This window comes from Theobroma cacao, chromosome 2 (genome assembly GCF_053813885.1).
Source record: "Theobroma cacao isolate CCN51 chromosome 2, ASM5381388v1, whole genome shotgun sequence".
Classification (NCBI taxonomy): domain Eukaryota; kingdom Viridiplantae; phylum Streptophyta; class Magnoliopsida; order Malvales; family Malvaceae; genus Theobroma; species Theobroma cacao.
The window spans coordinates 45830166-45901771 of record NC_142640.1 but is presented as its reverse complement, the minus strand read 5'-3'; the positions used below and the strand labels follow the sequence as shown (position 1 = coordinate 45901771).

Below are 71606 nucleotides of genomic sequence, written 5' to 3'. Positions count from 1 at the left end.
GTACCTGAAAACATAGCAGCAAGAATTGAGCTACCAGATTCTTTCTATAACCTATCAGTTGAAGAGCTCAAGAGAGAAGCAGATATGAGAAAGAAAAAGATTGCAGAATCCCAGCTTTTAATCCCTAAATCTTACAAGGAAAAACAGGCAAAAGCAGCCAGGAAGAGGTATAGAAGAGCGATCATCCGCATCCAGTTTCCTGATGGAGTAGTGCTTCAAGGTGTTTTTGCTCCTTGGGAGCCAACTAGTGCTCTTTATGAGGTTAGTCCTAGTCTAGGTGTTGTCTACTGTTATATTACTTCCTGTTAGTTTCTTCAATTTAGTTAAAAACAGTTTCTTGATACCTAAACAATTTTGAGGCCTTATTTCTTAACAGGTATCTTTATATACTGCTAGGTGTGTTGAATGTCAAAAATGGTTATGATCTTGTCCACAAGTTATAGTTTTCTGGCTTGCTTTGCTTTTGTAGTATCAAGCCAAGAAACTTAGTTGCACTTTGGTTGTGCAAGATGCAAGTTGAGGGTCTCTTAAAACATTAGAATAGTCAGTTCTTGCAACTTGCAACAACATTTTGTATAGTGCACCTGCTAGAATCTGCAGTATCTAATTTCACATAGATCCTGCATCTCATCCTTATAAAGTCTTTCTTGGTTTGAATTAAGCAACATTTTTCAGGATTCTCAAATGATAACTTGTTGTTGGCAATGGAAGAATCATCTTCTGTTCGAATGACATTTTGCACCGCATGCCTGGATTTCCTCCTGCAGAATTAATTTGTATACCATAAAGCTTAATGTCATTAATCCGTGTCTAAACTTTCTTGTCTTTGGAATGTTACCTCTTCCATAAAAAATCTTATCCTTGAATTAAAAGTTTGCATATTTTCTGTGCGGAAACAGCATTACTGCAAGAGTTTGCTAATTATTAGAAGTGCATTCTGCGTGTAGCATTAATTTGTTGTACTTTTTTCAGTTTCATATCATAATGCATCCTGCACTAAATGCTTTTTGTTTATTAATTCTTTTGTTCTTTGGAGGTGGTGGTTTTGATCCCATCCCCACGTGTCTCAAGGGTGGAGTGATTATGTTTCTGGGCTAGAAAGTGTTGTCTGGATTTAAATTCCATGAATTGTCTATGGCTTAGCATTTTGAGCAATTCAGTCCCGAAAAAGAAAGTATTATAATATTATTCTAAAAAAATTGGCCTTCAGTTAGGAGCTTTTGGCATTATTATAAATTGGCTTAGTATTGTGAATAAAACTTCTGTTTACCTTTCAATTTCTTAAAGAAAGGCCTTTTTGGTGTAAAGAAATTAAATACATCCTTTCCCCTCATAATGTTTAGTACTTTGAAGAAATTTCCAGGTTTACTAATCTGTGGAATTTTGTATTTTTAATACGATTTATAAAGCTTTGTGCTTAGTTGAGGAAAGAAGGTTTATATGCCTGAAATTAACAGATAAAATTAATTAATGCGCAAGTGTTAGAATTTCATATGATTTGTGCTCTTTTTGATCTTCAGTTTGTCAGCTCAGCACTGAAAGAACCCTGCCTGGAGTTTGAGCTGTTAGATCCTGTAATGGTTAAACGGCGGGTGATCCCTTCTTTTCCTGCAGCAGGGGAGAAAGCCAGGACGCTGGAGGAAGAGGATTTGGTCCCCTCGGCACTTATCAAATTCAAGCCTATTGAAACAGATTCTGTCCTCTTCACAGGGCTTTCTAATGAACTACTAGAAATCTGTGAACCCCTCGTAACAGATTGAGCATCTGCTCCTAGAAATCAAAGCTTTGATTCACCTTTCTATAATTTCTTGGGTACTGAAATCCTATACAGTGGTTTTTAAAGCTGTCAACTCTTCATGATTGTAATTTTCACCAAAGCCTGATTTTTGTTCCCTTGTACGTTACCTAGTGGACAAGAGTTGTCAATGTCCTTGGCGGAGGCCTGAGTCCACTCGTTCTTGTGTTTCGATGATAAATTCAATTCATAATACTAGTATCTACTAAGCTGTGTAAAGTAAAGATATGATTTCGAACGTGTCAAGGACGATGGTAAAGCATGGAGAATTCAAGCTTTATTGCAACGAAAGATGCACTGTAATGTTCTTTGGATGGTAGGCTAGCTGCTTTTCCCAACAAAAGTTGCCAGCATAAAGCCTCCACCCTGTGTGGTGTCAAGCTAATCCAAACCATTCCCTAAATATTATCATTGGTCGTACTTTGGTTTCCTAACGATTTAGTCGAGTAATCCCCAGAAAGTGTACTATACCAAATGACTCTATCTTGCATGTCTTTGCAAAAGGTCTAATCACCAGGTGGCCCATATTTGTTCCATTGTCCGATTTCTCAATCGAATAGCTGTCTTCGTTGTTGAATTTGCCGTGTACATATGCTATTGACCCAACTATCAAAGTTGGCCACCTTGCCCTCCTTGTTCACTACTAATGCAAAAAATTCTAGGAAAAGCAGTTTTGAGAACAAAAGGATCAATTCACATATTTGTCCAGAAATCGACACTTTTACCGTTATCAATGGCAATACCAAAGCCCAAAGCAACTTGAAAAATTATTTGTTAGTGGGTGATAAGGGTATGATAGGGCATGATAGTTGCTTATCCTTACCTTAGGGGTTTAGAGTTTCTATAGGTTGTGGTTTGGTTGCCCCAATCGTGGTTAGAAATACTTATATATAAATAAAAATAATAGGATAAAACACATTAATCTCTTTAAGTTTTGATCAAAATTATAAAGAGGTTCATTAGTTTTCGAAATTGACACTTCATCTCAAAAAAATATTTTTCATTGGACATGAAGTCCAACTGTTAGTCAACAGTTAGTATTTCCATCAACTTACTGACGTGGTAAGCGTAAAAAAGTAATTTTACTCTTAATTAGTTTTTACAATTACAATTATATACTTTTATTATTTTATTATTTTTTATTAATTAAGAAAAAAAAGGCTCCCCATTAAGGCTTCCCAAAGGAACTCCGGTGCTCCCCTCCTTTGCGATCGGTGCTCCTCTTTCTTGGCTTCCTACTTTTTTAAAAAAAATATAATAATAATTTTTAAAATTAATAAAAAAAAAAGACATTTAAGTCTTTTCATTATTTCTGTTAACAATGTTTGTACTTTTGGAGCAAAGTATCTATTTAGAAAACTAATGGATCTCTGTGTTATTTCGATCAAAATTTAAGAAAATCAAGGTATCTTACCCAACATAATAACATATGCATATAAAGTTTTTTGAAGTCTTGAACTGTTCGGGTTGACGATGAGTGTATGTATGTTTTTTACTCAAAGAGTCAAATTTAAATCTTTTTTCTTTGAATTACAAATACATATATAATATATGCATATGAATTTCTAACTCATTTTCAATTTGTCACCAGAATATGCAATTATTTTCAAAGAAATCTTGAAACCATTTGTAATTGCTTCAATGTTTTCTTCTGTCTATGCCTTGATATAACTTATCGAATATCTTGTCCGATAAGAACTGCATAATAAGATTAATTTGATAATAATACAAAAAGCATTGTATACTGATGTTATATATTGGTGGAATATTATAGCAAATTACATGAAAAGGCTCAATATTTTAGTCGAAATTGGGGAAAAGCAAGCTCTAGCATACCAAACACAATCATATAGAAATTACAACTTTCAAAAGTATACAATTACAATTAATGTGAATGAGAAATTAATCATGCCTTAACCAGAATCGTGATAGATATTCTTCTTAATTAGTAGTATACAAAATTATATATTTCTAATCTTGCATGTCATTGTTGTTTTGGGCATGATTAAAAGTGCATCATAGTCTAAATTGACAATTGCTAAGAAAGCATTTCTTTCAAAATTTTCACTAGTTCTTTTGTCCTAATACAGATCTTTTGTTAGAAAAGAATTGAAAAATAAAAGAAAACAAAATAAAGCAAGTAAAACCGCTAGGAAGTCTGAGGCATGGTATCACTGTCCTTAAAGATAACTTCTGTCCTTTCGAAGTATAAAACTCGGTGCAAAAGAACTGTAACAATTATTCTCTAAGATTCAACATACCTTTCCTTATAATTTGCACAAACTAGTAAGAGATGGCAGTAACATCAAAGAAAAAACCCAACTACAAAAAAAAAGAAGTAGAGAAAATAAGCAAAGAAGACTTAAGAGAATATGAGAGGCTTTGGTGCATTGTAAGTGAGGTAAGGAGGCCATATTTATAGGTAAAGAATGAAGTGAACGTTACATCAAATCAAGGAATTGAGAAAAACTTCATTAACATGTATACTTAGTCAGGTATACATTGTAACAAAATCAGGAGAGTCATCAGCATGGTAGAGTACTTGGTCTGATAGACATTGTTTTGTTGTAGCAAAACCAAAAGAGTTATCAGCATGTAGAGTTTAAGTTTGATTCAATCAAAGGCTAAGAAAGCTTTAAAAATATTAAAGTCAAAGTACAAAAATTCACTTGAGCTTAACTCACGTGTATACTCGCACACAGGGGGGGATATGAATTTTCTCAAGGCCCAGTCCGATCTCGTGTGCGCACGAGCCCACTTCTTTTTTTTCTTTGCAATAAGCCTATAATGGGTTTGCTTATTTAAAGCACTCACACCTTTATATATCTTAACAATGTGTGATGTTTGAACCTTATGAAATACACTATTTTTCCAACAATCCCCCACATATTTCATAAGGTCTTATAAAAAGTTTTTGCTGAGTCAAATTTCATTTAAGTGTAATGCATTATGACTAGTGCTTTTTAAGCTATGAACTAGACTTAGAGAGAATGAAACATAAATCACAGAATTTTGATGTAGTTTATAACTTATATGAACCAAAAAGTCTTTATGTGAAATATAGTTTTTATCAATCACATTATATCCTCACAATTTATGCTATTCAATGCAGTTTTGCACGAATAAGCCATGTGTATACTTGGTTATTCATAAGTGCTCTAGAGAATTTACCACGATTCTCATAGAAGCGGCCCCACCCTACACTTATATAAGTGATTCCATCAAGTGTATACTATAGTTTGATACACTATCTATAAAAGATATGAAATTCATTAAGAGTTTAACTCAACCTCTCTTGTATTGTAGTTTTGTACTATTCATACACCATAGGAGAGACAATAATTTTAATAGTGTATTAATTTATCAACAAGTAACTTGTTATTACCCATATGAACCTAATTCATGGGATCTCCAATCACGTAGGTTATGTTACTATTATTTGTTTATTTCCTCAATTGGCTTAAGTACTTTCCCCCTCGATGTACCATTAATTAATTTTCTTCTTAGGGATTTAGTAAGAGGATCGGCCAAATTCAACTTTGACTTCATATAATTAATGGATATAATTCTATCTCTAAGCAGCTACTTTACTACATCATGTCTCAAACAAATATATCTATTTTTACCATTAAAAGTTTTATTCTTTATAATGGCTATTACTGCTTGGCAATCACAATGCATAGACACAGAAGGTGTTGGTTTCATTTCCAACGAAATATTTGTTAAGAGGTTTCTCAACCACTCAACCTCATTGCCAACTAACTCTAAGCTACAAATTCTGACTTCATTGTGTATTTAGTAATTATTGTTTGTTTCATTCATTTTCAAGTTACAACACCCCCACCAAGGGTGAATACATAACCAGTTATAGATTGTCTCATATGAATCTGAGATATAGTTAACATCATTGTATCCTTCAAATACAATGGGAAATCCATTATACAAAATACCATAGTTTATGGTATCTTTCAAATATTTCATCACTCTGTTCAAAGCAGTTCAATGATCTTGATTGGGGCTTTGTGTATATCTACTCTGTCTACACACAGCATAAGCTATATCAGGTCGAGTACAATTCATCAAATGCAGCAAGCTCCCAATAATCTGTGCATACTCAGACTGAGCTACACTATCATTTTTATTTTTCTTTAATTGTATATTACTATCATAAAGAGTACTCACAAGTGTGACATCAAAATATCGAAACCTTTTAAGTAACTTCTCAACATAATGCTCTTATGTTAACATTAAGCCACTATCACATTATATGATTTTAATACCCAAAATAACATTGGCTTCTCCCAAATCTTTCATATCAAATTTAGAAGCCAAAAAACATTTTGTTTTATTTACCACATCAATGCATGTACCAAAAATAAGCATATCATCAACATATAAGCTAATAATCACACATTCACTATCAATAATTTTTGTGTACACATATTTATCAACTTTAATAATAGAAAATCCATTACTAACAAGAACTTGATCAAATTTCTCATGCATTATTTTGGTGCTTATTTCAAGTCAAATAAGGATTTAATCATTTTACAAACCTTGCTTTTCTTGACTAGGAAGAACACATCCCTCGATTTTTGCCATATAAATTTCTTCTTCTAAATCATCATTTAGAAAAGCAATTTTAACATCCATTTGATGAACAATAAGTTTATAAATTGAAGCTAAGGCAAATAAAACATGAATAGATAACATTATTGTTACTGGAGCAAAAATATCAAAATAATCAACATTTTGTTTTTGAGTAAAACCCTTTGTAACTAATCTAGCTTTGTATTTATTAATAGAACCATCAGGATTAAATTTTCTTTAAAAAATCCATTTGCAACCAATTGGTTTGGATTCAAGTGGTCAATCAACTAATTCCTAAGTTTGATTTTGTAAAATCGAATCAATCTCATTTTATATAGTTTCTTTCCAAAATGGACTTTCTTTAGAAGAAATTGCATCAACATAAGTTAAAGAATCATTATCTACAAGATAAGTATAAAAATCATTACCAAAAGAAATTTCTTTCCTTGGTCTCTTACTCTTCGAATCATCATTTTGTATTTCAAAATCATTTTTACTAAAGGGTGCATGAGAAATTATATTAGTTCTTAATGAAAAAATATGCTCAAAAAATTCAGCATTCTTTGTTTCAACAATTGTATTATAATCAAGAACATCACTTTTTAATACAAGAAATCTATATATAGCACTATCTATAGCATAACCAATAAACATGCAATCAAATGTCTTAGAACCAATTTTTTTTTTCTTAAAATCAAGAAGCATTACTTTGGCAAGACACTCCCACACTTTCAAATACTTTAAGTTAGAAGATTAGCCTTTCCATAATTCATAAAGTGTCATAACAGTTTTCTTATAAAGAATTATATTTTAAATATGACATGCAGATAATAAAGCTTCACTTTACAAAATTTCATGTGCATTAAAACTAACAAGCATTGAATTCATCATTTCTTTTAAAGTTCTATTTTTCCTTTCAGCTACACCATTTGATTCGGGGGAATGTAAAGGAGTAATTTCATGAAATATTTCTTCTTTTTCATAAATATCATTAATCGGTATGTATTCACCCCCTCTGTTTGATCTAACTCTTTTTATCTTTATATTCAATTGATTTTCTACCTCAACTTTATATTTAATAAACATGTCAAAAGCTTCATATTTATGCCTAAATAAATAAACTTTAGTAAATCTAGAATAATTGTCAATAAATGTAACATAATATTGCTTACCACCTCTAGTCATAGTTTGCTTTAGATCTCCTAAGTCTATATGAATTAAACTTAATAATTCATATTCTCTATTTACTGAAATACAAGTTTTCTTAGTTGATTTTGTTTCAACACATATTTCACACTTATTAAAGCATCCATTTTTAATACTAGAAATTAAACCTAATTATTGCATTTTCTTAATATAGGGAATGCTAACATGTCTTAGTCTACCATGCCATAAATCAATAGAGTCAATCATGTAAGCGAAAGAACTAGCATTTTCATTCAAAACATTGGAAATGTTAAGTACAAAGAGTTCTTGATTGCAATAACCTTTACCTACAAACACATTTTTTTTGTCATTATAATCTTGTCAAATTCGAATGACACTTTCACACCAACCTTACCCAATAAGGCCACAGACACCAGGTTTGCCCTTATATTGGGAAAATGAAGAACATCATTTAGAGTTAAGGTCTTGCCAGATATGAGCTTGAGAAAAACTTTCCCTTTACCAAGAACTTGAGTAGTTTGAGAATCACCAAGGTATATTATTTCTTCTCCTTTCCCTACTAGAGTATAGGAAGTAAAGGCATTTCTGTTTGCACTAATATGCTTAGTAGCACCTGAGTTTACCACCCATTCCTTCACTGGCCACCATATTGGCTTGTGAAATGATCGCAGCAATTACATCATCGGATTCATCTGCTTTGACCAGGTTGACTCTTGGATTAGCAGGTTTGTCATTTCCCTTTGCTCTTTTCTTGCATTGTGCTGCATAATGCCTTAGCTTTCTACAAACAAAACAACTACCCTTTTTTTAAAAGGGAGGATGAGAAGCTTTGGGTTTATTATCAAGTTTATAAAGGTACCTTTGTTGACGCTGGGTTCTGCCTTGAATCAGATTGGTTTTAGTTGCAACTTCTTTCGCTTTGGAGGCCTTAATCTCCCTTCGGACTGTGTCTTCAATGATGATGTGCACAATCCAGTCTACAAGTGACAACTGCTTTTCCTTGTGCTTCAGTTATTGCTTATAGCCATTCCATGATTCTGACAGCTTCTCAATTAGCAACCCAACAACGAACTCTTCTTGCAACTTGATTTTTTCAACCTTTAAGTCATCCACCAACTTGTGGTATTCATGGATTTGACTTTTGATGTCCTTGTCATTTATCATTTTTCAACAATAAAAGTTGTCAATCACGAACTTCTGTTTCTCAACATCTTCTACAGTGTATTTGGCAATCATTAACTTCCATATATGCTTTGCTTTTTTGTAGAGACTATATATATCAAACTGCTCATTAGAAAGTGTGCTAATGATTGTATGCCTGCATACCTTATTTGCGTGCATCCATGGTTCTAGCATCTTAACATCATCTGGCTTAGAATCAATTAGCACAAAAGCCACCCCATGAACATCAAGAAATGAAAAAATCTTTTCTTGCCATCTTTTAAAGTTTCTACCATCAAAGACTTCTACTTTGAAAATATCTAGAAATGGTTTGGCATATGAAACCGAAGGCAGAGGAGAAACGGTCAACGGAATAGGAGCCATGGTGGAATCATTAACAGTGGTGGTGGCAATTAGGACAAAGGCAACAGTAGGAACAGAGGCAGTAGTTGGAATAGTGGCAGCAGCATTATTAATGTGAGAATCTATTATCTTAAGATTGTTAGAAAAAAATTGAAAAAAAATAAAATAAAATAAAGCAAGTAAAAATACTAGGAAGTCTGAGGCATGGTATTACTATCTTTAAAGATAATTTTTGCCTTTTCGGAGTATAAAACTCAATGCAAAAGGACTGTAGTATTTATCTTCCAAGATTCAACAGACCATTATTTATAGTTTGCACAAACTAGTAAAGGATGGTAGGAACAGCAAAAAGAAAGAACCCAATTAGGAAAGAAAGAACCCAGTTAGGAAAGAAAGGCAGCAAAGAAAATAAGCAAAGAAGACTTAAGAGAAGATGAGATGCTTTGGTGTGTTGTGAGTGAGGTAGGGAGGTTGTATTTATAGGTAGATAACGAAGTGAACGTTGTAGTAAATAAGGTGAATATTGTATCAAATTAAGGAGTCGAGAAAAACTTGGTCAGCATGTATACTTAGTCAAGTATACGTTGTAGGAAAATCAGGAGAGTCATCAGTATGGTAGAGTAGTTGGTTAGATAGATGTTATTTTGTTGTAGCAAAACTAAGAGAGTCATCAGCATGTAAAGTTTGAGTTTGATTCAATCAAAAGCTAAGAAAGCTTAAAAAAAATTTAAAGCCAAAGTATAAAAATTCACTTGGGCTTAGCCCACGTGTATACTCACGTGCAAGGAGGGAAATATGAATTTTCTCAAAACTTAGTCCGATCTCGTGAACGCGCGAGCCTCTTCTTTTTTCTTCTTTGCAACAAACCTATAGTAGATTTGCTAATTTAAAACTCACACATTTATGTATCTTAGTAACGTGAGATATTTAAATCTTATAAAATACATTATTTTTTCAACATCTTTCATGTCATTGACAACCTTTTATTTCCATATACAAATACTCATAACTGGATTCACTAGTATACCTCAAAAGAAGAAACCAATATCCATGGTGCAGAGGATCTTTAACCCTTTGAAATTTTTCACATTATAATTTCGAGACACAATCCACAAGAATCATGATTGCTCAAACCGGGGGGCAGTTTGCTGATAAACTTAAACCCAAATAGTGAGCTCACTTTGTAGTTTGGGGGTCTTGGAAGCAAGCAGAAGCATATCACATGGGGGAATCTTTTATAGGATCTGAGGACCCAAAAAGCCATATCCAAAGAAAGCTAGTTTCACATGTGCTTCAAAAACTGTCAAGAAATCAGCATGTGATAGGTCCAAATCCAATTATAATTGTCCCCGCAGCATTTCTTCCAAATGCTCAAAGTCTCCCTCAAGCATCCCAGAAAAGGAGTCAACAACCCTAGCTAGCTACTAGCAAATACTGAATTATTATTGCTGTTACTATTTTTCATTGGTGGTTCTGCATTGAACGTGATGTGCTTGCTCTGAGCAAGCAGTCGTAGTTTTCTTTATCGCACTGCCATCGAATTGAAGGATGGCAAAAGCAATCAGTGATCACCTTTTGAACATGACACTTGAGATGAACCTCACAGATTTCTTGGTTCCAATTTTCCAAACAAGTCAACCGATGGAACGTAAGGGGAAAACAAAGGACTAATGCAGGGCTCAGCGAACATGTTCTTTTCTTGTCTTGTTGTGTGCTACATTACTTTATTTCCTTGGTATAAAATATACTTATTCTCATGTTGGATTCGGGTAGTGGCTTTGTTTTGGGTTTCAATTTAATGATATCACTCCATCATCCCACTGTTAATAAATTAACTAAAACCCTCCTCCAAAAGAAAATGGTGGGTCAGAAAAGAGAGCAACAATATTACAAAAATTATAAAAGATCAAAGGAACAGGCTGAGACAAAAATTATGATTAAGTATGGGAGATAAAGGTTGTGATAGAAGTTCTTAATCCGTCATGACCTTTCCCAATCCGAGGTTCACTCTCAATTTCTTTCCTTTTTACAACTACACACCTTGTCATTAAATTAAACCTTTTTTTATTTAGAAATTATTTTTTTATTAAATAAGGTTTATATTTTTTTTCCTAAATTAAAAAAAAATCAAGTTCTTCAAATAAAAGATCCATGTATTAATTATTGTATCTAATGAGCACTCGAGTGCCAAATTAAACTTATTTCAATCATAAACTCATATGGGTGATTGGTCTGAAAAAAATGTCTACCTGTTTTCCTCTATGGTTATCACGTGCATATTTTTTCTTAGTGGAACTTAATCCATCTTTCTTTTCAGTTAATCTTCCCTTCCAAAGGAAACATCCCTACCCATTAAGGGCAAAACAACACTGTTAATTACTCTAAACCAGTCTTCCATTTTACATAGGAGGAAGTCCAAAAGAAGAGTGAAAAATTGTAAATTTAACACAACACATGCCCAGCTTCACATCAACACTGATAGGGAATATTTGGTTTCTATATTTGTTGCCTAACCTCACAAAAGCAAATTACTATCTTGTTGAATAAAAAAACCCACATGCGTGCTAATAGATTAGTATTATGACTATTATTCTCACACCCAAATAATATATATATATATATATATATATATATATATATATATATGTATATATCATACTATACAAAACAACTCTATCATAAATTCTTATCATGCTGAATAATAAAATAGAGACGTGGGGTTAGGAAGAATAGGATAACTGCTTGGTCAACTTGAAGTGGACAACAAGAAAGAAGAAAGAGAAATAAATTAATGAAATTACTATAAAAAATCAAAATATTTTAAGATTTCTATGGGGGCCTCAGCACATGGCATTGTCCATCTCAGTAATAATAATACATGCCCCGTAATAAAATTTATATAATAAAATGAGCACATTTTCTTGAAATATGTACTCTTAATGAAGTTTTCCATGTGCATATAATATTTTTTTAAAGTTACATAATAGAACATACTGAAAGAATTAATAGAAAAAAGCAGCACGATGACTTTGCATTATTGCTTCAAAATTTTGCTTTTCTCCAACGAGAAGGGTTCAATTTTTATATTTAAAGGTAGGTAGTGGAGTAGTTTAAATTGACTTGAATATTTTGTTTATTGATATAAAACAGGGAAGAAAAGAATAGTCGAAGCAACCTACCAAGGCTTGTGCTATTTTATTCTTATTTTAAATGTGCTTCATCCCCTTCACGCCATAGCTTTCTCTGCTGACCATTTCATATAGATATATGCCTATTCCGTTAGGGTTATTAACCCAACATGCAAATTGAGTCAAAATTAAATCAAGTAAATGATTTTTACGTAATAATACCTCTCCCTCTCAAACAGTTTTAACTGAGCTTATTAATTTGTTTGTCCTAAGTAACTAGCAGACATGAAACCCATTTGACATTTCTAGCAAGGTCTTATATCCTGAACGCTTTTCTATTTTCTGCCATATTGGCAGTTCAGCTCTGTACTCTTCTTCTTTCTTTCTTTCTCTTAACTCCTTTCCACACGTTTATAATCAATTGACTTCGATGAGCATTGAAAATATTTGATAGGACATCAATTGCGGCCGAAAAGGGGGCCACCCAAAGTTTATATTTATCCATAGCTATATATTTTTAGGGCAAAAATGTTTTCTCTCTTTTTTAATTCAATAAATTTGTATTTTCTTTGCAATAATTCAAAAGAGGAAGCTCCCCAGAAAGGTCCCTGGGGAGGGTTCGGGTATTCCAATCCTAGTGAGAAGATTTATGCTACTGACGAGAGAGGAGGTGATGTGGTGAGGAAAGAGACCACAGCATGGTTGAACTTGAAAGGGAGAAAGGGAGATATGGGATATTACTGTTTGCTGTGGTTGCTTGTTGGAATTAATAAATATATTATCATTTTTTAATAAAAAATATTCTCATTATTAAATCAGAAAAAATGATTGTCATCACAGCAAAATGAAGGTCAATGTGGTGAGATGCATGCAGATGTTCCAATATGTGCATGCAAAATGATTACAAATATGATTACTTCTTTATATATACAAATGAGAAAGATTATTTCTATATATATTACTTTCATGTTGCCGGTATCTATATTCATATGTAGTATTATCTATTATGAGATTAGATTGTATAGGAGAAATGTATAGTGATGTAATTGTTTTGTGTCCAATTAATACAAGTTGATTGTGTAAAATTAAAAAATCGAAATAATTGGTACTAACCTTTATTGGAGTTTGATTAAATGAAGAGGACCATATCTTTCATTATATAGATTTGAATTCGAAAGATTTATTTAATTTACTTAAATCAAAAGTTGACTCAACCCGATTTGATCATAAAAACGTCCATAATCCAAACGTTCTAATTTAAACTCAAAATTTTATCTAAACTCAAAGTAATACAAGTTCAAAATTACTTTAAAAGATAGAATCATCGAAAACAAAATCAAAACAATCTAAACTCACAACTACAATTAAGTATATTTTTTCTTTTTAAATTCTAATTTGATTAAACTATAATAAATATAACGCAAAACTATCAGTCTATTAATAAATTAACTTAAGGATAATAAAAATATAAAATCTCTTTTCCTTTACTCTTATATGTCTAATTTCTATATAATTTGTTTGGATTGAATACAAGATCTTTTTTCTTTGTTTAAAAGAGTAAAAAGAAAACAATTCTTTATATTATTATAATTAATTCTCAATTACTACATTTTATACATCATAGATTAGATATTTCATTCTCATCAAAAAAAATAATACGGAATAATTATAATAAATCTTAAAATGTATTGCATGAATAAAATTACTAGTGATTTTAAAATTTTGATTGATCTCGTTACTTAACTGTAATTTATGATGAATTTAATTAGTTGATAAAATTTGATTTGATTATATAATATATTAAAATCTAATTTTATTTAATTTTAAAAATACAATATAAACTCGAATAACACTTTAAAATATTAATATTCAAAATTCAAATAATTTAAATTTAAAATAATTTTAAATTCGAAATAGTCAAAATCTAAAACTGACTCGGAATGTAAAAGATCTAAATTAACCTACCTCCAAAGTTAAATCATATGAGCTAAAAAAAAAAAGAAATCTTTTTTGAAAGGAAAAAAAAAAAGAATTAGGTGCACCATGACCACGGAAGGGGAGGGTGAGGCACGTGGTACTGTAACGAGCAATAAAGAATAGTAGCACGTGATTTATTGTTTGTGTTAAAAAAAATAAGAAACGGTCATGAGGGTGGCGCTCAATTATTGGATGTGGTACAACTATAACACGTGTGAGCTGTTATGATCTTTTTGTCACAGCTTAGTGACGCGCGCTGTTGTACTGTACAATGCTCCGCCTCCGCACTCCTTAGCATTAACGAAAATAAAATGTGAATAATTTTTCTTTCATGAAAAATATTTATGTTTAAATTATTATCGAATAGTAGTTATTTGTTTGCTTAGTAAAACAGTACGATTTTATTGATGAAATAATTAAGAAATAAATTTCTTCAGTAATATTAGAAAACTACATGAAGGAGCTACAATTTTCAATTAATTATGGTGCATACCAATTAAAAGATTTGCAACATATCTATATGTATAATATATATAAAGTACAAATACGTGTAATACTTTAATTGACAAGAAAAAAATATCATCATTTATTATATTTTCAAATTACTATTGGAAATAAATTTCAATTACAATTTTTAATTTTGAATAAGCACCACAAGTTTAAATTCAAGAAAAAAAACACCATAAATAAGAGTAATTGTAGGATGAGAATTGTCACTTTCACAGTAAAAAAATATCTTGGATAACTTTTATAATATATACATATATATATATATATATATATATACATGCATGTGTTTGGTTTGAGTTCAAAATATTAAATATTATTTTAATCTTCTTTGGTGTTATGAGAAAATTGACATTTGGTCAAAAAATTTAATGATAACTATTACTTTCTAAAATAGTAATCACTAATTTGCTTTAAGTTGCAAACTTGTAATGAACAATTTTACTTCGTTACCCTTCAAAACAAAGGGTTGCTTTTTACCATAACTAGACTATGGCCCGTGCATCGCACAAGGGCATCTTTTTATCTCTTTTTTTTTCTCTTTTTATTTTTTTTTTATGTACTCCACGTGGTTAGAAAAGGAAGCTCTTTTGAAGTTTTCTTATAAGTATGTTATAGATTTTGGTCACACTTGTTAGATGAGAGGGTTTAAATGCTATTAATTGAAAGTCCTTCATTTCAAGACTAATGCTTTGATGCGTTGAAAGTATGCTCTGCGTTGAAAATATGTTATACAAATTGCTAACCTTTTCCAACAATATTTTCTTTCAAGTATCACAAACCAACTATATAGGTATGTCGCACTCAAATATTTAATTTATTAATTAATACATAATTGTTATATTAAAAAATAAAATTTAAATATTCTTTTTTCAATTTTCAAAAAAATAAAAACTATACAAAAATATCGCATTGGAGCATTTGATTAATTAGTTGATACATAATTTTACTGTTAAAAGGTAAAATTCGAATCTCCTTTTTTCTAATTTCAAAAATAAAAAAACCTATGGAGAGATGTCAACATTTTACAAAGATGTCAACATTAAAGTTTATAAAAACTTCTATAGAATAATTTAAAATTAAAGCAATTATACAATGGAACAGCTACAAAGAGATTATAAAATGTCTATAAAAGTAGAGGTTACTCTTATCAGAATTATACATTCCATTTTAATTTTTACAAAGTGTTAAAAAAATTTTGACTTTAATGTATTTAATGTTATTTTTTAAATTTTTTTGTAAAATTTATATTTTTTATTTTTGATGATAAAAAATAAAAAAAATTAAAAATAAATTTGAATATAAGAATTTCAGATGTTGAAGAAAAGGAAAGATATAATTTTAAAACATTAAAAAATATGAAAAAGAAATTGAAATGGAGAGAGCAGTGGTGTTTTTGCCAAAGAAAACACACACGTACTAAGGCTGCGTGTCAAAACATTTGTGATTGTGTTGAAAGCCTAAAACAGTACAGGTGTCCACAATTTTTCTTTACACGCACCCCACCCTTCATATTAAAAAGAAACAACAAAAAAGCGGCGAGTATACGGAGTTGTTATCCGATTAATTGGCCACCAATAATAATTTAGAAATTAAAATCGGCAACACTGTTACAGTTAAGTCACGAGGAGACAAAAATTTCGTCACGTGTCATCCCTCAGACCAAAGACAGTACACATGTGCTGCCAACACCGACAGGTGGTGTCCGGCAATTAAAGCCTCAAAGCACGTGTTGAGTTACTGGCTTATCCGGTTACCTTACCGGATATTTCAGGTAATTTCCACACTTGTGTTTGAGAAAAAAGGGTTTTTATTTTAATCCAAAAAAAAAGAGATTTAACGGTCAAGATCTTGTATAAAACAACTCTCTTTCTGTGCCTTTATTTTCCTGTAGTTGGGAAGCTGTTGTTTGTGGCTTTGGCTTCTTTTTCATTTTCATGTTTGGTGGAGAAGGAAGAAGAGAAGACGGGATTTGAGGAAGCGAAATACTTTGTTTTTGTGGGTTTTTGGTTGGGTTTCGGAGGTGGGTTTTGCTTGAATTTTGCATTAAGAGAGTGAAAGAAAAATGGAGAGAGATTTTATGGGTTTGAACTCAAAAGAATCATTGGTTGTGGTTAAGGAAGAGGTTAACTGTGAGGGGTACAAAGAAATTGGTGTGTATCTTCTTCTTCTTCTCTCTCTTTTCTTTTTTGGTTAAGTTCTTTAAAGTTCAGTTTTTTTTTTTCATTGGGTTGTTGGAAATTTTTTTTTGTTTGTTCTAAAATTTGGCTTAATGTTGAATTGGGATTTTTTTTTTTGTTTTTCTTTGTGTTGCATGGATGATGGAATTAAGATATTTAAGTAGAACAAATAGAAAGGATTAAATGAATGGATAATTGGTACAAAAAGTGTTGGTTTAATTCATTTTACTTCTTTTCTTTTTTTGGATAATTCAGATAATTGTCCAATTCTTAGCACTGTGCTATGAAAACAAGTTTTTTTTTCTTTTTATAATTTTATTACAGGTTTGGAGTCATGTGAGCAATTATATGATTGGCACATAAAAAACGATGGATAACTGTTTTTTTAGGTTCATGGTGATTGTTCATAGATAACTTTGTTTTATTCGGACATTGCTTGCAATTAAGTATGGAAAATTATTTTTTAATGAAAGTTGTGCCTGTTTATGTTATCTTTAAATATATATAGCTTTGCATGTATCTAATCTTTGTCACTTTTTTCGAGATTCTAGGTTTTACTAAACGTTCAGGGATACAATGGCCATTTTCAAACAAGGTTTCTGCTGTTCCACAGCTGATGAATTTTAATTTTGCTCAAGGAGATAAAATTAAAAAGATTGGATCTGATGCTCTGGTATCCCCTGGGTTCATGCCTATCTCAACAGCAGATGCTGCTGAAGTTCAGGTTTGATATCATCCCTTGTCTTCATATCGTGGATTAGTTGCTTGATGACCATTTCAATTGAGTCTTAAGTTGAGAGCTTTCTAGTGCCTTTTTCTTTTTCTAAAAAAAAAAAAAAAGAGAAAAATACTTTTTGGCTTTATGAAATTATGGGAGGAATGAACCTTTTTTAGGCATTGTTCTATGCAGATTGATCTGCACCTTAACTTACATGGTTATTTGGAAAGATTCTTATTTAATTGGTTGGCAATGTCTCTAACTCTATGTAAATTGTCAACTGATATTTATTACCATTGATCTTTACCATCTAGAAATCGTTCAATCACAATGGGCAAGGTGGCAGTCATTTTTCATTGACAGCTTGTTCTGTGCAACATGATCTACATCCTGTTCAATGTCCTTATGATGTGAAGATGTTTCCAGTCTCAAACCAGGCAGTTTCTGTTTCTGTGAGCAACCCTTTCATGAAGAATCATTTTGCAACTGCTGGTCTAAATTTGCCTGTTACTTCCATGAAGCCACAATTACTTGGAGGAATTCCAGTGACAACTCCACATTCAATTCTTCCCACCCTTGGTTCTGTTGTTGGAAGTATTGAACCGTGGTAAATTTAATGATTTTATTCTTGTTTGCACTTGCTTTAGCAAAATCTTGACATTAAGATATTGAAACCTGGTTGGAATTTTGTTTTTAATTAGGAAAAGTGTCAAGGCCTCTGGATCGCCTGCTCAATTGACTATCTTTTATGCGGGTACGGTGAATGTCTACGAAGATATCACCCCTGAGAAGGTGCTCCTCTTTCTTTCTCCTTCAGGAAAAAGGCTTTCGCTAGTTACAATCTATCGGTCAGTGGAAAGCTTAGACGTTACTTTTTTGGCATCTTATTCAGGCTCAGGCTATCATGTACCTGGCTCAAAATGGATCTTCCGTGGCTTCTAGTGTGGCACACCCAAAAGTGCAAGTCCAGACACCTATTTCAAAGCCAGTTCAAGTTGATAGTGTTCCTGCAAACCAGCTTATAAACACACAACTGAGCTCTGGTCTCTCAAGCCCTTTATCTGTTTCATCTCATAATGGTGCTCAGTCCAGGAGTGGGTCCACTACCACTGATGAAGTGATGGCATGCAAGAGCACAGGAACTCCAACAACCCCTATTAGCAAAATGGAGCCTCCAAAAATGGTGAATACCATGGGATCTGTTGCTGCAACCAGCATGATGCCTTCTGGTATGCCGTTATGCTCTTAAAAGACTTCTGTTCGTTGTTTTGTCTTTAAAGAAACAGTTTCTGACCTTGATGAAACTAAACTATTTCTGACCATTTAGTTAACCATGGATATGCCTGATATTACAGAATAACTAAGGAGGCTTAACTCTAAGCACGCCCTTTTTTTAGCAAAATTTACCATTTGGAGCATGACTCACCAATGAATTTCAATTATAAATGACTCCAAATTGTTTGTTTGCAGTTCCACAAGCTCGCAAAGCTTCCTTGGCTCGGTTTTTGGAGAAGCGCAAGGAAAGGTTAGTTGTTGAACCAGATATTTTTGTACTTTGATCCTCAATATGGGTCTTGAGACTCTTTCAAACTACTAGTTGACTATGTTTAGATCATATCATAGTTGAAAGTCAAAAGTCTTAAAAGATATAGGATGCAATATATTATTCCTTTACTTTGGTGTTTAAATGCCATTGCATGTTTGAATATGGTTGAAGACTGTATCCATGTTATTTGTTCGGTAACTGGCTTGAGGTTTAAGGCATGTTGATAGGCTACTTTACTTTGTATTTAGTTATTGGCCATATCTGCCTGCTTTGCTGGGGATTTGATTTTGATGCTTATGAGCACATTTGGTGTGATACACCATTTGTGTAAAGAGGGACAAGGGAGAGAATTCAGGGAACCATGAAAAAGGGCTTTCCTTTTTCAAAATCTCTCAAGGGAATTTGAGGTTAAAGAATTTCGCTTGGGATTTGTTCTGTGCGTAGAAATTATTGCTATATTAATTGGACATGTAATTCTGGTTACATACAATGATAATCCTCAAAATCGGCTGCCTTTGATAATTAAGTTTTTATGTAAGTTTAATGTTGTCAGTAGAAGTTGGACTTCTGATCCCATGTTGTCAATTTTTGCCCTTGTAGGGTTATGAGTGCAGCGCCATACAATCTAAGCAAGAAGTTTCTAGATTGTGCTACCCTGGAATCCAATGCATGAACTTTGCTGCAATCTTAGCGGCAGGGATTGTTCGCTTTCAGCAAGCGAGGAGGGTAACCGTGATTTATGATTTGGCATTAGAAGGAAACTTAAGCAAGTCTACGTAGTGTGTCAAATATGTACGCAACTGGTTTTTTGTTTTATCTAATTAAAAGAACTGTAATCCTGACTCTGCTTAAATTCCATCAACTAAGATTATTGTGTAGTTGGTGTAGGGTTATACCCTCTTTATTTTCTTTATATTAATGTGGACGATTTGCTACTTTGTAACTATTCAATTGTTGTTACATGGTAGAAATAATACAATATATAGTAAGATTTTTGTATTTCCTCGTATTTGAGTTCTGAATCAATCATCGAAGCTTTGTTTGCTTGCTTGCTTTATTTGGATTGCATTTTCATAACTAGAAAATATTTCTGCACGTTTAGATATGAAACTAGTGTTCCATGTCAGGGTTTGGTTTGGGGTTCTTTTAGAGTTTGGCTTTGGAACACAATCATGCCCCATTTGAGTTGTCAAACTTACACCAAGAACAAACTTAAGGGTGAAGATGGTGTAATCAGGGTTGGTTGGCTGGTCTAAGTCTGTCCAACTCCTGAATCCTTCATTTCTTTTTTTTTTTTTTTTTTGTAATTTTGAAGTTACCTTAGTTTCCGTTTGTAGCCAGGCTAATCTCTTACTGACCGGTACCAATATTTGGTCCATTTGTAGCAAGAATTATAGCACAGAAAGAGAATTGGTATAGCATGTTATGTCCCCAAGCAAACGAAAAGCACAAATCAATGATTATCATCTTTATTAGGAACCAGCAATTAACACCTGCCGTACCCATCCAGGATAAGATTCTCTGTAATGCATGATTATGACACTAACCTATTCATTTTGCGGGCAATTTTGATGATTAAGGGCTTCAAAAGATACCATAAATGGTGATAAATATGAGCAAGTTTAAATCCAAAGAAGGGGAACTCACATCTTGAATTGACAAGTGGAATGCAAATATATTGATGCGCTTACCCAATGTTATGAACAAAAAGGAAAGAAAGGATGAATATGGCAGACAAGAAAAGAAAAGACTAGAAAATGGGGGTATTAATATGACACACACAAGTTTCACGTGCTCACAGAGTAATATCGAGTGGATGAGCGGTGGTCCTTCTTCTGGCGAGCCAAGGCAGCATCTGCAGCCATGGCCATTCAATTCTAAATAAAAATCCAAGCCCACTTTGTTGTTTTGCTTTCCCAACTCACCCTTTGGCACACTGCACACTGCACACTGCACACTGCACACTGCAAACGTCTCTTCCCTTCTTACTTGTCATCCATTGATTGGATGGAAGGGTTTTTGGCGGTTTCAGAAACCCCCAAACAAACAAAAAAAAAATCAATCCTGTTGGCAAGCTGTTAACATCAGTCACGTTATAAATGAATTGTTTTCTTGTTTGGGTTGGGTGAGAAGGCCCATGGGCCCATTGGGGCCCCACAGCAAGTTGTGGTGAACATTACATTAACGTGGGATTTTCGTCAAACCTCTGAGCCACTAGGAGAAAAGATTTTATTTTGGTTTTGTTTGTCAATTGATGTCTACCTCTCCTCTCCAGATGTCGAGTCGTTTTCTCGAGGAGTCGTAACACATGCAGAGTTGTTGATGAGGGAATTGATTTTTTTTTTCTTTTTTTTGCCATTTGGTGTTCCTCACTCGCACTGTTACTTTCATCTTTCTTTGTTTTTTTTTTCTTTGTGTTTGTTTTAATGTTTTTCGTCTTTTCATTTCATTAATGTCTCAACTTGGCCTTTTTTGATCACTTGCACCTTTTTAATTGAATGTGAATTGATTAGTTAGGTATGTTGTTCATGAATTGTCCTTTTCACCAAATAATACGGTGACCTATAAAGCATTATTTATTTATATATCTCATTTTTATCTCTTTTATAACATTATTTATTCAAGGGTAAATAAAATACATGGTTCTAATGATCATTTTTTCTTTTCGCAGATAATTGTATTTGTTAGAAGATTGCTTCTCTTCTTATTTTAAAACTTTTTAAGTAAATTATATCAATAATTCGTAATCATGTGCATCTACAATTTATATAATAAATTCCATCAATATTTGAACAACATGTCATGTCATAGATATAAACCAAAATTACGAAATCGTGGACAAAAAAAAAATTAGATTTTTTAAAATCACGGATAATTTAAAGCCTAATAATACAAATTACTTAACAGAGAATATGATATTTAATGACAAACTTTTGACAAAAAGATAAAAGAATATTTACAAACTAAGGTAGTTGGCAGCTTTAGTGAGTGATACCTAAAGATAATTACGATGGCTTGTCACTCCTAATCTTATTCTTTTTTCTTCCAAAAAGGATAACAGAAAAAGCAAATCCAGTAGATTAAGCAATGCAAATATCTTCAGGCCATCACCAAGTATCCAAAAAGCGGCAACACACTTTTCTCAATTCCAAAAATATCACGCCCGTATTCTTAAACCTTATCTCTTAACATTGAAAAACTTGGGACTTGCTGTGTTATTTCAATGACATTTGGAGAGTGTAGATTGAGGAGTCCAAATATCCTCAACAACTATTGTTTTTGGAGTCATATAATTGAGGAGTCCATTTTTGTTTCTCCATGTTTCAGGACCCAATTGGTGCTGAAAAGGAGTCAGTTTTGTTCAAGCAATTGTAGGGTCAATCACTGGGGCAGTTTTACTGCATCTGGCAACTCGGCGTTTCGCCATCTGCCAGGCAGTCCTTGTTTCTTGCTTGGCTACATTTTAAGAAACTTTCATTGGATAATTTTCCATGCCCATCTGTCGAATTGCTTTCTAACCCTTTTTCATTAATTGAATTAATTACTTTGACCATTGCAAAAATTTTGCTTCACGGCCGGCCTTATTAAATCTCAAAATTAGTTAAGGATGATTTGGGGAAATATTTTTAATGTCCACATGTGACTTTAATTTAAAGTTGTTCAATCCTTTTAAATTTTACAACCGATTTATAAGATAATAATTTTTATTAATATTAGTAGGCAAATAAAATTTTAAAAAATAGCACCCATATCATATGGAAAGGGCTCGATTCTACTTAAGATTAAAACACCATGCATTATTTTTGGGCCAAAGTCCTTACCTGCGCTGCACGATGTTGCATGTTCCTTGTTCCAACTGTGTCTAGGGGCAAGTATGTATGCCAACAGTTGTTGTGACCACTAATAGTATATTCACATATTCTCTATAATTAGAGAGGTAATCCTGCAGGACATTACTTCAACGAGGCCACAGCGTTTATACAAATTTATATGCTGCTTATATCTAAAACTCTGCCACTAATTTATTACAAATTCACATTCCAGAATATACTTGGTTTTCTCTACATTAGTACAATCACCCCATAACGGAACTGAAGGTCAAAGCTTTTCGCTAAAGCCCCTGGGAATCATATTGCTCGTTTTCTTGTTTACTAATGTTGCTTGTTTTCAGTTCTATTTCACAAAATAATGCCCTTACCACTGTGAATCAAGATGCTAAGCACTTTAGTTCTGTGTTGCCACCAGATGGTTGCAAACTGCAGCAGAATTGATTGGATGAAGAACCCAAGTGAAGTACAAACTTTCTTTGGTGACAAAATTGTGGCTCAAACGCTGGGCAACCAATTGTCAGGAAGGATTCTGAACTAACTTTGGATGAGTAGCAGCATAGATTGAAGAGTTTATATCAGTTTTCAAGTGGGATAGAAGATGCTGTACATCTGGACGTAGACTTTCAGCAGCTCTCCCACAAAGAGCCAAGACTTCTGGCCTAGGCTTGCTGCTAGCCTGCACAGGCCCTCCCTGTCCTTCATAGTGGATGACATGATGACTGAAACATGAACAACTCCCATGTAAGTGCTTTATGGCAAAGCTAAAAGTAAAGATCAAACCTTCTACCAAGGTTGAAAGAAAAAAAACTAATACTTACAGGTAGTCAATGAGATCCATTATTTCTGATGCATCGACGGGAACTGGTGGCTGACAGTTTTTCCCAAATACATCCACCAGTATATTTAAAAGTAATGACAGAATCTGAAAGACATTTCATGAAAATAAAGCATAAGAAACCAAATCATGCGTTGTTAAATTTTAACCTGGAAAAACAATGGACTTGTTATGCTTGTTGTAGATAAATTGAAAATGTGTAAAAAATGAGTCCGCAATAAAATCATAAGGAAGACATCCAATCATCTCCATCAAATTAATTATTTTAAAATAATTACAAACATTGGGCATTACACCTTTTTTTCCGTTGTTATTAAGGGAATACTCTCAAATAGCAGAATTTGATGGTAAATCTTGTCTCTGAAACAGTTTAGATATGAATTGGTGACCTGACCACAATTTCAGCCAAGGTTTCCATTTCGTTTCTTTTCTACTAAAGATTCTATACAAACTCAAATGCTATATACCAAGCATGCCAACATCCTATTGCTGTTTTGTTTAGAACATAAGCCTTTTGCTAAATCATCAATGATTTGTTATATCTCCAAAAAGAACCTCACAATGGTTGACGTCCAACTCCCAACACTGAAACATCACGTAGACTTAGGGTTCTAAGACCTTGAGTTTTCAAAATTAATATTTTGCACCCGTCTGTGTGTGCTTCTTTCTCCAATATACTCCCATTCCACATTCTATATACTTTTTGTTTTCAGATTAATATCTGTCAAACATGCCACAACTCTAACTGCCATCCAATAAGATAAAACAATTATCATTTGTAAGGTGGAGATGGAACCAATTGAAGTGTTCTGTTTTTTCTTTTTTAGAGAAGAAACAACTTCAATTGTTTGGACATGCAACATAACACCTAATAATGCACCAGAGTGAAAAACAAGTAGACATGAAACAGGTAGATGCAATTAGAAACTACAGCTGTGCGAGCATGTTGATAAATTACCATCAAAAAACAAGTTTGCTAACTTTGAAAATCCACAGTGGAAGCCATACTATATGATGAAGTGATGGTACTTTTTATGTTCAAGATAAAACCTCCACAACCAAAAGTTTGTTCAATCTCAGGTGAGTAATACAGAAGAAAAATTAAAACAACAAAATAAAGCTGCCAGTAAAACAGAAACCTAAGTCATTTAGAGAAAAGCATTCAAAAAGATGCACAAAATTGACTGTTATACCTTGTTGAAAAGATTATGAGCATTGGCAAGTCTTGGCAATAAGGGGCCCATTATACGGAATGCTATTCTCAACATAGCAACTGATGTTACTGGCCTGAGATGTTTTATAATGTCGTGCGTTCCCTCTAACCATTCTTGTGGGAGGTTACTGAAGAAAGCATGAAGCAGGGCAACTATATTACCTGGATACAACAATAGGATAACCACATCAGAGTGCAATTCAGCATCAAATGATACGTCACCGTATTGACACTGGCACTTTTTGTTTAACTGTCCAGGAAGCTGGAATAAAGTAGAGACCTCATGATGAGACATCTAGATGTCTAAAATGTAAAATTATTGACAATGAAAAGCTGAGGGAGCACAATAGATGAATGTGACTATCATCAGTTTGACCTCCACTAGGGATGATAATATTTTATTTTCTTATTTGTTAAATGTTTATGTTTTGATAGGTAACCAATCATTAGAACCAAGCAGAAAGGTGTGAACCTAGAACGCTTGTAGCATACACAAGTCACAGTCTAGCAACAACCTTAAAGTCATTAAAAGGTGAAAGAGCAGACAGAAATTGTCCCCTTCCCCTTCCCTTTAAGAAGGTATGATGGCTAGGTTCAGGCTCAATCAACTCAAGTAAAATGAATATATTAGCCAAATGCAGAAGAGTGGGGGAGTGGGAATACAATTGTTTCTTATACTCAGATCTAACATCTCAGCAATTCATTGTGCAAAGCAACTATAAACTAAGACGACAAAGGTACTTGTGGGTTACACAACCCTAACATAAGTATGAAATACCAAATACAACACTAAAAGCCTTAATAATTCCTTAAACATTAAAATAAAAATCGAACGCATAAAAATATATAAGAACTAATAAACAGAGGTCTAATAGTTTAACCCTTCAAAAAGCATGATCCTATCTCGCATCAATATCACTATAAAGACTACATTGTTTCCCTTGCAGAATTGTTGAGGATCTGCATTGACCTTAATATCAGCATATCATTTTTGCTTGCCTCAATTAGTCCCTCCTGAGAAATTCAAGTCAGTTATCCTTTCTAACCTTGAAAAAATATTAGACACTAAATCTTCATCGATATTCTAAGAGGTAATTTTGTATACTCTGTAAACAGTTTCAGACTTAAATTATTGCAACTTTAGAAAATCTGGGAATGCTTAAAGTCAACAAGGGATATAACAAACACGAAATTGAGTTAACACTAATAATTCTCACCCAAAAAAAAAACACAGCAAGGTCAATAAAAGTCAGCACCACAAATGATACAATACCTATGGCTGTAGAGGTATTATCTTGGGAAGCCCATGTTGGATCCAACAAAGCATAGCTAACAGCAGAGTCTAGTTCACCCGGTGATCTTTGCCCATCAGTTAGCCACCAACTTTCTTTTATTATACGTGATGCCTCCATGTAAAGCTGTAAGTGAAACTCACGAGGGAGCTGCGCCAACAACAGACCACAAGCTTGGATAAATAAGCATGATAGCTGTTGGCATGTATAACCACTTCGTGAAACAAAACTAGAGGTGTTGATCCCTGAAACTGAAGGAGTTGATCTGCCTGCACTCAAGGAATCTGTGCTGCCTCCTGAAGGGGATGTTGGTAAAACTGAACCTTGCCCCAGACCACTGGAAGGTCCGTGCAGACCATTGCTGGATTGAATCAGTGTTGGTTGTATGTTAACAACAATTTGAACTAGAGATGACACAATCTGAGAAGCAGATATGGGAAGAGAGAGTATTTCTATGACAGCTGTTTCGAGAACCAGCTGAGTATATGTCCCAGGGTCCTGAATTTGATAAAATGCCTTTTGACCCTCAGAAGCATTTGCTGGCCCAGAATGAGGTGTTGGTGGTGTCCTGTTATGAGGACCACGCATTGCATTATTAGAAGCATCTCCCATTGATCCACTTCTTGAGTTGCTGTTTAATGGGGGTATTACATTATTCACAAGAGCCAACAAAAGAGTCGCAAAATATTCTAGAGGTGGGCACATTGCAGGATTTGATGAACTAATATGCTGAGGAAATGATTCGGAAAAAGGGATCTGAAACAAATTTTAAGCCAATAAGCTTCGACAGGAGAATTGTTCAAAAACCAGTAGGCATATGAGGTAAAAGGGAAAGAGCAGAGAGCTGGAAATGTAATTACCTTCCTGAGATCAAGTACATTCAATATTCGCACAATGAGCTTTCCAGGCAAATGCCCATAGAAATATGCAAGAATGTCACGAACAAATGTAAATCTTAAAGGATGGTAAGCTAAAAATGGAGAATACATCGCCAGAATCCTGTCAGCCGATTCTGTAGCATCATTCTCAATAAGTCTATAGACAATTAAGGGGATGACTGGAAGCAAACGTGCTGCAATATCGTCAAAGAATGTAGGATACCTGTGAAGCTTAGAAAGAGCAGCATTAATAATAATGCAAAACATAAATAACAAAACAGAAAATACTTAGTGACATACTCTACTGAGTATCTATCCAAGCATAGACAGAGCATACTTCCACTCCTAAACATATATTAAAAAGCTCTACCAATCATCACCTGAATAAAAATTCAGACTCTGAGTGTTTCAATTTAAAAAAAAAAAAAAAACCCACCTGTCCTTCCAGGAGAGATGATTGCCAAGGGCCTTTTGCAAATCAGTGCGCTTAAATATTGCAGTGTGAAGCCAATGCTCAGGGGAGTTACGATTCAAACAATATAAGTTCATCCTTTGTTGAAACTCTTGCCTGTCAAGTAAGCTTATCTGCAATACATAATTACATCATCAGAAGTAGAAAGAGAGCAGGATATTAATTATTTCAAAGATCTCCAAGATGACATGAAATGAATAGTCATCGAGCTAGCACTAAAGGAGCAAGAAAATATAATCAAGACAGAAGTATAAGAGTAAAAAATAGGAACAAACAAAATATTACTAGAACCTCATGAGTTCACGATAAGTTAATCTAACTCAAAGACGCTTGAGTACAATGCTACTCAGTTTTAAAAGAAAGGCCCCTCACAAAACTAAAGTTGCAGTTCAAAATTACAGACAATCAACAAAAGGAGTAAATAATGGCCTCCTAAACCAAAGTTGCAGTTATAAGATACAGATTTTCTGTAGACTGCAATCAAGAAAAGGAGTAGCCTCCGGATTAAAGATCCGAAGAGAAGGATAAAAGGCCAGTTAAATACATGTACAATACAAGACAGAAAAAAACCATTGCGCTGCTCATTGCAGCAAACTTTAGATGACCAAGTCAGTCATGACTCCTGAAAATTGAGAACAAAAATGAAACTACAACAAAGACAGGAACTTATATGAGGCCCATCGTTATGCACAATAATCAATTTTGGAGAAGTTCATATATGAACATAAGTATCATGAGAAAAGTAGAACAATATTTTAGACACGCATACCACAATACGGAGGGCATGGGGATCATCATCACGATCAATGAGTGCCAGTAGCAATATATCCAAAGGAATCAGGTCATGAGTCCAAACAAAAAAGGCAAGGTTTGCACAAGTTTTCAATAAAAGGTCCTGAAAAAGGCAAACCAGATGAAATGCTTAACAAAGGCAACAATGTAGTTAATGAAACTAACAGAGAAAAATGGCCACAAAACCTGCAAGGAATGCCCATGCTGAAGCTCCATATGAATGTGATGAAGTAATACATCAACCATTGTATAAATATTTGCTGTCACTTCTTCAGGTGAAAATTCCCTCAACACCCGTGCCTGACTCAATTTTTGCAAAAGATTACAATCTTTAACATTTAACGAAATTTTTAGGAGAAAAGGAACCATGTAGTAGCTATCAGGAAAGTAACAACATGATGATATTCAAGAGACCTTTCCAGGTCAAGAGAGAAAAGGAAAGAAAAGCATACCAGGTTTCCACTATTAATGTTTTCAGGGTGCCCTTGCATCAGTATCCATGCACCAGCACATAGATATTGCCGGTGTTGAGGAAAACTGGTTCTGATATAAGTCATAACATAATTTGGATCAGCAGATGATGAAAGAAGTTGGGTGCATTGGTTGATCACTGTTGTTTCAGACTGTAAAATAAGTACATTTTCCAATATTAGCAGCTGCTTGAAATCTAGGCAAACAAGAAACACAACAACTATTAATAACAATAAAAACATGCATTGGAACAATACATAAAATATTTCCAGAGTGAGCAACAGAACAGGAAAACCTTACAAGTTTTTATAAACTCATGAGAAAAACATATATAGCAGTGTCCCTGTATCTAAAATAATTCTGTTCACTCTCAAAGTATGACAGGAAATAAAGTTTTTTGCAAAGTGGAGTATGATGGGAAATAAGCACTCAACAATAGAATTAAAAACTGCAACTTGCAAGAATGTTTTCGCTTTGTGTTTGATTTCTACTTTTTATCTAACATTCCCTTTCATGAAATGTCTATAGATTTCTGAGACTTGTGTTATTAACCATTTCTTCCTTTTCTTCTTACACTCATCTTGCATACATACTAAGCAAGTGCCCTGTATTTTCATTAGGATCACTTTATCTGACAAAAGATATCAAATAAAACTCAAAAAAAAAGAAACATCAGTTAAACCTGTTGCCATGCTTGAATTGCCAGTCCTCTTTTGTCTATCCGTGTAATTAAGACATCACAAAGAAGAGGAGGAAAATGGCGTAGAGTTTTCTTTGACCATGTATGCTGGCTAGTTGCCAGTATTTGTTCTAACATAGTTTGAAGATAAAGTAAGTGATCAGCATCTGCAATTCCACGTGTTTTAATGGTGATGGCAAGTGTGATTATAGTTATTCGATTTAAAGTTTCTGTGAATTCAGTGGGGCCCTGCAAATATCAATTTCAAAATTTTAGCTAAATTAAGCATGGTAAAAGAGAGAACAACAAAAGTTTTTGGTTTGAGACAATAGCATCAACCTTCCCTTCCCTTTTAACTGAGAAAAAGTCTCTCAATGACAAAATCAGATTTATGCACAAGTTCTCAGCCAACCTAAAGACACGATGATCTCCCCGTTTTCCTTTTAATGCAGAAATTATTTTTGTAACATCATACATCAGAGTTTTGCATTTTCCTTGGTACCTACAAAAAAGAAAAAGTACAAATATCATATATGATATCATTAAATTGCACGGAAGAAAGACCAACTCCCAAGGCATAGCATTTGAAGCAGCCACAGTCCTAAGAGTATTGAGGATAATTTTGAGCATGATAACACCTTATCGAGTAGTGCCAAAAGGGATGATATATAAGTAAAAAGGGGCAAAGGAACAGAAACCCTAGGGAGTCAGAAAGCTCAATTCTCCAATGCAAGTTTGAAACATAGACATCTGATATCGGGAGGAGTGTATAAAGAGTTGATAACAGTTGTCATTTCTAAAACATTATCACAAACTATCACCAGTTGAGGGAAGAGGAGTATCTTTCCTGAATGCACCATGTAGAAGATCACCTGTAGAGCGGAAGCAGGCGATAGTTCACAATTTCAAGCACCAAAAGTGTCACCCCAGGCTTGCTCAATAAAGAAGCATTCCTCTGTGCCAAATGCTGCAAAAATAGCATTTTTTAAGGCAGTTTATCATTGTGTTAACAACAAACAATACCTATTTTCATAAACCCAAAAGAGAGCTAGAATAAGAACATTAAACTCAAACTTCAGTCTGCTGAAAAAATTCACACTAAACTGGAAAAATTCAAAAGTCAAGAACAAGAACTAAGCCTTTTCCCACTACATGGGATCATCTATTGATCATAACTCACCACAGTGCCTATTTATGTCATTGATGAACACTCCAATGGATTTGAAAGAAAATTCCAAAAATTAGTCCGATGACAAATTTTTTTTGAAAAAAATGGTTTAGTAAAGGGTCAATTCTTTCATCTAGCCAGTTTGTTGGTTCATGTGAAAAGCAGCCAATGATCTAGAACAGATATATTCATCTGTCATGAAAATTCAAGACACGTCAGGAAATCTGAGAAACACATATACCAATAGATGAAGTCATTGTAAGTCAAAATTTGTTTCCCAAATTAGTACAATGAGTTATTTACTTTCAGCCAGTAGCTAGATTGAGGTTAAAGGAAAAATATTAAAGAGTTTTAAGGCTTCTATTTGAAATGATAAGAAAATAACATTCAGGTGAACAACAAATTTTATACCACAGATCTAAAGAAAACTGAATGACAAAAATAATATTTCTCTACTTATAGACATCTCTTCTAACATTCTGCCTAGACTTGTGTTTTTCACAAAATAAAAGAACTAGTAACTTTGGAAGGGAAAGGAAATTACACTAAAGTGTGAACGAAATAATGAATGAGGTGCAATGAGCAGCAATCTGGTGTATGTTTCAACCATAGCAATACTAGGAACAACCTGCATCAGAGCATCAATATCAATAATAAAAAAACTGTTCCAAAACCAGTAGCGATCCAACAGTACAAGACCTGATAGAGATCATTAAGCCTACAACAAAGATCAACTACAAGAATTAGATCACACCATTTTATTTAGGATCACATCCTAAGTTGGATCAGTTAAGCAAGGTCCATCTTAATAGTTTCAGCCCATGTCTCTTTAGTCTTCCACTATCAGAATCTTGGGTTATAAAGACCATTCAGCCTAAGAGGCCAATGTCATACTTGCATGTGGAAACAAAAACAAGAACGCATTTAACCATCAATATATCTACTTCACATTCACTGAATTAGTTACGTACAGTAGTGCACCCTGCAACATCTAAGGTTTAGCTTAGAGCTGGTAGAAATTTCACAGCAAGAACACTTAAGATGAAAATCATCTAGCACTAACACACAACTCAACTTAATAAAATGAGAAAGCGGTGAGGCCGGAGGCAAGAAAGTAGGTTCATTGAAAAAATCCTCAACCAGTTTGTCATCCTAGTGAAGAGAAAGTCCACTTGAAACCAACTTTACATTGGCACGATAGAAATCCCCTTCCCCTCTCATTAACTTCCATAAACAGACATAAAGATGTAAAAAATTTATTCCATGCACAAGTTCTATACAGGCCAGAAACATCAAATCATACCTGCCCAATGAATAAAGATTCTTCCAATTGCAAGACCAACTTCAAACAAAGATTCATTGAAAAGCCAGATAGCAGTGATATCGGCAATGGACTAACTTCCTGCATCACCATTAATCTCTCATTGGGCTGTACAGTTGCAGCCGATAACAACTCTGTAGCTCCACCAGAAGATAACCAATTCATAACTGTTTCAGCAGCTGGCTGTGCCATGGTGTAGGACACAACCCAAAACATCCCAATTGATCTATCATCCATATTCATGTAATCCATCATGCGTTCCCCTAAAATAAAACAGAACATGCTAAAACTGTAAAAGATGTCCTATATTTTAGGGTCTATTCAAACAGTATGAAGCAGGTCTTGATGAATTTTACAGGCACACTCAGAAGATCTGACATGTCAATGTAATGTGACCATGTTATGATTAGTGGGTTGTAACAGTGAACAAGAAATACAAAGCAATCAACACTGTATGCAGGACAGTCACCAGCTACAAAAGATGCATATTAAATTTATTCAACTCTATAATACCATGTGCATCATATGTACCTTTGCTCACTTGTCTCCACCATTCATCTATTTGCTTCCCTTTCTGCAACTGTTCATTATTCAGATATTCTCTGGTTGTATTCAACGACCAAATGCGTAAGTTTTGACAACTGCTAATAAAATCAAGCAGGATGCTTTGGGGATTATTAGGATCAGAGCTCCTATCTTCTCTATGAAATGATAGAATCTTTTTTGTCGTCTCCACCTACCAGCAGAATTGCAAGGCCTAAGTTGAAGCAAATTTGTTCATATAACTTATTCAATCACTGACAAGTAATCAATGCAGAGAATCATAATTCTTAGGATGACAGATACACATATTTCATGAGATTATGACTAAGTGTCCCCTAATAAAAACATTCCCTCATTGTGCGTTTGAACAAGACCAAAAAATTCATCAAGGTGAATCAAACTGAATAGAAGAAACGCAACCAATTTTTCCATTTAGAAACAACCTTTCTGGAATCATTATTCAAAGCAGCCATGACATGCTCCACCCGAATGATTTGGGCAAGAAGCCAGGTCACATGATTTGTCCGAAGTATATGGTGATCACTCTCTGTAAGGCGTGAGCCCAGCTTATCGACAAAATCAACAAAATCGATACAACCACTTTTCATAAGAAAGAAGAATATATCTGAGAAGACAAGCCACTCCTGCCAGCAATTTATTTCTGCAATTAAAGAATTTTAAAAACCAGTAAAGTGTGAGAAATTCGGGAATATCTAAAAAGTCAATTCCTTCATATTCCCGCTGCTATTTTGAAGATCTGGCACTTCCAAAATAATAAAATTCGAAAGATATGTAGCATCAACAGATGCATTATAACTCATTAAAGAGTTCTAAAACAGAATTAGTAATGAAAAGCTACTGATTATTCACTCTTTTTACATTGAAAATATCAAGAGAACAAAGGAAGAATTTATTGCCTGAATTTGTCAACTTCAAAAGCTCAATAATTCTATCAATTGTTGCCTCACAAATCATATCAGAGGTAAAAACAGCACCAGGAGTAGGCACTTGAGCAGAACCTCGATAGCAAGGTGCCACAACAAGCACACGCTTCCACCAATCAGGAGAAGGAGTAGAACGAATAGCATGCCTTATACAACGCAAAGCTCTCTCCCAGTCCAAACTACCCCTCTGGATAGAAGCTGCAAGATCCTACACAAATAAAAGAAACTATCAATACAAACTTAGTAAATGCCAACCCAATATGTGTTCTTACAACCCCTACCACCATCACCCACCCCCCCCCCCCCCCCCCACCACTCTTTTTCCCAATTAAAAGAAATCAATCTGATCGCACTTAGTCCCTGTAACCCAATATATGTGTGTGTGTGCATACACATACTTCCGTTCCCTTCTGTCCCTACCTCATACACAGAAAACACATTTACATATAACAAGTCATAAATAAAGAAAAAGAACATAAAGCTTATATATACATATGTAGGCACACATACATAACATAATTATATTCACAGATAAATATATTCTTGGATTGCCACAAAACTGTGATAAGCAAAACATGCAAACAAAAACAATTTTCGACTGGAAGCTGAATTTACCAAAGAGAAGTAAACAGAAAGTACTGGAAAAATTGACAGCCTCTCCCCATTGTGTGGTAGAGATTCAGCATGAATCAAACTCGAGACTGAAATGACACATTTTAACATTTAATCTTCAGCAAGATAAAGACACTCACTAGTTAACATTTAAGAATGATGCATAAAAAAAGAAGGATAAAGTATATACAGTCATTAGGCAAGCAGACACCAAGAGAAACCAACGAAAAGGATTAAATCAGTTAACTTCCAGAAGCTTTACCGAAAAATGCAATAGGAAAAATAACATCAAACAAAACCTATGACCTCCAAAGGTTCAACCGTACTTAATCAGAAATCACAACTAATCCTTTCGAAAATGCCAATAAGTAGAAATAAGAATCCCAATTGATTCCTTAAGAAAGGGTTCATTAAACACCAGATGTCAGACCTCCTTGAGATATATGATGATATAGATCTGAAATGGCATTACTCAAAACTACATAGAGAAATTCTAAATATTGATAACAAAAATATGATGAGGAACAAAGGTTTGCCCAGATTTTTTATTCTCTCCTCTCCCTCCCCACTGACTCTATTCTCCACTAGTATACTGTATCCAAAAGGTTGGCTCTGGGCCACCTGCACAGGCTGCGTCATAAAGGTAGGGTTATCTGAAGCAGATTCTCTCCTTTATGCTTATCCTGCTGCCTGTTGACTAAGAAGAGAGCAGACACAGCAGTTACATGGAACCCCCTCCTTTCTGCTGTTGGCAGCACTTTCCTGGGCTGAGTCAGAATTTACCAAAGGGCAGGCAAAGCCCAAGATTGCTAAAGCAATAGGTCAATAGGCGGAATGACTTAAGGCTCTATAAAATCATACCATCACAGTCAGAAAAGCATGTTTCCTTCGAATAACACACCATTGGCCATCATTGACGTTCTTCATTTTATATGTAGAATAAAAAGCCATTTCTCTGGAAAGAATCTCCAAGACATAACATTGAATCACACTATTACATAACAAAGAATTATATAAACTAATATCCCTTCAATACACTACCAAAAAAGGAAACTTGATACCATCCCAAGTTTAATGAACATATACCATATTTTAGAAATTAATGAGCATTTGGAACGGTCATCACCTCTCCATGCAGTGGTTCTCCAAGCACACTTGGATATGTAATTGGTGAATACCGCAAGTTTGCCACAGCTTCAACAGAAACATTGGGAGTTGTCTGCGACAAAATCCGATGAGTTCCAAATGTGGGGCAATGAAGGTGTTGGTCTAACATTTGCATATGCACAGCCATCATATCTCTCCTCCTATGGATTTCCAAGATAAGTGTAAACAATGCTTCATCATCTGGGATGTTTTCTATAAACTGCAATCCACTTCGAAGTAATTCATAAAACGGCACTCGGCATTTATCTTCCTCAACCAACAGCCAAATTACATCCAAACAACTGTGTAGCCATTCAATTAGAGCCTTGTCTGGTCTCCAGGTCTTTCCATCACATTCCTCACTCCCCTGTTGTCTTTGATCCCAATTAACCAGCCAATTCAGCATATGGCAGAAAATTTCAGCTTGAGTCACTGGTTTCAAACTACATTCAAGCCCAGTTAAAATGATCTTGCAACATAGCTGACGTAAACTGCTTATAGCATTATCTCTTATAGATGAATTCATTCTAGTTGTAGACGGTTGACCATTGCTGGAAATATCAGATGATTTTACAGGGGATAAAGTTGCACCAGGTAATGGTTCAATTGTAGATTGGGCTGGAGACCCAATACCATGAACTGAAGTTAACGTAGAGACAGGATTAGAGGACTGAAAGCTAGAAGTATTAGTGATTACGCTAGTAGATGGCATCATCCCAGACTGTGATAAACTTGTTGTCGATACAGAAGGCACTCCCTGACTCCCTTGACCTGCTGGCACTTCTGCAGAGGAAACTGAAGAAAGAAGTGCTGGCAAAAGGGTATCCCAATTGATGTAGCCTATATTGCACAAGCTACGTAAAGCAAAAAGAAGAAACTCTGCCCGTGGTGCATGACTACAACACTGAATAACCAAAGATATTAGAACAGATTCTGTCACAGACCGCAACTGATCTTGATCCTGACAAGAATGGCACAGCATCAACAAATAAAAGTATAGTTGAGAATCATCAATATTTAAAAATTCATGGTCACAGAGTAATTGAGGTACCATTTGCTTGTTACCACTACTACTAGCTTTTCGTTTTTACATTCAGATAGAAATGCAAACAATATCTTTAAAGTAAAATAGAAATGCATGATTTTACTTTTCTTTAGATTAATTATGTTATAATTGCATCACATTTTTCTCTTTTGTTAATTTTGCTTTTCATCATCTGCTTTTGCTCTACAGCAAGTAGAGAAAGTAATAACCAGGCGGAGCTCAAATAAAACAGCAGCAAAAACTAAAAAACAAAAGGAAAAAGAGACATTTGATGCTAAAACAATGGGGAAAACTTACACCAAACTGAGTCTGAAGTTGCTCAAAATCTAACAGGAACTGCTCGTTTCGAGGAGGAAGCTCTCTGTTAAGAGCTAGCACACGCTTTTGGGTTTTGTTCCTGAATTTTAAGTTAATTATTATAAACAATCGATTAAACCTACATCAAAATTAAAAAACGAGACTTACGGCAGTTCTCGAATAGAATCATCAGCTTTTTGGTGGCTACTTCTCTGCAAACCAAATTGAAAAAAAAATTACTACTACGTTTTATTGGAGAAATTTAAAGAGGAAAAAAAAAGAAAAAGAATTATTACTCCTAGATAGAGATTGAAGAGATCGGTAATGGCAGCTCGGGCAGGGTGGAACTGGTAGGCCCGGGAATTTGCAGCAGCTGCCACTGATCTCGGGGTTTGATCCATGTTTTCCTTTTCGTTTTTTTTTTTTTTTTCTATTTTCAATTCATTTTCGGAAGCTAGGTTTTTGAAACTCTGGTAGTATTAATATATCGTCTGTGTGAGACCAACTGATTCACTCGTAGAACGGTCGATGACGAGACAGGGAAGTGGAGGGTGCTCCACGTCAAACTAAGACACCAATCAATACGGTAGAGGAGTCGGGTCGGGTACGGTTCATTTTGGTCCTTTTTTTTTTTTTTAAATTCAGTATTAAGGATGAAGAAAATTGAAAATTTTAGCCAGGGAAAAATTGAAAACTAAAACACCAATCGCTAGAGGAGTCACTTGAGTCTTTTTTTTTTTTTTTCCTTCAGTTTATAGTTTAAATCTTTGAGGGATTTTTTTTTTTTAATTTACTGAAATTGGTGACGGTGAGATTAAAAATTTTGATACCATAAAATTTAAAATTATAAGGATGAAATTGATTAAATTAAGCATGTAAAGTTGGTGGTAAGGTATGATTGGTGAGAGAGAAAATGATCATTAAAAATATTAGATGTAAAGTTGAATATTATTTAATTTTATCAATATTTATTAAGCTAATAAATTTTTTAAATAAATCACTTTTATCATATGAAATGTCAAAATATGAAATGTGTGAAAAGTTGGCAAAATATGATATTAATTAGGGTAAAATACTGACACCAAATTTTAACGAAAATTTCACACATGTTTATTAATATGAAAAATAAATAGTTCATCCCAAAAATTATTTTTCGTTATATACGTAAATCTAGTCGTTAGGATTTTGTTGATATTTTCGTTAATTTGTTAATATAATAATATTTTTACCCTTCATTAATTTTAAAAATTACACAATATATAAATTTTTATTTTTATTTTTAAAATTTTTTCTTATTAAAAAATTATTTTCTCTCTTATTTTTTTCTCTTAAAGGTCGGCGGCACTCCCATCACTAGTCAACTACCTCTTAGTAGGGGGAGCCAATCTAGTGCTCCCATGGCTTGAAGAGCACCAGATCTAGTGCTCTTTTGGGAAAATTCGACAGAATCTGACGGAATTTAACATTTCACAATTAGATTCGACTATGGAGTGGTTAGTTAGTGTCCACCGGTAGACTTGAGAAAAAGAAAAAAAGTGAAAAAAAAAATTATATTTTAGACATTTTATGTTTAAATATTAACGTCATTTAAACGATTGGGACGAAATGTCTATTTTAAAAATTAATTGATCCACGTGCTATTATGATTAAAAGTTAAAGGCGTTGGAATATTTTACCTATTATTTAAGTTGATTAAAAATAAAAAATTTGACTTGACTTTAATACTTGCTTGAATTCAATATGATTTTAAAAGATATCAACATGAATAACTTGAGTCTAAAATAACTTAAATAAAATTGATTTCTAAAACTTGAAAATTTTGATTAAAAAAATTAAATTTAAAATAATTTATATTTTTCAATTTGCTTGAATTTTTTTATTGATTATTTTAATAAATATTATAGCTTATTTACAAATTATAATTTTTCCTCAATTTAGACTGAAAGGAAAAAAGAAATGAGAAAAAAAGTTATGTTTGTATTATTTTTTGGTCAAAGCATTTATTTTTGTCAATTTAGTCTCTATATTCAAAGTTTGGTTAATTTAGCCACTCGATTTTAAAAATTATAACAATTTAATTCCTTTTCTAACATCATTCAATTTTACCGTTAGAGGTGTTGACATCAACACGGATGCAACGCTAATGTGACAAATTTACTAATGTGATAATGCCACATGACACTACATGATGACATAGTAGTGTTACGTGGAATTGACATGATAATGTGGCAGTGTCATATGACACTAACATGATAACGTGATAGCCTCATATGGTAATACTGACTGGTAAATCGAGAAAAAATTTTCTAAAAAAAATCTATATCACGTTATAGGAATTAAATTGAATAAAAATATATAATATAAGGATTAAATTGAATAAAATTGAGATGTTTAGATATTAAATTAAAAAAATATTTAAAAATTACAAATCTTTAAGTAAATGATACATATACTTAATATTAAATCAAATGTTTATGTGTAAAAGATTTATGGTGTTAAAAAATATATATATATATAATATTTTCTTTTTGATTATTTGATTTCATTATATGTTTATTAATTTATTTTCTTTATAAAAATTAAGTTTGAATTTCTTTTTTATAAAAAACATATTTCAATATTTTATAAACTTATGTTTATATTATTCAAGATTCTATTACACTAAAATCATGAAGTTTGAAATGTTGGCGTAATTGTAGACCTATTGGCATTTTCTTAATCTTCCATCAAAATGCCAAAGAAGTTGGAGTCAATGTTAGGGAAACATTTTAATTAAAGGCCGCAACCTTCCGTAATGGACCACTGACGGTCCATCATCAATCATTTATTATTAACAATTACATATTTTTAGTCAAGAAAGAATTATTAATTTAATTTATGGAGTTTACTCATTGTGGATCTTATTAGATTATTCTGAACCATTGTTAGCTTTTGAAATACAAACTAAGCTCATCTTTTATGACCCTTGATCAAAACATATACAAAAAATGTTAGAATGATAATGTTAATTTAGAAAAAAAATAATAAATATGTTTTTTTTGTAGGGTTTGGTGATTGAAGAAAAATATTTATAAGGTTTTTTTTTTATACAGGTAACATTAAAAAATAAAAAAATTATTTATAAGGTTAATTTGTGGGTTTAATGAATTTTGTGGTCTCTTTGGTCTCCAATCTCAATCAAATTTTTGTGATTTTTTGTTAATTGTCAAATTGAAATCATAGCTAGAATCAAGCTTTTGGCTTTTGGCATTACTAATTTAAATTTAATTATAAGGTAAACAAAATAATTAGAAGGCAAGAAATATTTTTTTAAGTACTCAAAATCACAATGTTAAATGATATGATTTCTTGGCAAATTATTTTGACTTTAAAGTATTTAATGGGCTTACTCTGGTTTCATACATATATTAAAAAAGGCAATTAAATCTTTTTGCTTCCTTTTATTAATGGATTATGAAATAATCTCATTAAAAATAATATCAAATTAAAAAAAGTGATAATGATTTTAATCATGATATTTATAAAAATAACTGTATAAAATATTGAATTTGTTTTATAGAATGAGAATTTAAATTTAATTTTTGCAACAAAGATAAATTAATATATGGAATCAAATAATCAAGTAAGGAAATAGTTATATATATTTTTAACATTATAAATTTTTTATATTTAAACATTTGGCTTATTAATAAGGATATATATCATTTACTTAAAAATTTATATTTTTTAATTTTTTTCAATTTAGTCTCCAAATACCTTAATTTTGTTTAATTTAGTATATATACTATACATTTTTGTTTAATTTAATTCTTATAACGTGGTACAAATATTTAAAAAAAAAATTCTTAATTTGCCACGTTAGTATTATCACATGGCACTACTACATTACTATGTCAAATCCACATGAGAGTGTCACGTCATCATTACTACCATATGGCTCTATAACCTCAACAAATGTGTCATGCCAACACTACATCAGTGCTAATGTTATCACTTTTAACGATAAAATTGATGATGTTAGAAGAGAAACTAAATTGTTTTAATTTTTAAAATTAAAAAATTAAATTGATAAAATTTTAAATATAGAGATTAAATTGATAAAAATGTATGGATACATAAACTATTTGGATACTTTAATTGTTATTTTTTAATCACATTTCACTAAATTTATAACAATCCTCCTTTACTGTTGATGATCGTTTGTTAGAATTTAATTAGTATGGATACCATGTTCCTCGTGTGAATTGGTTAGCTAATTATATGGAGTTTTTAAATGGAATTTGACGCGTCTTGTTTAATGACGATATTGTTGTATGTTTCCCAAAATGGTAAGTTATTCTACTCCCTTATATCAAAATAAAAAATTTAAAAACAAAATAAAAAGATTGGAATCCAAATCCTCATTTATATAAATTATAAATTTCATTAAGGAGTATTCTAAAGATACTCTTTAAAATTACTATATTATAAGTAATACATTTTCTCAATGTATTAGAATTTATTGCATTAATTATTAATTATTACATATAATATGAGAATAATATGATAAATCCAATATAAATATATAATAGACAAAATTTTTGGTTAAAAAAAATCGTATGTGGATAGCTTATTTTTCTGACATATTTAGGTTATAAACAATTGTTAGTTGTCTATTAATTAATGTCAAATTTTAATTTTGGTATTAAAAGATTAAATTTATTGCTTTTAATTATTTTCATTTGTGCATTTTACACGTTTAATACAAATTCAAATTAGATATTAGGTAAGAATTTTTAATTGTTAGCTTAAAGAAACATATAAACGACTATTTAATGTGTTGAAATTCAAGTTTAAAAATAATATTGTCACTTGAAACATAATTGCCTAGCATAACTCAAACAAAAAAATTATAATACTAAAATTTGCATTAATTACATTACTTTCTTTTCGGATTGTTTTATGCAACATTTAATGACTATTATTATTATTATTATTATATTAATTTGTTTTATTGGCAGTTACTTTTAATTTGTTTTTTTTATTTGATTTTACTAACTCTTTATTATAATCAATTACTGAAATCATATATTAATATTTTGACACCATATCCCGTTTTTTAATAAAAATTTCTATTTTGAAAGTTCAATTCATTCATCAATAAGTAAAGCACCATTATTTCTTCCATAAATAAAGTTTTGTGTTATGATTGATATATGAATTTTTATGTTTTGCTTATTTTGAAGTTTAATGTAATTATTAATATTTGATAAATGTAAGCTCAATGGATTATTTGGTTTCTGAAAAGATTTATTTTTTTGTCATTATTAATTTATTGTTCTAATTCAATTTCAAAATTGCATCTTTCATCAATTTATTATTTTTTCTTCCTGTCATTATCACCTTTTATCTAAATGGAACAATTTTTACGTTAGTGCAAATTTTTATTTTAACATATTCACTTTTGTTTTAACTATATTTTTCATTTGAATGTTTGAATTTTTTAATAAAATTTAATATGCCTTGTCATATATATATATATATATAATATTCATTATTATGTTAAGAATGTTTATTTGTGAGTTTATATATTTATACTTTTATAATTATCCTGTAAATCACATGTATTAATATAATAATATTATAATTAACTTTAAAAATATCTTTAAGACATCTTTTAGCAACACTCTTAATTTATATATTTAACCAGGCCTGTGTGACTTTGGTGATATAATAAAGGAACACATACAACAATTTGAAAGTTACAATACATACTCGACAATTCGAATAATTGACTGAATCTTAAGTGTATATATATATATATTTAAAAAAAAAAAATTAAAATTAAATAAAATAAAAAAAGTTTCACATGACCGTTAAATAGCAAAATAAATATGACTCTAGCAATCTTGTATTTTTTCTTATGGTATTCTTAACAAAAAAAGAAAAAGAAAAAGTATTCTCTCTAGCCTCTCCCACATAAATAGCAACACCGTTGAAACAGAAAATCTCTCAAATAATTCATTTGATCGTTCCCATAAATGGGTTTATACATTACCAAAGTAGGCTGGCAAGTGGCAATGGCATATCTTGTGAAGAGAATTTTCTCGGCAACCAAACAGCTGCAAAAGATATGTTGGTTGCTGTCCCCGTTTAGCCAATGCTCCCCTCGGTGGGGTTTTTTCCAGTTACACAAGCAAACAAATGAAAAAACAGAGAATTATTAAATAAAGAAATGAATGAAAGATCTGCGGGATTATGACCGTTGAGTCCAATCTACCACGCCACGTCAGCAATGAGACAGTACCCTCCTCGTAGACTGTGACTCTTGCTCTGCATTAACACTGACCCCAAAAAACACAACACAGACAGCACGAACACATAAATCTTTAAAAAACACTTGGAATAGCTAAAAAAAAAAAGAATTAAAGAAAATTGAGAGCCCGATGTGTACTCTGATGTGGTAGGCTTCATTCTTACGGCACACAGTATTTAAATCTGGACCGTCGGATTTCTGACACAAAAAATCTGAACAATCTATCTAGGCTAGTAATAGAACTTTAATTAGTACAAAGTAACAAAAACTTCTCTTTCCTTACAACGAAACTAAAACCCACCCCCCCACTTCTCTCTCCTTACAGTTCCAGTTCAGCACTTGTTTCTATTTCTACTTCCAAACCTCAAAAGCAGCTGCCTTTTCTCTTTCTCTTTCTCTTTCTCTTTCACTTTGTCTGTCTCTTCCCTCATCTATCTCCGTTTTGCTTTTTGGTGAGTTCTTTTGTGCCTGAACTGAATAGCTTTGTATGGTTTTGAAAGATTGAAGCTTTACTTGCTCAAATGGCTATTTTCCTGCTGCTTTTGCTTTTACTTGTCTCTGCTGTTGCTGGTGATGAAGGTAAGTTTCTTTGAAGCTATGGTTACTACCCTTAGGCTCAGCTGTTTTTTATATGCTTATTTTTGTGGGTATCACTGCTTATCTCTGTAAAAACTATGTTTTCTCTTTGTAGTTTCTCTGTAACTCATTGCTATTTCTCTTTTCATTTGTTCTTTCAATGATGGGTTGTGTTTTTTTTTTTTTCTCGGTGTTTTGAATAAGCTTTCTCTTTGCCTCTTGCTTCTGTCAATATAGTCTCTCTTAGTACTTTCTTACTTCTGCATTTGATGCTTCCTTGTGTGCATTAATATGTTTCTGCATAAAATTTGTCTCTACACTTTGTGGGTACTATAACTACTGTTTCACATCTTTTGCTATGGTCTCTGTTTTCCAGTTAAGTTGAATGGCGGTACAAATTTTGGATTTTTAAAAATTTGAGCTGACTATAAGTGTTGTCATTTCGATTTTCTTGTTTGGTTCTGTGGGCCATTAATCTCTTTGTGTTGTTTGAAATCACAATCTTACTTTACCTTTTTTTATCATAAACTTTTCTGCGGAAACTGGAAATTATGATGGTTGGAGAGAGACAGAGAGAGAATGGTCTTTCCCTTTGGGTATTAACTCTGTTCCTGTCAAAGCAGAAACCTCTGTGGAAAAGTCTTTCCCTTTGTTGGAAACTCGTCTCATCTTTCCTCTCCCCATCTTTAATGGGAATCTCAACTGTAATGCGTCCCAGCTCATGTGGCGTCCTTTACCCTTCTAAAGTACATTGGCATCCTAGGAAATGTACATTGGAGGGTAGTATTGTCATCTTAATGGTAGAAAGACAACATCCTGCGTAGTTGGTCCCGTATATTTTATGCTGAGACCCATCAACTCCCTGAACCGTTTCTTATAATGAACTACTTTTAATATAGAATCTTGGATACAGACCCAACTGTTGGGTGTTCTAGTGGTCAAGTGAGTAATCAATTCATGTGCTTTAGTATTATTTATGATGGATGGTGATGCCATGTTATGTCTGATATCTCCTTCTATGTTGACTTAAATTGTTAAGAGAATTATACTGAAAAAAAAAATTATTATAATATACCATATCAAAGCTACATAGTTTAGCTGATGTTAGCTTTCAATCGGAGCCTCGAGAAATGAACAAGTATGGGAGTGTTGTGCTGCTTATGTGGTGTGATATTTTACCCACCTTCCAGCTACTCTTATTTAATTATACCTTTTTCTTCCAAGTATAACAGTTTGCGTCTGTTTCTCTGCTTCCACTAAGAAAGCAACCACCTGAAAATGACTTTGGAACCTTTGAGTCAAAACTTACTGCTGAATGGGATTTTGGGATTGAACTAAGAGATTATATTTGTCCTAAAGTAAAATGAATTGATGAAATTGATCTTTATCTATTTGAAGTGTGGAACTGACCTTCAACTTTAAGTAGAAGCCTTAAAGATGCTGCTTGAATGTGATGAAATCCTTCTAGCGGCTGAAATGATTAGCTGAAAGAAATTAGAGATTCCCAGTTTTAAAAGTTTCTATCCTGCTAAATGGAACGATTGAACTGTTATTCTTGATGACGTGTTCCCTAATGCAGTGATGCTACTGCATTATTGTGCCATTATAATGTTTATAGGATTTATAAAATCTGTTTGCTTTATCAATCTTTTTCCTCTTTAGTTATCACTGGCCATAGATGCCCATAATAGTTTTTACTACTTTTGTTGTACCGTCTTGTATGTCCCAGACAGAAGAGGAATAAAGAGAAAACCAGATCTAGCCAGGAAGATATTTGAATTATTATCCTACATTGGAGCTTTCCAAGAGAAGATAGATTTTCTAATGTCTTCGTGCTATGATTAACCCAGAGCTACGTTTTGAACTTATGCTGATAAGCAGCTATATTTGTTATCAAACTGACCATTTGAAGCTACTTTGTAGTTTGAACCCTTAATCTGGTGTTCCCTATGAAATTTAACATCTATTGATGAAGGCTAATGATATGATCAACAATGTTTCTTTTGGGATTGAACTGCATTTCTCTGTAGTTAATTGAGTTAATGATAATTAAATTTCTGCATCTTAGTTGTTTAAATCATATTTGCAACACGCATTCCTTTTCTTCTTCTCCCTATTTTTCTATGTGCTTTAATTATATAAATTTCCTTTGGTTTAGCCTATTGTTTGCATACATGGTAATTTTTTATGCAATTGCTGTGGTCATTTGACATTGTCAATCGTTATCAAGAAGGAAGACCTTTCTTATTTCGTGGATCAGACACTTCTCTTAACATCTGCCTGTGGATCGCTCTCTGCAGATGCCTTTGTTGGTGTGAACATTGGTACAGACTTATCTGACATGCCCAGCCCTACTCAAGTGGTGGCCCTTCTCAAGGCTCAGAGTATCAAATATGTCAGGCTTTATGATGCTGATCGAGCCATGCTCCTTGCACTTGCCAACACAGGCATCCAGGTGACTGTCTCTGTCCCCAATGATCAACTCCTTGGCATTGGTCAGTCAAATGCCACTGCCGCCAACTGGGTGGCTCGCAATGTTATAGCCCATGCCCCTGCCACCAACATCACGGCAATAGCTGTTGGATCTGAAGTTCTAACTGCACTCCCAAATGCTGCTCCAGTCCTAGTTTCTGCCTTAAAGTTTATCCACTCTGCCCTTGTTGCTTCTAATCTTGATGGTCAAATCAAAGTCTCTACTCCACATTCTTCTTCAATTATTCTGGACTCTTTTCCACCTTCTCAAGCCTTCTTTAATCGCTCATGGGACCCAGTCATGGTTCCATTGCTAAAATTTTTGCAGTCTACAGGGTCGTACCTTATGCTCAATGTATATCCATATTATGATTACATGCAATCAAATGGAGTGATCCCATTGGACTATGCACTTTTCCGTCCCCTCCCTCCTAATAAAGAAGCTGTGGATGCTAACACACTCTTGCATTACACTAATGTCTTTGATGCTGTAGTTGATGCAGCATATTTTGCAATGTCTTATTTAAACTTCACCAAAATTCCAATTGTAGTGACTGAGACTGGTTGGCCTTCTAAGGGTGATTCATCTGAGCCTGATGCAACACTTGAAAATGCTAATACATACAACAGTAACTTGATCAGGCATGTTCTTAACAACACCGGAACTCCTAAACACCCCAGGATTGCAGTTAGTACTTACATCTATGAGCTTTACAATGAGGATTTGAGACCTGGGTCAGTTTCAGAAAAAAATTGGGGGCTATTTGATGCCAATGGTATACCAGTTTATATCTTACACTTGACAGGTGCTGGTACTGTGTTGGCGAATGACACTACAAACCAAACTTTCTGTGTTGCAAAGGAGGGTGCTGATCCGAAGATGTTACAGGCAGCACTTGATTGGGCTTGTGGACCAGGGAAAGTTGAGTGCTCACCTTTGTTGCAGGGGCATCCATGTTATGAGCCTGATAATGTGGTTTCCCATTCAACATATGCTTTCAATGCGTATTTCCAGCAGATGGCCAAGTCTCCTGGGACCTGTGATTTCAAGGGGGTGGCTACCATCACTACAACTGATCCAAGTAAGTGACTATGATATTGGTTCTTATAAGAACCTAGATATTAGAATTTTTTTCATTTTATTATTTTATTTTGAGAACTGATGAGATGACAACATTAGCAGTTAATGCTGCCAAAAGTCTTGATGGTACATTTACTGGTATATGAATAATCAGTGTTACGTACTGCTAATTTGGCTTTTTCAAGACATGGTGGAAACTCTGAGTCTAATTGGAATTAATTGAGGTGGCTTTTAATCTACATTCAAAGTACAATAACATGATGGACTTGTGGTGTTATTCAATTTTTAGCTGAGAACATGATTACTAGATTGCATTCAGTCATTTCTCACATCAAAAAGAAGAGGCACGTGAAGGAAGTTAGCAGTTAATGTTTTTGTGTTTTAGTAGCATCTATAACTTGCTAATGTTGTCCATTGGTGCAGGTCATGGTTCGTGTTTATTTCCTGGAAGGTATGCACTGATGCTCCTAGATATTACTACTTGTTCTTCAAGCCAGATTATGATGCATATATGATGGCCATATAGAAATCTGCTGACATGACTTTATAATTTCGTCTGTAGTATTGGAAAAAATGGCACCATAACCAATGGCACATCACTGGCTCCTTCGTCAAACTCCACAAGTTCAGGCTGCGCATCACAATATTTCTATGGAACTGGTTCTTTCACAACCTCTGTGATAATAGCTGTTTTACTTATGAGTGCTGTTTTCTTGTAGAACTTATTTGTATTTGCCCTTCGGTCTTTAACACCATTGAAAAATTTAAATTTCGGGAAATTGGATTCCATTTCTGTTGGAATACTTGCAGCATACCCAGTTTTGTTTCTCCTAGAGGAGTTGAGTTGCAGGGTGGCAAATTTGACTGAACATATGAATAGCAAGTAGTTTTAAGATGAATTGGGTTCATTGTCATTGGATTTTGTACAAACAAGCCAAGGAATATTCAAAATTGTTGCTGTGTAGGTGTAGCTATCTTGTTGAGGTTGGGCTTGTATTCTTTATACTGGATTTGCAGTGTCCTTTTTGATTTGTGGTTTTAATTATTATTTCATCAAGATATCTCGTTGAGCTACTCCGTAAATGTCTGTTTAAATATGGAGTTCAAAATATTTAGGGTACAATATCTTGACTCTTTAAGTTTTAATTATAATTTTACGCGGATTATTTGACATAGTTCGTCTCAAACGTGTAAACACGTTAACGGACAAATGTAAAATGTTTAAATTACTTTACACTGATTAGTCACTTTGCAATCAGATTTGATCATGAAATGTTAAATTTGGCTAGATCTCTCTGGGGGAGTGTAGAACTTGTGCTTCCAAAGGCACCAAAGCTCCTCAGATCCATGCTCCCTGGGTGAGCATTTGGTGCTCACCAGATCGAAGCGTTGGGGAGCATCGGTGCTTTCCGGTAATATTTATTAAATCAGTCGAATGTGAGCAAATTGGTTCTTTCCCAATCGGGGGATGTTCAATTCTCACTACAATTGAAAGCTTGTATCATTTTTTTTTTATAAAAATCATTTATCTAATCTGCAACAAACGATTTAAAGTGTATATAAGCATTTAATACCAAAATTGTATTTGCCAAAATATTTAGTTTAAATGAAATAATGAATTTTTAAATGGGTAGTGAAAGGAAACTCAAATTAAAAACTAAAAAGAAAAAAATGAAGAATTTTTTTAAAGAAATCATGGGTTAATATTTGTTTTTAGAATATTAGAAAATTAAAAGATAAAAAACAGATGACTTTCATCTCAAAATTGTGGTTTATATATAAAATAGTCACAATTCCATTAATTTATCAATCGTAAGCCTCAAAAAATAATGGCATGCAAGAAATATCATTGCTCAACATCATCTGAACCTGTCAGGAATTGATCATGGCAAACACCGCAAATCCATTCAGTTGAGCCACTAGAACTAATCTGCAGGTCTGCATGTTGCCCACAGCATGGCTTGTTACAAAAATTACATTTAGAAAGCTGAACCCAACAATCTGAGCACAAAGTATCTGTGCAAACAGCCACTTCCAGGTCTTCAGGTTTGACACACCGCCCACATTCTTCGCACCTTGGAATGCAGAACTTGCACATCCTACAATCAATCAGTGAATATTGCTCTCTCTTCCTTCTGCATTCCTCCCTAGGACAATCAAAAACCATCCTTACTTCATTGCACCTGGGACAGATTTCCACATCAATTATTCTGCCAAATTCGTCCCATCTATATGCTTGAAACTTTCTGAAATTATGATATAGGAGAGGCCGTTGCTTTTTCTGAACCTGCTGCTTTGTTTGGTTTGTTAGCATGTAATAGTGAAGAGTTTCAAGGTGTTCTTTCTTCATGTTGTAGATGCCATTTATCTGAAGGCGTTTTAGGCTGTGGTGGTGTTCGGATAGCTTCTGAACAGCCCTTATTACTCCATTAGGGGTTAAGCCAGTGCAACCTGGTACGTACAACTGAATCAAGAAAACTATAGCTGAATCAATACAAAAAAAAAAAAAAACAACTGAAGTGAAAACAAACTTTATATACTGCATGATCCTTAGCAAAGAGAGTAGTATGCATTTTATTGAAGTTGCATAGAATAAGTTGATATGCGGTAATATTGCTTAAGAGTTTAGTTTGGTCAGAGTTTTTGACCCACACATAAGACAAAGTGAATAATCCTAGCCACTGAAATCGTATCCATTCATATCCCAAAGGAAAAGAAAATGATCAGGCTCTGTCTAGGTAATAGAACTTTAAACCAGGTACTAGCTATTCTAACATTAGTCTGTGGAAAAGAAACAGAGGGCAAATAGAAATAGAAACTTTCTTGAAGTATTCATACCTCGTTGATAAGAGGATTTTTGTCAATTACCCTTTGAAGCCCATCATCACTAATCCAGGCACAGTTGATTAGAGCCAAGGTTCTTAGCCTATCATTTGCCTTTGAAGCAACTTTCATCAGAATCTCATCAGACAACCGCAGGTTCAAAGGCCTTTCAACAATTATGTTTAGCCAAGGCAGTACATCCTTTTCCACCGCATCTCTCAGAGACATGCAAACTTCACTCATGGCAAGAAGCTCAAACAAAGGAAGGTAGGCCAAGACAAGAAACAAAGCCTCATGGGGTGAACCTGCTTCTGCTTCTTCTTGTCCAGAATTATCTTCCCTATGGGAAAGGGGTGCATGTTCCCTGCTTTGTGCAATCTCCATAATATTTTGGTGTAGGAATAATTTATGGTGGAATTATTTGTAGACTTTTCATCCGTAACAAAGAAGTAACGTACCGAAAATTAGAAAAAAAAAGAGAAATAAAATGAAGATGTTGACAGGAAGAGAATATCTAAGCGTAAAGAAGCACCAGTTTCATTTAATTGTAATATGTCGGCAAAAGTTTGTCAAATTGTTACCCAATTTTCTTTCTTGCCCTCGAAGTAAAATGGCTAATGCCGCCAACAGTTGAGCACCTGCCACCAGATTATGTGATCCACAACTTTTTAGTTGACTGGCTTTAGATTCAATTATATAATGAAACATCAACCTAAATAAATTTAGAACAATTTTGTCTACAAATCTGATTTTAGAGTTTTTCAAATACCTTAGCAGTGGCAAAGTTTGTCATTCCCAAATGGTAACTAGAAACAAACTTTACGTCGTTTAGAAAGTTCTCAATACCCTTGTTTTCCACTTCCACAGCAGGACAAACTGAACCCTTGAATCAGAAGCAGTTGCAGGTTTTGGCAAGTGAAGGGCTATGGTCCCCTTGTTATTTGAGGAAGATACTGATGTTTTCACGGGGAAATGGTAACAGATGATAGATGAGATGTGACATGTTAGAAACCGTGTAGGGTAGTAATGGATCCAAGCACTGCCAAAAGCCATGTGAACGCCCTTAAAACATCAAAATCTGAAAGAGCAGCTGGACATTGCCGGAACCTATCGCTCATTTCTACTTTTAACCGCTAGCAATACAAGATCTATGAGCAATAACACTAATGTTCACTAATGCTGCAGTGTATATATGATATGCCACTTACACTGTGAGTGACATGTAGTGGGCTGCAAGACAGGATGAGAAACAAAATATGGATTTGCATTTGCCACCGTTCGATAAAGATATAAATCCCAATGTTAAAGTTATGTCACTATGTAGAGAATTATGTCGACAAGAACTGACCAAAGAATGGAATGAATTATCACATACAAGCAGCAATTAGTTCCTCTTCACTATAAGAAGTTGCAGAAACTGACTCAGAAGAAGGTTGGTAACCTTCATCTTTCATTTGTTTGCTTAACATTTGCACCTCTTCACGTATCGTTTTTATCTCTGGATGCATCTGGTCTCCAACAACAAACACGTGAACACCACCTTTAAGTTCGATCCAGCTACACCCAGGTTCCTTATTCACCCCTCTGAGTCTCATCATCCTCCTGACCCTCTCCACATCTTCCAACCTGCCCAGGGCAGCATAGATACTTGACAGTAAGACATAAGCAGATGATTCTTGAGAGCCCAACTCCATCAGTTTCTCTCCAGCATATGCTCCCAATTCATAGTTCCGGAAGTTCCGACAAGCACTTAATAGGATACGCCATAAGTATATGCCATGGTCTATGGTAGCTGATTCAATGAATTCCTTAGCTTCATCTAGTTTCCCTGCACGGCCCAGCATATCAACCATGCAAGCAAGGTGCTCTACTCTCGGAACAATTCCAAATTTATCAGACATCATGTTGAAATAAGCCCAACCTCTTTCTACCAATCCAATGTGGCTACAAGCTGAAAGAATGTTGACAAAAGTAACATAGTCTGGCTCTGTGCCTTCGGACAGCATCTCCTCAAAAAGTTCAAGAGCTTCATTACCATGACCATTCTGAGCAAGTCCCGATATCATTGAATTCCATGACACTACATCTCTCCGTGGCATCCTCCTAAAGACAAGGTTCCCATCTTCCAGATTCCCACACTTGGCATACATGGTTGAAAGGGCACTTCCAATTGGAACTTCCAGACCGAATCCATGCTTAATAGTACAGGCATGGATTTGCTTTCCTTGCTCCAAAGCAGCAAGACATGAACAAGCTTTCAGGATACTGGCCATTGTAAGCTCATTAGGCACAATCCCCTCAATCTGCATTCTACCATACAAAATCATTGCATTTTCATTCTCCCCATTTTGCACATATCCTCCAATCATGGAAGTCCACAAAACCATGTCAGGTTCTTGTAAATAATCAAACCCCTTCCGAGCAGCCAATGTACAACCACATTTTGCATACATATCAACCAAAGCTGTCATTATGTATACCTGCGATTCATATCCCAATTTCAACAAGTAACCATGCACTTGCTTTCCATCTTCAACAGCACCCGTATCACTACAAGCATTAAGAACCCCAACAAGAGTGAACTCGCTAGGCATGATCCCAGCAAAATGCATACTCGAGAACAACTTAAGAGCCTTTAATGAGTCCCCACTCTGTGCGTAACCAGTGATCATTGCCGACCATGTAATTGAATTCTTATTACCTGATAATTCAAATGTCTTAAGGGCATCATCCAAGCTCCCACATTTCGCATACATTGTAACAAGGGCATTGCCAACAGATGAAAACACTAACAGCCCATGTTTAACCGTGAAGCAATGTATTTGCCTACCAGTGTTAAGAAACTCAGGATCCGCCAATGCACTAAGGACGCTAGACATCGCATACTCGTTCACTTTCTCCTCTTCTTGACGCATCAATTCGAAAAGCTCAAAAGCATCCAGAGCAGACCTCTGCATTGCATACCCAGAAATCATGGTTGCCCAAGAAACTGAATTCTTCTTCGGCATTTCATCAAACACCTTACGAGCCTCGGCCAAAACACCCGATTTGCAGTACACGTTAAGAAGAGAACTCCCAACAAAGACATCATCAAAGCTGTCGGTTTTAATCGCAAGCGAATGAGCTTGCTGCCCACTAAAAACATCCGACAAATTTGACGCGGCAGTGAAAACGCCGGCGAATGTGTGGGCATTAGGCAAATAATTCTCTGCCCGCATTCGCTGAAAGAGTTGCATGACAAAGGTGGATGCTGTCGGGCCTTGTTGGGAGTAGCCATTGATAAGGCAGTTCCATGAGACAACATCCTTGTGTTGTATATTTTCAAACACGCATTTGGCTTTGGACAAGTCCCCACATTTGGCATAGAAGTTAACAAGGCTGTTGGAAAGGTATACGCAAGAAGATGAGCCGCCGCTTCGTATTATTCGAGCGTGTACTGCACGGCCTCTCGAAAGGTTTTTCTGTTTTGTAATTTGAACGAGTTCAGAGAAAAAAGAGCGATATCGAGGTAAGGTCATCAAATCTATTAAGCTTCGGTCTCGAGCGAGATTCGTAACTGTTTCTTGCCTTTGCCTTTGGTCGATGAATCATGGTTCAACTGAGAATAGCAACGTAAAGCATCGAGGCACAACTCGAACTAGAAACGTTTCCAGCAGGACCGTTAATATCTACAAGTCCTATACAGTCAACACACTGCGATAAATCATCATGTTCTTGTATCTGCTTTTGTGCTCAGCCTTCTTTATTTCGACGCCCTTTTAAAATTTTCAGAAAATCTGGTTCTATTTATAGTGAAATACTTGCACCATAGGCCCAATTTTTCTTCTCCTAGAGTTGAGTTGTAGCCTTGCATGGTGACAAATTCGACTGAACATATGGCCAGCAAGAAGTTCTGAGAGATGTGTTGTCATTGGATCTGTACAAATAAGCCCAAGGATTATCCAAGATTGTCGTTGTATTGCTGTAACTGCTCTGCTGAGGTATTTCTGGTTGTATTCTTTGCTCTGGATTTGTTCAAGATCTTTAATCAAAGAGGTCTAGATGAGGTACATTTGGTTGTATTCTTTCCTATATGTCTATATTGCCAAGCTTGCATCTTCAAATGTAGTTCAAGGTACCGATAAAAAAATGGATTGGTTCTTCAACCTACAAGTTAAAAAGGTTATTGCTCCTTTACTTGAGAAAGATGATAATGATTTATCTAGAAAATGGAGAACATATGATAATTGAGAAAATTATACAAAATTTGATACCAAGCAATATCCTAGACAATGGCAAAGGCATGCGAAAACCAGACACTTTCTGTGACTCTACAAAGCTTAAAAATTGGAAGAGATGGAAACCGGAAGAACCTATCACTCATTTATACTTTTAGCACTCAGCAATACAACATAAAAATTGTAGAACCAACAATACATACGTTTATCAGTTTTGCAGTCTGTTGTTGTACATGTAACTTTAAATTGGAAACTTGTAAATTTGTTGCCAATACAAGAAACGTGTAGAACACAAATCTGTGAAAACCATCAATGGTCTAAAGGCTCAACAGCAGTCTTGAAGAGAAGAATGTAAACCTTGTCAATTGAAAAATACAAGAAACCTCCTAGTGAATGAGTGACGTATGAGCCAAAGCTAGTTCCCACAATGCAGTGCCAAGCAGGACCATATGTCGAGTCAAATTCCTGAAAAGCCAATGGATCCTCGTCATAGGCTATCTATGTATTAGAGTAAAATGTTAATAAATCCAGATAACTAAACCCTACAATATTTTAAACTATATGGTTAAAGCAAACATTTAACTAGAAACAGTATTTGAACATCAATCATTTAACTGATAAGAACAAAGGATCAGACAAGCTCAACCTTACGCACTCATTACCATTCTATTTAGGGTTCTCTCTCTAATATATATATATATATATATATTAATTCTTCTTTTTTTTTTTTTTTGAATTTTGGGTGAACAGGGATTCAAACCTGACTCTTTGATGATGCATGCACCTGCTATTTAGCTAAATGCTCAATTAACAAAATTCGGACCTCTCTCTCTCTTTCTTTGTTTCAGTTTACATTTGTTGCAAATGAACCTATACAAACTAAAATCCTGAGAAGTTCCAAGTTGATAGCTCAGAATTACTAGCACTTCCATTACCATCTCCATAGCAAAGGACCTGAAGACAGAACTGAATACCCTATCTCCTTAAGTTGAGACACAAGTGGTTAAGTCAAATGAGAGGTTATTCTAAAAGCAAGTGTACCCATAATATCGTCAAATACTGCCTTAAACAGCAGCTAACTAAATGCTATAGACCATGATGAGCTTGATGAATCCCTGCAGTTTTGTAACTTTGCACGGCTTAGATATTCTAGTTCAGATTCAGAGTATGGATGACTAGATGAGTCATCGCCAACAGAATCATGAGTAACAGGCTTCATACACCTAGTGTGCCTGACAAGGAAGGTTCCTTTACAAACCATTTTCAAATTATACAAACCAATGCAATTGCAAGGATGAGATTTGTTCAATTGCATCTCTGTCAACGGAGTGCACATAAATCTTGCACCAGATACAGGATGTGTAGTACATTGCCACAAATTTAGGCAGGGTCAAATTTAAACCTAGTAAGCATTGACAAATCATATTAAATTCATCACAAAAAGCTCTGTTAGATTTTACCTGTTCTCATAACAGCAATAGATAATATCACCAATATTTTGAAACCCAAAAAAAAAGAACCTACAATAATCTATGACTTATTCCAATTCCAGATATTCCAGAATACAATTCTCCCCTCACAAGAAGGACCAGCAGTGTCCATGACATCGATGAATCAAAACTATTAAGCTACATGCCGATGCTGTTGGAATAAACGGTTAAGCAAAGGGGTTTAATGTAACATATAATTCTGGAATTGATATGAGCATCTACAACTACAAGCAGGATAACAAGTCGAACAGAATACAAAAAAGACAAAGAGAAAAGAGAAAAACACAAAAGGAATAAATGTCTTCACTTGGAACTGAATTAAGGAAGACAAAATTTGGATTGCAAAACTAGAAGTAGAAAAGCGTCCAGTAAATTCTCAATAGGACCACTAATATCTATAACTCCTAACAGCCAAGCACCCTAAAGTTATAAATCCAACTATAACATTCAACCTTATTCACCCAATATTCTTTACCACAAACACACCAAATTAAAACCCCTAATACACCACAAAAAAAAAAAACTTTAAAATTGTCAAATACTATCTACATGCAAAAGTTAAAACTGTGTCAACTAAAACAATCAAATGAAAAATCTAAACAAACCCATTAATTCTTTACATCAAAAACAAGTATCCAAACAAAGAATAATCGTCATAGAAAAAAGGACAAAAAAGATTGAAATTTTTAACCTTTTTAAGGGCAAGGGCTAGACGTTTACTGTCAAGCTTTCCAGGCATAGAGTCAAGCTGGTCTCGAGCACATCTAAAAGCCCTGTTCTGAAGAGGTAAAGGCATATCAGAAGCTCTGACTTTAACATTGAGACGTTCAGTTTGGTCTTGTTGCTCTATAGCCTTCTTCTTTTGAATCAAACTGTTCAAAAACTTGCTTCTCCTCTCCAACTCCAACTCTGCTCCATCCATTTTCCTCTCTGCTTTTCTTTCTCTTTCCTTAATTTATCGTCAATATAAAAAATACCCAGAAGAAGTTAAAGATCAAAGAAGGTAAAGAGGAAAAAAGTTTCTTGATTTCTCAGTTGGCAATGCTATTCGTGCCACTCGTTTGATAAAAAGTCTCAAAGAAACAAAAGAAAAAAAAAAAGAAAAAAGAAAGAAAGAAAGAAAAAAGAGAGGTAAAGGTATTATAAGAACAAAGCTAAAATTTTAATATACAGTTAGTAAAATATTTGGTTTTTTATTTGTTGGGCTTGGGGTTGAGGAGACAAAATGAATTAAAATAGTACATTGATTAGTGGGAAGTCACCCTTTATTAATTTATATAATTAGTCTAGTAATTTATTAGTGGGAAAGTGGGGATGAGATTAAGAAAAATGATGCACTACTCTGCTTAAGGGAAGGGTTTGGGATTTGATTTAGGGTTAAATGTTGTCATCATTGTACATTGTTTTCGATTGGTTGATGATTAGATGATAGAGTTTTGATGGTAACTTCGATTACCATTATAATACAAAATTTATACTATTATTATGGACATGTGAAAGTTTAGAGGAAAGAAAGTAGGAAAATTGAATTGTCATCATTTGGACAAACTCGCACAAAATTTTATGATAGCTTGCTTACATTAAATTTATCACAAGTGGTAATGTATGTCTAGAAGATGTACCCTATCCCTTGAATGTCACAGCCTCATTTAATGGAATTAGGTTGTTGGATTCTTGAAGATGAAGGGATTAAAAAGGGGGGAAAGGGACTGATGCAAAGCAAATAAATCACTGGGAATGTATGGGTATCTAAGTAAAGGTTAGAGAGTCTTGGAAAAGATAGTTTTAACAGTAGTGGCAATTGAATATAGTTTAAAATCAATCTCACAGAAACTTAAGTTGAATTCAATTTTGTCCATATTTCAGTTGATAGGTTGGTTTCAAAGGAAATATGTTATTTTTCATTCTTTTTTGGGTGTATCCAGGAAAGATGCAACACTGTCTTTTGTTTTCTTTTCAAGCCAAACTTAACAAGTGTACTACTCTTTTGATATGACAATTCTAGGAAAGAACTAAGTGACCATTTTGCTTTCCATGACTAGTTTACTACTACTACTACGATGTTTCTTAGAGGTTACCCCAAACCATTTAGGCAAATCATCATGGTTTATCTAGCATTCTTACACTCTTACAATTGAAGATCATTTGTCAAATTTTTTTCCCAGGTATCACATTAGCAGTAATTAGCAAAATTTTCCCCTTGTAGTCTCAGGACATTTGCTGTTTAGTTAATTGAATTGAGAGTTGGGCCAACATGAGAATTGTAAGTGATGAAGTTTGGTGGGTAGAGCTAGGAACCTCCTTTTTGTGAAAATTGATGCCTAGTCAATGCCGTTTCTGAAGCGGCAATCACGGGTAAAAAGAAGGTGTGATGGGCCCCCAAAACACTCGAGACACATGCGAGCGTTGCTGCTCCATTGCCCTTTTAAAGAGGGAGTCTCACTTTGGCCATTGACCTGACCATGGAAAGGTTACCCATCGCTTTGCTTTCACTGTGCTAGCCATGGATTTCATCATGAGCAATCTCAAGTACAGAGAAACATACTAAAGCAAAAGAAAGGGATATCATTATTCCCAACAGTAAATTTCTTTCCTCTCTCTCTCTCAAATATAGTATGCAAATTTGTATACAAGTAAATAATTGGTTTGAGTTTAAGCTAAAATTAAGGATTCATTTTCAATGTGATTATCGTATTTACATCACTCTTTCGTAGCTCCTCACAAACTTGGGCGATGAGTTTATTTTTGCCCTGTCTCATAGAATCCAATCAATCGTCCATATTATGGAATAACAATTATTGGTTTGAGATTTCCAATTTCAATAACCATGTATTCATTATTTTTTCATTTGCTTAACGACTAGGGACTTCGGGCTTCCTTTCAATCCCTAACTAGTGCACATTGTTTGTGGGCTTCGCTTGCAAATTGGGTTTCTCATGGATTGGTCAACACATACTTCGTTTCCTATCTTCCCTTTGAACGGCATTTTACAACAATTTATACTTGCTCCTTTCCATTCCTCACGTCTTAACCATTCATTCCATAATTCATGTATGAACCCCATGAGCTTTAGATGGAATTATCAAGGTCAATCTAAACTTGACAATTTGTGCGTAAGATTATAATCATATTAAGTGGAAATACAATATAATAAAAATGTACATTAATATAAACATGATATGATTAATTAAATAAATCAAAATCTTAATCATGATAAAAATATAATCTAGAACTTTGCCTTATCAATTCGCTTTTGAGAGGTGGCGGTCCTAAAATCAAGAGTTTATCCCCTCCAAAATTTAGCTCGGGTAAAAAAATAAAATAAAAACTTATTAACCTTTTACCTTTTGAAACTACACGTATGAGAATCAAAATAGTAGCAAAGACCTTGTTTAAAAGTCTCCAACATGGAGGCCATTATATAAAAAAGGGACTAATTACTCAAAAATGTAAGATGAAACAAGAAATCCAACACAAAAGTTTAAGTTGTCCACTTGAAAAAATTGACTGAATGCATTCTCGCTTTGAGCTTTATGTTTCGGCAATTGATCACATGAAAGGATCTGGTTATTCATTTTAATACACTTATCTGAAAATTTTCCTACTCCCAAACTGAAATCTATCATATGCTTTGGTTCAATACTTGACGTTGATTAATTACACTTGTCTCGGACCAGGTTTGGATTTACGACTAGCTAGATCACACTAAACTTGTGTCTAAAACTCTTAATAATGCCCTCAATAAAGCATGACATAAATGACAAAAGGCAAAAATCAGACCCCTCCAATCTCATGTAGAAAACAATCTTGAACTTGTCTCAGACCAGCTCATTAATGCAAAGGATTGCCTCTATTTCTATTCCATCCTTCTTTGGCCCTGAACCAACATCTTGTTTTCTTACATCGATAGATTTCTTGTTTATTTGACTTGGGTATTCTGTATTGTGAAATTTGAATTTGATGAATAGGTTTTGGAAATTGGAACATTGGTTTCATGATTAAGATTATAAGATGGTATGATTGTACAAATTGGCTAGTAATAATATTTTGTTTTCATAATTATTTTTTAAGAATGTTAATATTTATTGTTACGAGTATTGCATGCAAATACTTGTTTTTCATTTATTTTGAAATAATTATTTTGTATAATTATTTGCATATTTTTAAAAAAATAAGTTTAAAATATAAATAAATAAAATTTTATAATATTAATTATTATGAAAATTACTTAAAAGGCAACAATGAAAACCACAGGCCCAAGTCCTTATCAAAACATTTCAATAAACACTCGTCTCATCATTAGACGTAATGGCAGAAACAAAAGAAGACCTACCAGAAGAAACATGATTACTAGTTATTTACGTTTATTAAAAGACTTGCTTACTCTAAAAGACCACACTATTTGGGTGAACTTTTAGGATAAGATGGTATTGGAAGGGTCGTCCAAATGGGAATTATTTCCCTACGTCTTTCGTCTTTGTTGGAAAAATGATCTTAATTTGGTAAACCAGCAGCATCATAAACACGAAGTTAGTTTGGCGAGAATCAACCGTTATTTGGAGAAGGAAAAAGTTACCGTGAAAGCAAAACGTCATCGTTTTAACTTTACCAAATTAAACTTTGTAAAACACAAGATTTTTTGGTTGTTCTCCTCGCATCTAATTTTTCTTGTGTGTGAAACGAAATGGTTATTTATAGTGTCGTTTTAGGTGTTTGTGTAAGGTTAAACGCATTTGCTCATGTCATTTAGCCAATGTCTTTATTTCTCTGTTTGATATGCATAGTTCTTCTGTGGTTTTTGGGTCTTCTTGTTAGGCATAAATGTCATGTGCTTTCTAATTCCTCCGTTAGTCATTGCTAGGCACAGAAACAATGCCAAGTTTTCTGTGCACCACCAACGCTTGTGGAATTCTTTTCTCGAGGCTACATCTAGGCCTTTGTTAGTTTTATTCTAAAAAATAAATACTAGAAATGAAATGGAAAAACATGTGAGGTTATGTTGACAATTCATTAAATAGCTTTGTTGCAATTTTTTTTCTTCATCCTTCTTCTCTGAAAATTCTTTAGTACATTTTTTTATTTTTTATTTTGGAATTCAACATGGTATTAAGCTTCAAAGCTTCTTGAAGGACATGTAAATAGTTATACACATTTCTCTTTCATATCATTTGGCTATTCTATACTGGTTCGATGGCTTTAGCACGTTTTAGTACTTCGTCTCCTTTAATCTTTTCAAGCTCAAATTATCCCATTAGGGTAGTGAAAATGAAAACATATCTTAAGGCTTTCAATTTATGGGAGGTAGTTAGAGTGGGGGTGATCCACCTGTGCGAAGACATGCCAGTCCAACATTGGCTCCAATCAAGCAACATGGCAAGGAGGTTGCCAAACGATACAAGGCACTCTCATGCCTTTACTCTGCCTTATCAGATTCAATCTTCACTCGGATAATGACCTTAGATGATCCTAAACAGGTATGAGATACATTAAAGGAGGAATTTCAGGGAGGTGACCGTACCACGCAGATCCAAGTCTTGAATTTATCAAATGAATTTGAGCTTTTGAGAATGAAGAATGATAAAGGCATTTAAGCTTCTGCAAACAAGGTTCAGAGGATTGTTGATCAGCTGAGATTATTGGGAGAAGAAGTGACTAAAAGAAAGGTTGTAAACACGTTTCTGGTTAGTTTACTAGAGAGGTTTGAAGCGAAAATTTCCTCTATGAAAGACTTAGAGGATAAAACCAGGATATCGTTGAATGAGTTAATCAATGCACTATTGGCCCAAGAGCAGAGGAGAGCCATCAGGTGTGAAGACTTTATAAAGAATGCCTTAATAGCCAAAACTAAGGTCTTGAGAGTCAAGGATGGTGGTTCCATGAAGCTTGAAGGAAAGGGAAACAAAGCTGGTGATAGTAAGTAGGGTAAGCAAACTGATAAAAACCCTCCTTGCCCTTATTGCAAGAAGAAAAACCATACTTTTAAGTATTGCTGGTACAAGCCAAATGTGAAATGCAAGGCTTGTAATTAGCTAGGACATGTTAAGAAAGTTTGTAAGGCAAAGAAAAATGAAAATGAAGACAATGTTGTTGTTGTAGTTAAGTGAGCAGATGAACCAGAAGAGCTTTTGTTCATGGCTAAGATGGATGATGACTTAATGATGAAGTAATACAGATTTGTTCATTGACCTTGATGGGAGTTTCAACGCTTGAGTGAAAATTGGGAAGGGTGTATAGTTGAAGATTTTTGGCATTGGTATAATGGCTGTAGAGACCTTTTCAGGTACTAAATATATCATTGATGTTCGTTATGTTCCTGACGCTGATAAGAACTTACTTAATGTAGGTCAGTTAATTGATAGTCACTATGCTTTGCTGTTTAAAGATAAATTTTGCACTATATTTGATTGTGCTAAGATGCTTACTATTGAGATGAAGAACAAGTGTTACCCTCTGAATTTGATAAATATTCAACACTTAGCTCTTTATAAAAAGCATGATGAATTTGAGTTTTGGCATATATAGGAGAATAGGACATGTGAATTTTAATTCACTAATAAAAATGGCTTCAAAAGAGTTTGGTAATGGCCTACCTAGTGTAGCTAAGTCATCTAAACTATGTGAAATCTGTTAGTTTCGAAAACAAAGCAGAAAACTTCCAAAAAAGAGAAGATGGAAGGAAAAGTAGAAATTTGAATCGGTGAATATTGACGTTAATGGTCCAACAAGAACCTTGTTTGAAGGGTAGTAAACTTTTCATAATTTTTATTGATGACTTGACTCGTTTTTGCTGGATTTATTTTTTGAAGCATAAGTTAGAAGCATTAATGAACTTTATCAAGTTTAAGGCCTTGGTTGAGAATTATGTAGAACAAAAAATTAAAACTTTAAGAAGTGACAATTGCTTCGAGTATATTGCTGTTGAGTTTGAAAGGTATCTTGAAAGTTGGGTCAAGCATTATTTTCAGCTACTTACAACCCTCACCAAAATGGAATTACAATAAGGAAAAACAAAACTCTTACGGAAATGGCAAGGTGGATGCTATTTTAGATGGACTTACCTAAAAAGTTCTGGGTTGAAGTAGTTAATACTGTAAACTATATTCCGAATATGACCTGTACTAAGGCACTAATATCAAAGACACTTTATGAAATGTAGTATGAACACAAACCATCAATTTCTTACTTTAAAACTTTTGGTTGTGTCTGTTTTGTTAAACTTATAGATGAAAAGAGAACTAAATTGGATTTAAAGTCATTGATAGCCATTCACCTAGGCTATAGTGAGATATCTAAAGGTTATAGGCTCTTTGATGTCAAATTTGAGAAGCTTTTCATAAGTAAAGACGTGTTTTATAATGAAGGGCAAAAATGGGATTGGGAAAAAGGCATTATTGAAGTTTTAAATAAAGCAAGTTTTCTTGATGAAAATGCACAGGTTGAAGATATTGAATTAGTGGACATTGAAGATGGAAACTCAGTTATTAGGGGAACAAGGACTTTGCAAGATATTTATAACAGATGCAATGTAGCAGTTGCTGAATCTACCAGTTTCACTAATGCATACTAAGACAAGAACCAGAAGGAAGCTATGGATGCTGAGATAAATATGATTAAGAAAAATAGTACTTGGGCTATTGTTGATAGACCTATTGATCAAAGTGTCATAGGTGTGAAATGGATTTATAGAATTAAACTGATTATTGATGGTTCAATTAACAAGTACAAAGCCAGATTAGTGGTGAAAGGCTATGCACATGTATATGGCATAGATTACTTTGAGACCTTTGCACTAGTTGCTAGGTATGATATTATTAGAATGCTTGCTGCATTGTCTATAAGGGAAGGATGAAAGATTTATCACCTAGATATCTAGTTAGCTTTCTTTAATGGGTACCGAACTAAAGACATATACATTGAGCAGCCTGAAAGTTACGAAGAAAATGACTTAGAAAGAAATGTATGCAAATTGATCAAAGCCTTGTATGGACTTAAACAGGTCCCTAGAGCTTAGTATGAGAGAATGGATGACCATCTAAGAAGTCAAGGCTTTGACAGAAGCATTAATGAACCTACATTATATGTGAAGAGGTTAAATGGATTTGTTGTACTTATAGTAGTTTTGTATGTTGATGACTTATTGATAATAAGTCTTAACAATGAGTTTTTGGGAGAATTTAAGAACCAAATGAAGAAGGAATTTGAACTGATAGATTTGGGGCAGATGACTTATTTCTTGGGAATGGAGTTTATAAAACTGCTAGCCAAAGATTTCAGTATGCCAAAGATCTATTGAAGAGATTCAAAACAAAATCTTGCAAACTTGTGCATACTCCATTATCAACTGGTGACAAGTTAAGCAAGAATGATGGGGTTGCTGAGGTTAATGGTTTAGTTTACAAAAGTGGATAAGATCATTTTTATACCTATCAGCTACCAGATCAGAAATAATGTTCTTAACTAGTTTGCTATCAAGGTTTATGCAATCACCTTCAATATTGCACTCCACAGTAGCTAAGAGAATATTTAGGTACGTTAAAGGCAAAGTAAGTTTTCGTTTGAGGTATTTAAAAAATGAAAGCAATGAGCTCCAAGGTTATAGTGATAGTGATTGGGCAGGCTCAGTGCATGATTCCAAAAGCACAAGTGGATTCTGTTTTTCATTTGTAAGTAGAGTTTTTTTCCTGAAACTCTAAAAAACAGAATGTTGTAGCCTAATCATCAACAAAAGGTGAATACATAGCTACTGGCTTTGTTGCAAACCATGCTCATTGGTTAAGAAAAATTTTATTTGATTTAGGATTTACTCAAGAAAAGGGCACAATTTTGAATTTTGATAACCAATCTGCAATAGCAATTGCAAGAAACCTTGTGCAGCATGGTCGAACCAAGGACATCAGGATTAAATATCTTGCATTGAGGGAGCAATGAAGGAAAATGAAATTCAGCTTCAGTACTGTAACATGTTGTGGAAATTACGAAATTATCTCTAAAGAGTTGTCCAAGATCTTACCCAATCAATAGAATAAAGAAAGAAAGAAATCAAGCACACTCACAAGAACACAAGAATTTACGTGGTTCAATCTTTTGATGACCTACGTCCATGGTCACAACAACAGAGAAAAATCCACTAACAGAAAAATCAGGAGATTACAAGAACCATCTCAAACTCACAACCCTTATCCCACGTACACCCAAATCACTCTCTAAATCTAGGTGATAATTGTTCTTTAACCCCATAGGGTCCTTTATAGTACCAAATACAATAATCTTATCCTAATATAATTAGGAATTGTTATTCTAGTCTAACTAGATTTAAAGACTATTTTAATAAGGTATACAAGTTTAATTAAAATTAAACAATCCTAATCATACTATAATTCAAGACTGTCCTAACAAATCTCCACTTTAGGCTTGAATTCACCAAGCTCCACCTTACGAACTAATCTCTGTCGACACCGCCAATTCCTCAAAGAGCCTCAAGCACTACGAACACCGATCAAGTCTAAGCAATGCTTGAACTTTATCCCAAAAACTGACTAAGTCAACATATTTGCTGGATTTTCATATGTAGCTATTTTCTTCACTATAATCTCACCTCTAGATTCTTGTCCAAAACAAAGATCACTAACCAAGCCTTGAAGCCACAAAGCTTCCTTCATTACCTCGGTCACAGCCATATATTCAGCTTCAGTTGTAAACAAAGCAACTATTACTTTCCAATTGATTGCAGACCTTGAGAGAGTGAACATATACCCCGTTTGAGATCTTTTACTATCTAGATCACCAGCAAAATTTGAATTGGAGAAGCTAACCATATTACAAATATTGTTTGCACCTGTTTCACACACTAAGCCAACTTTAATAGTACCTTTAGGTGTTTTCACAAGCTTCCATATTTGATCCCAATGTAGAGACTTAATCTTCTTAGAAGACTCGACATATGTAATTGCTTCATGACAAAAGTAAGGCTCATCAATCTCTACTTCCACAGATAAAACATAAGAATCAAAATCACCATCGATACAAGTAATGCTTCGTTTGAAATACCAATTCTTGTACCTCTTGTAGTTCATTCTGGATTTCACTATCATCTCGCACTGTCACAAGAGCATTGATTTCAAGCTCCACTTGCTTGCCAACTTCCTAGTCTGATGTGTTTGCAACTCTCGACTTTATCCCATGAAGTAATACAGACTTGTCAAAGGTAACAGCCTAACTCACCATAAACTTAAGGAACTTACAATCAATACACCACAACCGATAACTTTTCACCCCATATGCATAACCTAGGAATGTGCACTCCGTCGCCCTCAACTCAAGTTTACCATCACTCACATGAGTATGAACAAGACAACCAAATACTCCCAATATAGTGTAATCAGCAGGCTTACCAGACCAAACTTCCTCAAGAGTCTTAAATTCAATTGCAGTTGATGGAGACCGATTTACCAAGTAGCAAGCCATGTTGATAGTTTTTATCCAGAATAATTTGGGTAGGCCAACATTAGAGAGCATGCATCTTGCTCTCTCCAGAAGTGTTCTCTTCATCCATTCTACAATATCGTTTTGATGTGGTGTTTTGACAACAACGCGATGTCTAACAATTTTCTCATTCTTGCAGAACAGACTAAACTCACATTTGCAAAATTCCAAACCTTTGTTTGTTCGAAAGCTTTCAATCCTTTTCTTAGTCTGCTTCTCGATCAAAGCCTTCCAATGCAAAAAAGTGGTTAACACTTCATTTATAGCCTTAAGAAAAAACGTCCACACCTTTCTTGAAAAATCATCAATAAAGGTCCACATGTATAATGATCCATTTTTTGATGCCACCAGAGAAGGACCCCACAAATCTGAATGGATGTAGTTTATTGCACTCTTAGTTCGATGAGTTGTAGTGCTAAATTTTACTAGATGTTGCTTGCCATAGATGCAATGCTCACAAAAATCTAACTTATCAGTCTTTTGACCACACAATAAACCATGTTTACTCAATTCTATCATTCTTTTCTCGCTCATATGACCCAATCTCATATGCCATAAACGTGTAACATCATCATCAGGATCATGGGATAAGACTATAGAAGCAGTTCCAATAATCGTGCTTCCCACTAGACGATAAAGGCCACTAGATAACTTACCTTTCATGATAGTTAAGGCTCCTTTAGATACCTTCAAGACACCATCTTGGCCACTATATTTGTAGCACTTTTTATCTAACAAACTCAAGGATATCAAATTCTTTTTCATGTCAAGGACATGTTTCACCTCAAGTGTTCTTACCATACCATCAAACATCTTGATTCGAATTGTGCCAATCCCAACAACTAAGAGAGAAAAATCATCTCTTAATTGTACAGTGCCCATATCAACAGACTGATAAGTTGTAAACCAATCACGCTTAAGACATATGTGGAAGCAACAAGCCGAATCTAAGATCCATGTATCTTTCAAGTTACCATTAGTAACTGCAAGAACACTATCAGCTTCCTCAAAAGTATCAAAATCATCTTCAATTATGTTTGCAGTATTTTTAGATTTATTGATCTTTTCATCACCCTTGAATTTTATATAGTCCTAACGAAAGTGCCCTTTTTGACCACAATTCCAGCAAGTTTTCCCTTTTGCTTTAGATTTACCTTTTCTGTCTATACCCTTTTCTCTATCTTTTCCTCTATTCACAATCAGCCATTCTACTTGATTTTCATTTTGGATACCACCAACTTTCTTCTTCAATTCCTTGGAATTTAAAGATGCCCTTACATCCTTAAAAGTGAGAGTATCTCGGTCATATAACATAGTATCCACGAAGTTTTCACATGATGAGGGCAAAGAACATAGAAGAATTAGGGCTAGGTCTTCATCCTTAATTTTAACATCTATATTTTTTAAATCAAGAATAACTCTATTAAATTCATCAATATGGGCATTAACGGACGTACCTTCACTTATCTTGAGAGTATACAATCGTTGCTTCATATAAAACCGATTCGTCAGGGATTTAGTCATATAAATACTTTCGAGTTTAAGCCATACTGCAGCAGCAGATTATTCATTTGTGACTTCTCTTAGCACCTCATCAGACAAAGCTAGGAGAATAGCACTATGTGCTTTTTTCATAAGGTCATCTTTCTCACCATCAGATAAATTCGAGGGAAGATATTTGTTTTCCTTCAGTGCCTTCAACAGTCCTTGTTGCACTAGCAATGCACGCATCTTAACATGCCATAGGTTGAAATCGTTTCTTTCATTAAACTTTTCAATCTCATACTTGGTCAACGAAGTTGCCATAACGAGATTCAGATTGACCTAAGACCTTAAAGCTTTGATACCAATTTGTTGTAGAAATTGCGGAATTATCTCTAAAGAGTTACCCAAGATCTTACCCAATCAATAGAATAAAGAAAGAAAGAAATCAAGCACACCCACAAGAACACAAGAATTTACGTGATTTGGTCTTTTGATGACCTACGTCCACGAGCATAGCAATAGAGAAAAATCCACTAAGAGACGTACACCAAAATCACTCTTTCTAAATCTAGGTGATAATTATTCTTTAATCCCATAGTGTCCTTTTATAGTACCAAATACAATAATCTTATTCTAATATAATTAGGAATTGTTATTCTAACCTAACTAGATTTAAAGATTATTTTAATAAGGTATACAAGTTTAATTAGAATTAAACAATTTTAATCATACTATAATTCAAGACTATCCTAACATCACACATATGAACAATTGACTGATATCTGTACCAAGGGATTAAGCAGAGAAAGGTTCAAGTTTCTGAGGCCTTGTTTGGGTATTTACCAAACTAAAGATCATGGGGTTGTGTTGGAAAAATGATCTTAATCTGGTAAACAAGTAGCATCAGAAAGACAAAGTTACTTTTGGCGGGAATCAATGACTGTTTGAAGAAGGAAGAAGCTATCGTGAAAGCAAAACATGATTGTTTTAACTTTACCAAATTAAACTTTGTAAAACGCAAGATTTATTTCGTTATCCTTTCACCTTATTTTTCTTGTGTGTGAAATGATTATTTGCAATGTCATTTTAGGTGTTTGTGTAAGGCTAAACGCACTTGCTAATGTCGTTTAGTCAATGTCTTTATTTCTATGTTTGATACGCATAGTTCTTCTGCTGTTTTTAGGGTGCTTTTTTTCCTCTGTTAGCAGTTGCTAGGCACAGAAAACAATGGCAGGTTTTTCGTGCACCACTAACAATTTGTGGAATTCTTTTCTTGAGGCTACATTTAGGCCTTTGTTAGTTTTATTCTAAAAAATAACTACTAGAAATGAAATGGAAAAACATGAAGTTATTTTGACAATTCATTGGCTCTGTTGCAGTTTTTCTTCTTCATCTTTCTTCCTTGAAAATTCTTCAGTACATTTTCTGAAATTTTTTTTTGGAATTCAACGGTCTTTTGCAAAACGGTCATGGGGAACATAATGGAGCATCAAAAGAGAGTTTGGACGGAGTTACAATTTTTTAAATTTGTAATCTTTTGCTGGAGAGTCTTGCAGGGGATAATTAGCTATGAAAGAAACGTTTGCAAAGAGAGGATTGATCATTAATGGGGGATCAACATTTTGCTTGTTATGTAACATCGGAAATGAACCTATTTTCCACTTATTTTTTCCTTGCAAGGAATCTTAAAGTATTTGGTCTACTAGGTGCGGCTTATGCGGCATGTTACGTGGGTGATGTCAGAAGAGGCTTCATCCTTTTTCGTGACATGAAATGATTTGTTGCTCATTTGGGTGACATCCACATATGAAGACTGTCAAATTTCGTCATATTATGGTCCATTTGGATTTTCAAAAATCAATTGGTGTTCAAAGATAAAATGTGGGATAGGTTGCAAGTAATGGAGACAATTAGACTTCGAATCGCATGGTGGGTCAATGCCAGATGGTAAAACAAAAACAAATTTGTTATGGAGGTATTTAGGTATGGGTTCTTTTTTTAAATGGGCCTTAACGTGTTTTTTAAAATAGATCTCTTCATAATTTTAACTGTTTTTAGCTAAGAGAATTAAAATTTGGACAAAATTACTCTTAATGAAATCGACCCATTTATTTGGCTTCGCGTCTCAACCCGAAACTTATTAACGGGTCAAGTATATTTAGATTTGCACCTCAAATTGACTCATTTTTTGAGCTTTCCTCACCAGACTATTCATTTATGGAATATTCCTTACCAGAAAGAAAAACGTTTAAACATTTTGAGCATTTTGGAGTAGTTTTTGATACACGAAGAAAACCTGTGAGCGTTTTGAGCATTTTTAAATATTTTAGAGTGATTTTTATATATGAAGAAAAACTTTTGAATATTTTGCGCGTTCATATTCGTTAATTATGTTGTTAAATGGAATATGGTATATCGTTTGAAGTTGTTGATTTTGTTAAATAGAATTCAGTACTTGTGGTGATTTTTGAGAATTACGTGACTGACTTTGGATATTGCGTGACTGACTTTGGGTATTGCGTGACTAATTTTTGATAAGATATTGCGTGACTAGTTTCTGATAAGGCATTGAGTGACTAGTTGATAGGCATTGCGTGACTGACTTTGGACATTGCGTGACTAGTTTCTGATAAGGTATTGCGTGACTAGTTTCTGATAAGGCATTTCGTGACTAGTTGATAGGCATTGTGTGACTAACTTTGGGCATTGCGTGACTAGTTTTTGATAAGGTATTACGTGACTTGTTAGTAAGGCATTGCGTGACTTGTTAGTAAGGCATTGCATGATTAGTTAGTAAGGCATTGTGTGACTTAGGCATTGCTTAAAAATCACTCACGCAATGTCTAAAAACTAGTCACGTAATGCTTAAAACCAATCATATAATGCCTAAAAACTAGTCACACAGTGATTAAGTCACGCAATACCTAAAAACCAGTAAACTCAATTTTGAGATTTTATGAATAAACCAATAAACTCAAGAACCTAAAACACATTTTTTTTGCTAAGCCATGAAATTGTGCATTTCCTAAAATATAGGTTACAAAACTCCATAACCCTCAAAAGTAAGAGAAAATATATCCCTATCAAGAGGCCTTGCTCACTCCTCTTATACAAAAACAAAATATACCCTATTTACAAAATATTCCCTGAACAATTTCAACTCAAAATTTCATAAAAAAAAATCAAAATCCCTAGCAAACATGCTTAACAATCGTCCCAATCCTAGACACAACAAAACCGTGAACCACCATAAAACCCATCAAACATGCTTTAGCTGTTCTTTCTCCTTAAGCAAAATCGCTGTCTGCAAAAAGCAAAATCGCTGTTTATCGCCCTTAAGAACCTCAAGATCCACCATCCAAAAAAATAAAACAAAATAAGAAAGAGCTTGATGTTATCTCTGCGAATTGGATGGCGAGATAGACATATTTGAGCAGACAGAGAAATCGAGATTTAATTTTGAAAATTTTACCTGAATGGCGGGAGAGAGAAAACTGAAACCATTTTAATTTGTCTAAAATTGTTTAAAAGGTATTATTGTCAAGTTATGCTAAAATTGACCAAAAATAGTTAAAATTATAAAAAATGATAATTTTGAATTGGGCTTATGAGGAAGGTTATTTCTCACAATTTTCTTTTTAGGTATCCTGAATTAGATATAACGCTAACTAACTAGAGAGAGACTGAAAAGGGGAGGATTGGAATGGAAATGCCTCCCAAATGGCTACCTAAAGTTAGATGTAGATGTTCCAAGCAGAGGTAACCCGGGTCAAGCTAGGATTGGAAGAGTTCTAAGAGATGGAATTAGGAGTAATTAAATTGTTGTTTTCAAAAGCAATTGTTTTGGGATGCAAATCTGGCGGAAATATAGACAATCAAGGAAGCATTTGTAACTTTTGTAGCATCAAAGTGGGCTGCGTCTTATGGTTTAATAGTAGAAAGCGACTCCATAAATGCTGTCAACTGGATCGACAAACTTTAGAGTCCCCTTGGAGGATGAGAAACATAATGCTGA

General features: G+C 34.0%; 7 protein-coding genes across 8 annotated transcripts in view; 3 read left to right on the top strand and 4 right to left on the bottom strand.

Moving 5' to 3' along the window:
- Positions 1-2019, top strand: part of PUX2 (plant UBX domain-containing protein 2) — a 6406-nt gene extending 4387 nt beyond the window's left edge. The window contains exons 3-4 of the mRNA XM_007045183.3: positions 1-261; positions 1521-2019. The exon at positions 1-261 is cut by the window's left edge and continues 18 nt beyond it. Coding sequence (XP_007045245.2) covers positions 1-261; positions 1521-1760 — 501 coding nt within the window. The 3' untranslated portion in view covers positions 1761-2019. The remainder of the gene's footprint in view (positions 262-1520) is intronic.
- A 14531-nt stretch (positions 2020-16550) lies between these two features.
- On the top strand, positions 16551-20131 carry LOC18609856 (protein TIFY 6B-like). 2 transcript variants are annotated; one of them, XM_007045182.3, is made up of 7 exons: positions 16551-16841; positions 17420-17592; positions 17901-18193; positions 18288-18378; positions 18479-18815; positions 19057-19111; positions 19733-20131. In XM_007045182.3, the coding sequence occupies exons 1-7, from the start codon at positions 16754-16756 to the stop codon at positions 19803-19805; spliced, it is 1110 nt and encodes a 369-aa protein (XP_007045244.2). In that variant the 5' UTR covers positions 16551-16753; the 3' UTR covers positions 19806-20131. The 2 variants fall into 2 exon arrangements, with proteins under 2 accessions (XP_007045244.2, XP_088659788.1); XM_088803662.1 differs by having other exon boundaries at positions 16600-16841; positions 18003-18193.
- A 2889-nt stretch (positions 20132-23020) lies between these two features.
- Positions 23021-37243, bottom strand: LOC18609855 (mediator of RNA polymerase II transcription subunit). Its single transcript, XM_007045178.3, has 21 exons — positions 36967-37243; positions 36839-36882; positions 36671-36770; positions 35309-36289; positions 33544-33778; positions 33070-33287; positions 32615-32819; positions 32066-32346; positions 31307-31390; positions 30467-30561; positions 29934-30096; positions 29598-29843; positions 28897-29067; positions 28631-28744; positions 28422-28547; positions 27617-27765; positions 27163-27403; positions 26284-27058; positions 24991-25172; positions 23781-23884; positions 23021-23681 (listed from the first exon to the last, which is right to left on the bottom strand). The coding sequence occupies exons 1-21, from the start codon at positions 37069-37071 to the stop codon at positions 23480-23482; spliced, it is 4821 nt and encodes a 1606-aa protein (XP_007045240.2). The 5' UTR covers positions 37072-37243; the 3' UTR covers positions 23021-23479.
- A 6026-nt stretch (positions 37244-43269) lies between these two features.
- On the top strand, positions 43270-48168 carry LOC18609854 (O-Glycosyl hydrolases family 17 protein). The gene is made up of 4 exons (XM_007045177.3): positions 43270-43544; positions 45842-47095; positions 47518-47545; positions 47657-48168. The coding sequence occupies exons 1-4, from the start codon at positions 43487-43489 to the stop codon at positions 47811-47813; spliced, it is 1497 nt and encodes a 498-aa protein (XP_007045239.2). The 5' UTR covers positions 43270-43486; the 3' UTR covers positions 47814-48168.
- Positions 48169-48915: 747 nt separating this feature from the next.
- MEE11 (RNI-like superfamily protein) lies at positions 48916-50385 on the bottom strand. Its single transcript, XM_007045176.3, has 2 exons — positions 49933-50385; positions 48916-49558 (listed from the first exon to the last, which is right to left on the bottom strand). The coding sequence occupies exons 1-2, from the start codon at positions 50299-50301 to the stop codon at positions 48941-48943; spliced, it is 987 nt and encodes a 328-aa protein (XP_007045238.2). The 5' UTR covers positions 50302-50385; the 3' UTR covers positions 48916-48940.
- A 698-nt stretch (positions 50386-51083) lies between these two features.
- On the bottom strand, positions 51084-54048 carry LOC18609852 (Tetratricopeptide repeat (TPR)-like superfamily protein). The gene has a single exon (XM_007045175.3). It carries the CDS (start codon positions 53433-53435, stop codon positions 51285-51287), a length of 2151 nt encoding a protein of 716 aa, XP_007045237.2. The 5' UTR covers positions 53436-54048; the 3' UTR covers positions 51084-51284.
- A 195-nt stretch (positions 54049-54243) lies between these two features.
- On the bottom strand, positions 54244-56690 carry LOC18609851 (Dynein light chain type 1 family protein). Its single transcript, XM_007045174.3, has 2 exons — positions 56316-56690; positions 54244-54599 (listed from the first exon to the last, which is right to left on the bottom strand). Exons 1-2 carry the CDS (start codon positions 56544-56546, stop codon positions 54444-54446), a joined length of 387 nt encoding a protein of 128 aa, XP_007045236.1. The 5' UTR covers positions 56547-56690; the 3' UTR covers positions 54244-54443.
- Between the last annotated feature and the right edge of the window lie 14916 nt (positions 56691-71606).

Excerpts from the sequence above, each read along its gene's own strand:
- LOC18609856 (XM_007045182.3), top strand. The coding sequence starts at position 16,754 with ATGGAGAGAGATTTTATGGGTTTGAACTCAAAAGAATCATTGGTTGTG. Across the intron at positions 18,194-18,287 it reads GTTGGAAGTATTGAACCGTG|GAAAAGTGTCAAGGCCTCTG; the intron begins GTAAATTTAATG and ends GTTTTTAATTAG. Across the intron at positions 18,379-18,478 it reads AAGATATCACCCCTGAGAAG|GCTCAGGCTATCATGTACCT; the intron begins GTGCTCCTCTTT and ends CATCTTATTCAG.
- LOC18609855 (XM_007045178.3), bottom strand. The coding sequence starts at position 37,071 with ATGGATCAAACCCCGAGATCAGTGGCAGCTGCTGCAAATTCCCGGGCC. Across the intron at positions 27,059-27,162 it reads ATGTACTTGATCTCAGGAAG|ATCCCTTTTTCCGAATCATT; the intron begins GTAATTACATTT and ends AATTTGTTTCAG. Across the intron at positions 23,885-24,990 it reads CTCATAATCTTTTCAACAAG|ATTCTGTCATTACTTTTAAA; the intron begins GTATAACAGTCA and ends AATGTCTTTCAG.
- LOC18609854 (XM_007045177.3), top strand. The coding sequence starts at position 43,487 with ATGGCTATTTTCCTGCTGCTTTTGCTTTTACTTGTCTCTGCTGTTGCT. Across the intron at positions 43,545-45,841 it reads TGCTGTTGCTGGTGATGAAG|ATGCCTTTGTTGGTGTGAAC; the intron begins GTAAGTTTCTTT and ends CGCTCTCTGCAG. Across the intron at positions 47,096-47,517 it reads CATCACTACAACTGATCCAA|GTCATGGTTCGTGTTTATTT; the intron begins GTAAGTGACTAT and ends CCATTGGTGCAG.
- LOC18609852 (XM_007045175.3), bottom strand. The coding sequence starts at position 53,435 with ATGACCTTACCTCGATATCGCTCTTTTTTCTCTGAACTCGTTCAAATT.
- MEE11 (XM_007045176.3), bottom strand. The coding sequence starts at position 50,301 with ATGGAGATTGCACAAAGCAGGGAACATGCACCCCTTTCCCATAGGGAA. Across the intron at positions 49,559-49,932 it reads AAAATCCTCTTATCAACGAG|TTGTACGTACCAGGTTGCAC; the intron begins GTATGAATACTT and ends TTCTTGATTCAG.
- LOC18609851 (XM_007045174.3), bottom strand. The coding sequence starts at position 56,546 with ATGGATGGAGCAGAGTTGGAGTTGGAGAGGAGAAGCAAGTTTTTGAAC. Across the intron at positions 54,600-56,315 it reads TAGCCCTTGCCCTTAAAAAG|GAATTTGACTCGACATATGG; the intron begins GTTAAAAATTTC and ends TTGGCTTTTCAG.